General features: G+C 29.7%; 1 protein-coding gene across 3 annotated transcripts; it reads right to left on the bottom strand.

The window, feature by feature from the left end:
- Positions 1-30,942: 30,942 nt before the first annotated feature.
- LOC142321814 (uncharacterized) lies at positions 30,943-70,589 on the bottom strand. 3 transcript variants are annotated; one of them, XM_075360224.1, is made up of 4 exons: positions 46,564-46,709; positions 37,790-37,924; positions 36,328-36,385; positions 30,943-31,729 (listed from the first exon to the last, which is right to left on the bottom strand). In XM_075360224.1, the coding sequence occupies exons 2-4, from the start codon at positions 37,901-37,903 to the stop codon at positions 31,593-31,595; spliced, it is 309 nt and encodes a 102-aa protein (XP_075216339.1). In that variant the 5' UTR covers positions 37,904-37,924; positions 46,564-46,709; the 3' UTR covers positions 30,943-31,592. The 3 variants fall into 3 exon arrangements, with proteins under 3 accessions (XP_075216339.1, XP_075216338.1, XP_075216337.1); XM_075360223.1 differs by lacking the exon at positions 46,564-46,709 and adding an exon at positions 58,886-59,033 and having other exon boundaries at positions 30,946-31,729; XM_075360222.1 differs by lacking the exon at positions 46,564-46,709 and adding an exon at positions 70,434-70,589 and having other exon boundaries at positions 30,948-31,729.
- Positions 70,590-72,089: the final 1,500 nt, after the last annotated feature.

The following is a 72,089-nucleotide window of genomic DNA, read 5'->3' as shown; positions in this document are numbered from 1 at the left end:
AAATACCTCGACGACCGGCCTCTTCGCAATCTCCACATGGCTGTCCGAACTTCCACCACTAAATCGATTAGGAGAGCCTTTCCCAATACGGTGGTAGCCTCGTAAGAGGTTGTTTTAAAAACATCAGTTCATACAATTAAGCCTTTGCGCTGGGCACTCCTTAAATGTTGAACAAGTGCTCTATTCATATCCAACCTATGCAAACGGGCGCCGCGTAAGGGAAGGGATCATGCTTTCGGAGACACCTCGGTACACCATGTAGATTTGACGGTCAGACAACCCATAGTCCTTCCGAGCAATCCTCCTAAGTTTGTACATCACTGAGACGGCGTCCGCTGCTACTTGCCTAATGTGATTGCTAAACAGCAACTTCTCATCAAACAAAACACTTAAGTACTTATCAACACTCACTCGGCTTTATAATTAAGGGCGTAACACACGCCCTTTATAATTAATGTGAGGGTTTCGACTTACGATAATTTGTCTGCATCCTTGAGAAGCATAAACTTTGTCTTGGGCACAGAAATCTTTAAATTTTTAATGTCCATCCAGCCCTCTGCGGTCGACAAGGCCGCTTGCGCTCGATCTTCCAGCTGCGGTCGTGAATTACCACGAACTAAAAGGCGAAAGCCTGGACTGTGACCCCTTATGGGAATGTCAATCCCAGATGACAGCAATGTCATGCTTCCTTTATGACATGAACATACTCATTATGGGCGCGCCGGTAGGTCCGTAGACGCTCAGCGCACACGTCATCAACGATAATCCCCGTTAGGAGGCGACGCTGGTATTTTTTCCTAGCGTACCTAACTCTTGCGCCCAGCACGCTAAGGTCAGAGGATCACCACTTTTTCCCGGGTTTCCGCTTGCGTTTAACAGATGGCTCCCCGGAATCAGCGGTCATGACGGCTCCAGGCACTTCCCAATCAGCGGACGCCACTACCTAAGGGTCCGTCCATTGGCCGAGGCGCTGTAGGACTCTATCGCAGCCAGTCTTGATGGCCCAGCCGAATTCTTCAGCCATTAATTTCACTTCCTCTCTGTACTCCATGCGCCATTCCAACCCCTGCAAGGCAGATGCACAATCGCCCCGCAGCCTGCGCTGATCCAGTGATAAACATTCAGGATTCGCATCTGGATCGCCGTCTGAGCTGGAGGATTCATGTCAGGGAAGAAGGAAGCAGCTTAACATTATGTTTAGGAAGATGCACTGAACTGGTTGTTAGGCAGGGGATCGCAACTATCATTACCTAACGAGCTATTTCTGTATTGCTCAACGGCCCTAAAACCGATTTGGAACTACAGAATCCAACTATGGGGCACGACAAGTGAGAGTAACTTCAAAGTCGTATAGCGATTCTAGAAAAACGTTTGGTAAATATAACAGAAATGTTGTGGTTTGTGAAAAACACTGAAATACATGATTATCTGGAATTTCCAACCTTTCGAGGAGCTGCGGTGATTCAGTACAAGATACAAAGTGAGACTGAACAAACAAATGAGCTGGATCGTGTTTAACTTTCAGGATAACAGCGAGGTTGTTAGACGCCTAAAGCGGCTTCATATATTAAATTTGTAAGTTCTCCGAGATTTGAGGTGAATCGGCTAATCTAGGATGTTGTGCATCGTCAAATTTTTCATTTCGTTTCGCCACTTACTTTTGTTGGTTCTTTGAGCAGACTCAATCTTAGAATAAAGACTCCATCTTTATTTGATTAGCGATTCTTTGTGTAATAAGACTATTCTTTGTTGTTTTCTTGATTTTTTTGTTCTGAACTTTATCAGTGTTCTTTGGATTCATCTTTATATGTAGATATTTATGTTTATTATATATTTATGTATACTGTATAAGATATTTATACATATGCAAACATATGTATACAGGTATAGTTCTTTGAGGAATTTCAATAGAAACCCCTCTCTGAATGTTCTTTTTTGTATTCAAATTTACCTATAGTTTCGATAAATTGGAAAAGATTGTAAATTAAACACTGAGCAAAACAAATGTTGTTCCCTGAAAAAGATTCTTATAAGGTAATAAACAGATCTCTACTAGTGAACTTACATAAAAATATTTTGCTGCCCCCTTATGTAAAATGAAGTAAAATCTCAACATTTTCCCCTTTATACTGTATGAACGTACGGTCCCATAGGATTTTTTTTTTTAAAGTAATAAACCAGTTCTTAATTAAGATTATATAGAATTACTCCTACGCTGTTCAAAATAGGAGGTAGCAAATGTGAATAAGGGCGTTGATTTGTTGTGACAATATCTACCCTAGGTGGTGGTATTGTTAAAATTGGGAGGGGGTGATAAAGATGAGCGATATTAAACATTTAAAAGGTGACGAGACGTGAGATGACAATAGGGATACAGGTTATTAGCTTTTACTCCCTTTCAAAATGGATAAATTTAATTAGAAAGAGCTTACGACCCTTCTATAACCAATCTTATTGGTGACCTTAATTGAAAGAGCTGTATAATATTTACAACTTGGTAGGTATTTGAAGCCTTAATATAACTTTATTATATATTGTACAAGTTAATATTATAGTATAATATATTTTTTAGCAACGTAACGAACAGGTCTTTTGAATTTACTTGAGAATTTATAATCATACTGAATGCGAACAAATTACTATTGAATAAATCGTTTTTTGAATAACATATAAGGTGCTATTTATGCTTTTTTTATGAGATCTTTAACTTAAAAGTAGTCTTATTTTGTACTAACATTTAATTTAAACATATTCAGAGTATAATTAAAAACGCTTTTCAAAACTACTATCATCATCAGTTAAAATTGAAAAAAAAAAATTTTTTGAAGTTATTTATCCTATTCATAAATAAAATAATTTAAAATCATTCAGTATTTGAAAACTACTTTATACAAGACAATCGGATTGATATATTTATTATAACAGAAAGGTGTTAAACTATTTTTACTGCTACTTAAATATGTAGTTTAATAAACTTAATTTTTAATTTTTTAAGAATTAAAATGAAATTTTAATTAAAAAATTAAGAACAGTTAAAAATTAACTGTGTGTCCCTAGTCACACAGTTCGTGACCAGGGACGGCTGTTTCAAGTCATATCTTTATGGCAGAAGGAGAGCGGACGATGCTGAGTGTCCTTACTGTGGCAAACACGATGCGCCTGAACACGTGGTCTTCAACTGTCGAAGGTGGACTCAGGAAAGACTTAGCTGAGAGAGTAACCGAATATCACCAAAAATTTTATTCAGAAGATGCTCTCGGGAGAACGAGAATTCAATATAGTATCAACATACATATCAAAGATATTACAGCGAAAGGAGTGGGGAGGCGAGAAGGTGAAAGACAGCCTCGCGTGGAGCTGTCGTTCGTCTGTGGTTGTGATGGGGGTAGTGAGGAAGCGTGAACATTCTGGATCCCCTAAGCCAGTATTTCGTTCAACGTCACATTACAGTCCGGGGGCACTGTATGTCTCAAGACAGGCCCGGCTGTCGGATAGCTATGCGCAGTTTTTGGTTTAGTGGGTTCGACTCTTACACACCCGGGGGCGACAACAACATAACAACATCTGTTGTCCCGAAGCGATAACAGTCGTCGCTCTACCACTTCGAGATGGGCGGTCGGCATGTCATAGTGGTGGTGGTTTCGTCTGCGCACGTTAAAAAAAAAAAAAATTTGTCTCATGTATATGTAGAAGCAAATGTTAGATGTTACTTAATTATTATATGTTTTATATCCATTCAGAGCGAATTTTCTTCATTATTTGTAGTAATAACGCCTGTAAATAAAAAAAGAGGGAATAAATTTTAAGAAAACTTTTTTTTTAATATTCATATACAGATTAAGCTTAAAAAGTTTTTTAAGTAAAGTTTTCTGCAAACTTAACATCTCTCTTCAATAAAGGCTAAATTAAGAAAAAGAAAATTTTCTGAACAACTTTTCTGCATTTTAGGACCAGAGTCTATAATTTAAAGAATTTTAAACATTTCTTAATAATTCTATATATGAATTATAAATTTTTGGAAAGTATTTAAACCGAAGGGAGATAAAATAAAACAACAAAAAACATATTTTTAATTTTAAGAGCTAGGGGTTGATTTTTTGAAAAAATGGATTATTTATATCCACATTGTAGTTAATAAAATTATCTTTAATAAGATTTTCTTTAAAATGCCTCTGAAGAAAATCAAAATTGTTTTTTTCCGCGATATTCCCATTTCAGCGAATTTCGAAAAAAAATTAATATGATTAATGCACTAAATATACAAAAATTTGAGCAAAATAAAAAGAAAATTGGTTTGGTCTATCCTGAGATATAACTCCAAAAGCTCTGTGACACAATCATACATTACGTACATAATGTATGTAAGCACATACATACATACATACATACATACATAAATTTTTTTTTGGTGAAGATGAACTAGTTGGACCCTAAAACGTAAACATTTTCAAAACCAATACGATATTCCATATTTTATATGATCACCATACTTTTCCCATTAATATATAGCTATTCTAGTTACATTCGCTGAGTACGTGAAAATTACTCTGAAAAGAAAAAATACATATATATATATATATATATATATATATATATATATATATATATAATCTGATATTTTAGTAGTATTTTTTTTTTTTTTTAATTAAATTGACATACAAAACAGGTTTACTTTGTTTTTCTGTATCTTTTAAATTTATAAGTTTAATTTATTATTAAAAGTTTCATTTTTTGTACAGTTATTTCATTTGGGTACATGAGTTTCAGTAGTTGATTATTTAAAGGTATATTATATGCATAATTAATTTATTTGTAAATTTGTTCAAGGTTTAAGCAGTTTTTAATCTCTTAAGCATGAATCTAATAGTTGAATATTTGTTTAGTCTAAATTTCAGTAATTTGATTAGAATTTTTTATTGATTATCGTAAAACTTTTAAAAAATTATTTTTATAAATATTAAATTATATTTTTTTAATTTCTCTTTAGTCTACATTATTAATCAAATTTATCATTTCAATAATCGTAAAACGCTCTGCTTAAATTATTTTTCATATGAAGTATTAATTTTAATCTATTTAATACGTACACTACTAACAAGATAGATTAAGTTGCATACCCTACCGAGTTGGTCTAACGGTGAACTCGTCATTGCAAAATTATGTTCTTTGGTGATTGGGTTTTCAATTAACCACAGATCTAAGGAATGGTCGATCTGAGACTATACAAGACTACATGTACTTCATTTAAAATCATACTGTCATCCTCTAAAGTAATAACTTACGGCAATTCCGGAGGCTAAACTGAAAAAGAGAGATTAATTTGGATAACATTCTAATTGTTTTGTTAAAAAAATTTTCAACCTGAATTTATAGCATCTATAATAATTTACTTTTTGGTAAACTGTTTTATTTACAGTCACTTTCCCAAATAACGAAACTACAAATAAATCGTATAAAGCAACAATGACGTGAAGAGAGGTATCCATCTCTGAAGACAATACAATAAAAGTCTGAATAAAAGTCGAAACATAATATAATTAAAAGTACAACGAATAAAATATTACTATTATACTCACAAACTTCGTAATAGAGTACACATAAATCAACAAATAATGGAACAGACCAAAAAGGTTAAATGTTTAACACAATAGTTAAATTGTTAATAAAACAGAGTACAATATTCGCCACACAGCAGTCTCAAAATCTAGGACATGGAACCTTTTCAATCTGACATCCTCATTGTCATCCAGTATGTTAACAATCAGATGGTTTTCATGGACGTTAAGCTTAAATATTTAATACTTTGAGCTTAACCCGTGAATTTCTTCACGAATAGATGACGTCCCTAGGTAATCGTGAGTCTGCTTGTGCTTATTATTATAATAATAATTTAATTAAACTTTTAATAAAAATATAAAAAATGTATTTTGTATCGTTTTAATATAAAATGGTTTGATGTCTTTGGCTGAGATATGCTCATGAAGTAAATATGGATAATGAGTAGATCCATAAGTCGAATTTCGTTTTGCTTTTTCCAAATTATCGACAGCTGTAGATATTCTAATTAGTATAATTTTTTGAAATAAAAACTTTTCCATTTTATTCGTAATTTTCAGTTAAGTAATTTTCAGTTAATATTTTTAAGAACTGATATTCCAGTCTTCAAGTCAATTTGAAAAGATTAATTGATCATAATTCTTTCAGTTAAACTTTTTTTTCTGTTAGCTTATTTAAGAATAATAAAATAATTTTAATTTTTCTTAAGAAAAAAAATATTTAGGGCTCTTAATATTTAAAATTAAATGTTAATTTCATACATATTCAAAAATAATACGTATTGTTATTGTGATAACCATTTAACATTTAAGAAATTTCCTTTTTATAATTCTTTTCAATGAAATAAATCTGTATTTGTATTACATTATCGTGTAACCCAATTTAATAATAACAAAGTAATGTTAAAATAAAATTAAAATAACTATTAAATTAAACTTAAGCTGATTAAATTCTGCCTGTGGTCTTGTACTTCAAATACCAACAATTCTTAAATTTTAAGTTGTGACAGAATTTTTTTATAATTTTAATTTCTAATTTAAAAATAAATTAAACACACACGCGCGTATACATATATTTTCTTCTTTGTTTTAAGAATATTTCAACTTGTAGAAGGTAAAAAAAACATTGGCTTATAACTATTCGATTTTGTAAAACAAAATAAATAAATAAAATCTGATTATAAAGATAGCCTAACGTAAGTTTATACAAACTGTAATCCCTCATCATAGTAACATTCAATTGGGCGATTTAAATGAGTTAGAGCAATTAGAAAAACTAAGATAGATTCTACAGAATTATGATGAATAGAAATAAAAATTAATGTACACCTCTTTTATGTAAAACAATTTTATGAAAAAACTTTAGAATACCCTTAGCGAAACATTAAATCTACGTTAATCATTTAAAAAAATTTTGTATATATTTTTCTTTTGTAATTAAATAATTAAACCATAAAGGTGATTCATTAATAATTTTTCGTATCGTAGTTTAAGGATTAGATTTAAAATCCTATAATTCTATTAGGCTGAGAAAGTTCAGCAATATTATTAACAGCATTTTTAATTGTATATTACAGCCTTAAATTATCTAAATAAATTGGTTTTATTCAATACGTAGTTGATCTTAAGTACATTTATGTATATATATATTTATGCGTACAATATGTATAATGATTTTAAACATATACATATATTTTATTTATACACTATTTCAGTTTTAATTCGTAATATAACAGAATTAATTAAAACCATACAGTTTAAGTAAACTTCAACAGTCATTGTAATTACAAAAGAAAAATGAATCAGCTAAATAAAAAATAAAAGGAAATCAATCCAGTTAAATTCAACCCGGTATTAAAATGAGAAATAAACCTTTTGTTTAGCTAATCAAAGATTGACATACTAACGAACAAATCATTTAAACAAAAAACTAAACATTCTACAAAAAAATGTTCTATAAATGTATTGATAACATGAAAAACTAAGATATATTTAATTAACTCAATAATTTTCAAAAAAAAAAAAGAAAAAAAAGAGTTTTGCGTAAGTTACTTTAGCTACGTATGTAAAAACTAAAGCTTGAAGTACCTTCATTTTATAAAGCTAACAACGTTATAAGAATGAATAGAATTGTAGTATTTTAACATTAAATGAACGCAGCTACCAATTAAACGCATTTAACTTTCATTACATACACGCTTATTTATATGTATTGTATGTTTTTTGAACTCGCGTATATAAGGACTTGTGTGTGTGTGTGTGTGTGTGTGTGTGTGTGTGTGTGTGTGTGTGTGTGTGTGTGTGTGTGTGTGTGTGTGTGTGTGTGTGTGTGTGTGTGTGTGTGTGTGTGTGTGTGTGTGTGTGTGTGTGTGTGTGTGTGTGTGTGTGTGTGTGTGTGTGTGTGTGTGTGTGTGTGTGCGTGTGTGTGCGTGTGCGTGTGTGTGTGTGTGTGTGTCGTCAGTATTGTGCTTGACAAAAATAATACAACAGTTTAGTATATGAGTGTTTCTAGATGGTAAGTGTTCATGAGAAGGCTCCAAACAGGGAGTACAGTATTTCAAGAATGTTTCATCATTAAAGTGAGGGATGAAGTACGGATCGTTTTATACGATAATACTGATATTTCAACGGGACTTTATTTATCGTTATCGTTTATGATTTCGATATTTTAACCTCAATCGCTAAATGATTATCGGTGAAAAGTGTTTCCTATTCATACAAATCTGTAGAATTAAACTCCGTATAATACTTGAAATAAATGAACCCTCACACGCGTTCATCTGGAAACTTCATCTCTGACAGAGGGCGTTCATTAAAACACATTTCAATGAATACAACGAAGGTCGTTTTATACTATAACAGGCATACAACAGTGATTGTGGGTGTATATCAAGAAAATAATATTTATAAAAATAATAAATTTAAGAAATGAGAAAAAACAGCGTTTATAAACGATATACAACTTTTAATTAAAATTTTAAATTCACGATATTTTAAGGATAATATAAAGTAAGGAAAATACTTTCTTTTACGTCTTTTTTAAAAAAAAGTTATGTGAATTGTCTTATGTAAATGAAATTTTAAAAATATTAACCCTGTCATCTAAATATTAATATCTTTACAAAAATCAATAAAACAACACTTAAAAACGCTGGCAACGACGTTGTTAAACATCAATTTATTTAAGAAATATAAATAACTTACTAATTGTTTTATTTAAAATATTTTCAACTCGTTATTTTAAATAATAGTAATAGCTATTAAACAAAAAGACATTCCGAAAAGTCTTAAACAGAATGTATTAAACGGTAAAAAATTATAAAAATTGTAACGAATTAACTTAAAGGCTCAGTTACTTTATCCTACACTATCATAAATCAAGGTCGTATCTCAAAGACAATAATTTTACACTACTTAATAAATTTGAATTTTAAAACCATTAATATATTTTATAAATTACGAATCTTTTTTAATATTACCTCTAGTGAAAAATCCGATGATTAAATGGTATTTTTTGATTACATTCGTAACCTTCAAATTTTACAATTTATAAACTGGCCGACCTCCGTGGCGTTAGTGGTAGCGTCTCGGCCTTTCATCTGGAGGTCCCGGGTTCGAATACCGGTCTGGCATGGCATGTTCAAATGCTATTTGTCGTTTATTTCATCCTCTCTGAAGCAATATATAACGGTGGTCCCGGATATTAATTTTTTTTTTTTTAAATGTGTATACTGAACAGTTCCTGAAATATTTAAAATGACAAATAGAGGCCTACAGACATATTTTTTGTACGTATGTAAAAAAATTTTTTTATCCAAGATTTTAAAATTTTAATCTAAAAATTATTTTGTTTTTAAAAATATGAATTAATTACCTTTTAATTTTCTTTCGTTGTCTCCATTAATGATATTTTTAGTCGTTATCTTTGCTTAATATTTTTCTGTTTTAGAAAAGCGATGAATAGTTTGATGTTATTCTAATATATCAAATATTTTTGAACGAAAATTAATTAAAAAATTAGTTGAAAACCTAGGCTAAAATAACAAATATTTCCGCATTCCAAAAAACATAACTCCACTTAGTCAATTTCGTCACTCTCTAGAATGTTTTGTTAATTTTTACCAAGCTTCTTACCTTTGATTTTCTTATAAAATCCTTTTTTCAAGCAGGCAGCCTTTTTGTGGACCTGTTCATACTTTATATAAAAATAAAACAACATAGATAATAATAAAATTGTCTTCAAGACAAATTATACTATTTTTAGCGAAGGTTTCATGAACTTAAATACAAATATTTAAAATATTGTTTATTTTATATTATATTATAACGTTCCATATAAAACACAAAAATTTAACTACTTTTTGATAAGAAAAAAAAAATAAAAACCTTTATTTTATTTTCCTTGTAATTATAATACAGAAAATATTATTTATATTGATAAAAAATGCAATCTCTTCCATAAAATTACTAGCGGCTACTCACAGCTTCGCAAGCGTACTGGTAACAATGTATTCTATAAATAAAAATAAAGAAAGTAAAAAAGAAGATTCATCAAAATTACTCGCTTTTAATTTAATTATAGATTTAATTATTACTAGCTGAGTGAAAAATTTACGCATTTCAAAAACTGATAAATTTTTTTTTTAATTGCGTAATTTCTTCATTTTTCGAAAAATTATTCGTAATTTACAAGACTAGGTTTTTTGATGGGTATGTTTCTTTAAAAAAATTTAAAAAAGATTCATCGGAATCGGTGTAGTTTTTGTGTAATTCAGTGACAAACAAATTTCAGATTTATATGTTAGTATGATTGGTATCAATGAAATAATTTTTTTCTTTCTAAATGTTACAAGATTCTTCAATCCAAAACTATTATAATTTTGCCTATCAAATCTTCTACTGTCTATCGATAGGCATAAGTAAATGTGTTTGTGGTCTATTTAACTTTATCATGAAATTTTTTAAAAAAACTTCAACAACATATTGAGAAATTGAGAGATTCTATGTGACGAAAGAGTCTGAACTTTATCCAAATTTAATTTTGGGATGTTTTTAATTTATAAAAAAAAATAATCGTGTGAAATATGAATAATAAAATAGCTGAAAAAGACGTTTTGTGTTAAATACACGAAACTTTGCCTATTACGTTTTAACTATTTACATTTTCAACACATCGATCAACACATTTATATTTTCCTAAATTAGTCATTACCGCATCAGGAAATGCAACTTCTATAAGAGGATTTGTAAGTTACACAATTTTTTTTGTTTTATTCAACTGACTTGAAGTTTTTCACTGTTTTTACTGAATAAGGTTTTTATTTATTTGCACATTGTGGGAATAAATTTCAAGATTTTTTATAAAGGTAGGGTATAAATTTAAATTAACTTAAAAATTTTAATTTTCTGTTTCAATAAACCAAAATTATGTAGTATTTTAGTAATGTTTTACTGTGCTGCAGGAGACTTATAGTCGTAGAATTAATGATCATTTTTTTAGCTTAACGGTAACTTTAAAAAAATTCTAACATTTAAAACTAAAGTTCTTTTTTTAACATATGTATCAGTATAAGAAATTATAATAAATAAGGAAACAAGTTAAGGCCGTAGGTAAGTAGAAAAAAGTAAACATTAGATTGAGCTTTTGAAAACTAAAATTGAAAGTCTACAGAAAAAAAATAACTTTTTTGAGTGAAAGATTATCTTTTAAGTAAACGAGTTACTAATACAATGGCCGTATTCTTTATAATTATAATATAGCTTATATAAAATAATACATGAATGTTTAAAAATGAAAACTGAGCTTTTTATGTAAAAAGTAAATCTACAAAAATTATTATTTATAAATCAGAATTAAAATCGTCGAGAAAAATCAAATTTTTATCTTCAATAATTACGTTTATAGCTTAGTGTGACTTGCCTAGCTAACAAAAAATAGTCAAGTAGTATTTCTTGTTAGAAATAACAACATATATTAACATTAATAAGAGGATAATTCTAGTAAAAATATAAAACGATTTATGTAACGATCTCAAAATTTTTTCAAACATTTTTTACAGTAAGCGATCGAAAACTGGTATTAAAACAGTAAAATTAATCGTACAATCTAAGTAATTAGTTTTTGCCGTTACATAATTTTATATCTGCCGTTACGCAATACTTAAAACGCTCTATAAATATCCATAACTTGCATATGGTGTACAATAAATGGTTTACGCTATTATATTACAATTTAGGGGCGTTAAGGCTTGTTGCATTTCGAAGAAATCGAAATAACTGAAATTATCAAACTTGAAGAAATTCAGTTGGTTTTCGGGTATGTTACTGATAAGGGAATATTCCCTCCCATCGTAATATTATAATATTATAAGTAAAACCTTTTTCAAAAGGTGATGCATTTTTGGTTTGCTTTAATGTTTACAATTATTTATTTTTTCCAGTAAATTGGGTAACAATTGTAGTATTCGAACAAATGATATAGGCAAGTTTATGTCCACTATAATTATGCTACGATATGAACCGATTAATATGCCGTTAGTAATTATAGTTGATTTTATAGTACAAGAACCAGGTGTGGTGGATATGAGCTCGATGTAATGTAGTCCATTAAAAACTAATTCTCAGCAAATAGTAATTGGATTCCAGGACTGTGCGATAGGCAGACAAGTTAGTGAATTCCAGGAGGCTAGGGTTGGCTTGTACATTATTTAGGTGTTGGATATTAGACAAAATACCCTACCATTGTCGTCTCTTTAATTTCCCCTTGTCTTACTCGGATCTTGAGATCTTGTAAAAAGCGAGCATCTATCTGATGGCAAGGAATGGCACGACTGGAATGTCTTATTCCGTATCTCGCGGCGACAAGTAAGACTTCCTATATCACCATTCGTCTTCCCACCTACCTACCCGTCACCGACTGTACTCCATTCCCCCCCAAAAGCCTCCTTTAAATCTCCTCTCCTCCTATCTATCAACCCACTCCCTCTTATATCGACTATTCCTTATCCTTTATCTATCATTTTCTGTTTCCTACCATTCCGATCTGTACCCATTCTGAAACACCCATTCCTTTTCAAAACCCAGTTTCAGCCTATTACAAACCCTCTCTTACTTCTCTGCGATACATCGACGTGAAGCCATTACTAACTGTACATTTATTATATTGATCTCTAAAAGACAATTATAATAAACAAGTACTGTAAGTAGGAATTATATATAAATAAAGCTTATAAATTATGAGTTCAAATACTATAACAAAACTGTTTCATTGCATTTAATAAACAAAGAAATAATTTCAGAACATAGGTAAATATTTAGGCTATTGAGACTTTCAAGTTTTTCATGACGACATAACCAACGAATTTCGCTGTATATTTTAATGTTTACTTTTATACGCCAATACTTATTTCATATAATAGAATATTAAAAATAATTTAGATTGTAATAGCTTAAAAAAATATCCAGTTTATAAGATAGATTACTAAATATAATTAAAATAATCTTAAGAATAAAATTAGAAAATAATATATTGTGTTTAAAATCTTAGTGTCAAAAATGGGAACCGATAATAAGGCTTTGGTTACACTGTATAGATTTGAGAAGGCGAGTAACTTGAGTTCTTGATTCAACAGTTTGGGAACCTGCTGGGTCTGCTGACAAAGGTGATTTCTAAACTTTGTCGATGAGGAATTACCTGAAACTGGCTGTATGGAACATCGATGGTGTAATGAACTGCAGGGAGGAACTGGAGACGCTGATCTTCAGCGAGTTCCTAGATGTCGTTCTTATTGCGAAAACTCATTTTACTGGTAGGAACTATTTGAGAATTACGAGCTGATCAGTATACACAACCAATCACCCTGATGGAAGGGGAAATGGGGGTACTGCGATTGCGGTAAGAGATGGTCTACGGCACAATCAGCTACCTCCGTTCAGCACCGCCCACATTCAGGCGACCTCGATTGAGATCTTGGACTGGTTAGGATCTCTGAAACTATCAGCAATCTACTGTCTTTCTCGTCACCCCATAACCAGCGACATGTTTTGTGAGTATTTTGGCACGCTTGGGTGCCGGTTAATTGAGAGGTGACTGGAACGCGAAGAACGTATTCTGGGGATCTCGGCTTTGGACTGCACGTGGAAGGAGTGTCACCTTTCTATACTGACGTGAAGAACTACGACTCCACGTCGAATCTCTCGCCTGTTCTTCTGACGGTTAGTAGGATGGTTGTGAGGAAGAAAGGATCACTGTTCCTTCACAACATTCGGACGTAACGGGAGTGTATAGTAGTTGGATTGAGGAGAAGCTACCTTTCGATGTGGCGCTGACGTGCACTGATGACGTGGATATAACTACCAGGTACTTTACCGCTGTCATGTAGGAGGCGGCGTGGCTCTCTACTCCGTTGGAGGTGGACGGAATACAACGAGATAGGATTATCTCAGGGAGGTTATGGACTTCGTTAAAACAAAGAAAAGGTTTAGAAGGAGATGGCAGTGGTACAGAACGCCTGAGGACAGGACGGCCCGTAGATTACTAGTCCCGTAGATTACCGTTGAAAGTACTAGTGCGTGTGTACAAGAATGAGTCGTTCAAGCAGTATGTTCAGACTATATTCCTCTAAGGATGACGATTATTCTTTGTGGAGAATGACGAGGAGATTCAAGCGGTCGCCAATCTTTTTCCCACCGTTGAGGAAGGCTGATGGATGGGCCTGTGGTAACAGCCAAAAGGCCGAATCGGTGCACATAGGGTGCATGTGTTTCGGCCGCATGAGATGCACGGTGGTATCAAGGAGGAAGTTAGTGATTTCTTACTAACCTGATTCCTTTCTGTCTTCCTTTGAAGCCCTTCTCGAAGGTTGAAATAGCACAAGAGGCGAAGAGGATGGGGTGAGTATGGAAGGCTGCAGAGTTTGACTGCATTACGCATAAGATGATATCTTCATTACCATCTCGGGCTGTTTCGTCTCCGGCTAGATGACACGGCGGTCGTAGTGGTTGACTATAGCCCATCTACTGCCTCGGAAAAATTGCAATCTGCAATGGATGTCATCAACGTTTGGTTGTGTACACGGAGGATAAAGTTTAATCTGGCAAAGTCCAGCCACGTGACGATCACGATGAAAAGGGAAGATTGCCCTGCGGTTCGGTTAAACGGTGTCAGAATACTTCAAGTCAGTACGGTACGGTATCTGGACTTTAAACTTGATCGCCGTTTGACGTAGAGGGATCATGTTAGGGAGAAGAGGAATTTGCTTGAATTTAAGTTTAAAAAGATGTACTGGGTGTTGGGTAAGAGATCACAACTTTCTTTGTCCAACAAGTTTCTTCTCTACAAGGCTTTCTTGAAACCGATATGGACGTACGAGATTGAACTCTGAGGAACGGCTAGTAACAGCAATGTGGAGGTCATTCAACGATTTCGGAGCATGTCGGGTTATGTTCCATGGAACATAACCCACGCACCGTGGTTTGCGAGGAATGCGGAGATTCTACGATTACGTAGGCATTCCATAGGTTTGAGAGGAAGGTCTAGTTTCAAGGTATGTGTCCAGGTTGAATAAGCATATTAATCATCTCACTTTGAATCTGCTAGACAACAGTCGTTAGGAAACTAAAAAGGCTCCATGTGCTTGATCTTGATGGCCCGTTATGATGATCCGGTTTAACGGCTTGGTGCTCACGTTTATTGTTTCTTGGCTGCTTCAAAGTTACTGTTTCGTTTACTGTTCTATTTAAAGTTATTTATTTTGTTGTTATAATGTTCATGTTAACTGGACATTCGAATGGACATTCAAAGGCACTATCAAACGTTATTTATGTTATACTACTGTTTTTGTATTACTTAAGGATTATCATTGGGTGGTCTTCTTTAAAGTAATTGTCAGTCATATGAATTACTTATAGCTTCATTGTAGAAGCTGATTGTATGTAAGAAATTCAGAAAAAAATTGTTTTTGAAAAAAACATTTTACACTTTTATACTTAATTTTTAGTTATAAAATGTTCATACACGCACAGAACATGTAGAAAGTGAAAATCCCTTTTTTATAAAAGTTAGATTGTAATTTAATTCAAAGGTTAAAAAAGAGACCCATAATTTGAAACAAACTGTACAATCTATTTGACAATTTTTAGTTGGATCTATAAATCTTCTCTTCTTTTTTAATTATCCAACAACAAATTAGACGATTATATCCCAAATATTAAAAACAAACCAAATTTAAACACACACGTTTACGTAAATTTTTGGGCGTGTAAAAAAAATTATTTTTTACCTGCAAAACTTCAAAATAAAATAAGGTGTAAAAGATTAAATAAAATATTTTTATCAATAATATTAGAGATTTCTAAACGAAAAAGACATTGAAAAGGAAATTTATATTAAAAAAAAAAGATTACAAAAGTCCGCTGATATTTACCGGAATTCTTTTTATCTTCTTTATTTTCCCCGCTCCACGTATCCGGATCCGCAACTAAGCACAAACTTAGATCCGAGGGGTGCCAGCGCCTCAAACTGCCTTAGAAACAACCTTTTCTTGCTTGCCATGCCTCTAATTTTCTTGCTTGCCTCCCTTTTGGAAGCCTCTAGTGGCTCCCAAAAGGGAACCACCGGGATTCCGGTTTTGATGCCTCGCCTCTAGTGGGGAACTTTCAAGGGAATCCCCTACCGAGACTACGGTCTTACATTTCTCCCAATGGCATCTCAAAGGAGTTCCCACCCGATCTTTGAAGGTGGAAGGCCGAAGCCTCCCACCCCATCTGAGGAACAGCCAACATCCCGGATGGGGTTGCCTCTCAAAGACACCATGACGTTACTCTGAAGACACAACACCTGACGCAGATAGAACCGTCTTGCATCCCCGACCTCCAGGCGCATGACCGTGCAGCTTGCAGGATGTACATCGAGGCTCCTGTTTACAGTCTTTACGTATTTGGCCGGCCTTACCACAAGTGAAACAATGGCCAATCCTATCTGTGCCATTACAGAACTTGGCCCTACGGCCAAGGTATTGAAATCATAAAAAGTAACTGTTACTATTATAAATAGTAAACACAAAAACGAAATAAATAAAATTCGCTAGACAAAATAAATATTCACTTTTCTAGAGATAACTGGCTTATACATAGATAAAATCGCTTTATTTATCAATATATTTTTCATTGATGGATAGTAAAAATATTGAAGCTTGTAAAAGATACCTAGCGTGATTGTAATTCAAACCAGAACTCATATACGCGAATTTATTAAACAGAAAAAATATATAAAAAATATTTAAATAATTAATAATAGATAGAATCCATACTTTTTATACATACTTGAATATGTATATATAATACATAAATATGAAAATGATCCAAAGTGTGAACGTAACCTCAAAACGATCTTCCATGTGAGTAAAGAATTAACTTTTGAAAAAAAAATTACGCAGACGTAGGTTTAATTTAAAAAATTTAAATAATTAATTCTTTTGTCAGCCATACAGTAAATTCTTATAATTCTACGAGCCAAAATTTGTTTCAAAACACCACCGTACAACACACAACAAGGATGAGGTACTGATACAAGCTAGCTATAAACAGTCTGATAAAGATGGTACTTTACCACTTAACGTGAGAAACAGAAGCATCAGTATAGTGTGCAAAAAATGTAAACATCAAACTATTTTATCGATAATTTCCATAAAAACCCTGTCATTAATACGCAAAAATGTTACATACGTGATCACGAAGGATCAACTCATTCGCAAAATTGGTATAACTGTTATTAAGAGTAAAAAGCATCCCAAGCCAACTTTAATATATGAAAATGAAAAGCATGGTTGTTTCTCATTGCCTTTTTTACTGAGGTGAATGTATTATTGCACAGAGGCATGTCAAGTTTCCAAAATGCGTTTGATATTAGCCTTAAAAGCGGTATTTTATTCCGTTCACCACAGGAGTTGGTTGTATAACAATGATTATTACTCTCAGAGAAAGAAACTTTAACTAATATATAATTTTAATGCGTCAGGTTAAAGAAAGGATGGAACACAAAGGGTAAACAATAATTATGAAATAACAATAAAGACCAGAACTGTCTTATTTTTTCTATTATTAACCAGAGGAAATTTATTTTTTTTTAATTTTAACTAATTTCTTGATATATTACCACTCAGCCTGAACGCTTAAATATATAGCGATATGGAATTTAGTTTTAATTGTATTCAATATTTAAAGAAGGGAATTCTTTAAAAATTTAAATAATTTTAGCACTGATTAAGCAATCGAAAATTCTAAATTTTAATGTACATTTTCTCACATTAGGATTAATTAGGTTTATAACTAAACATTTTGCAGTTTTAAGTTAAATTTTCTAATAACAATTTAGGATCCGATTGAAATTAGCAGGATTAGCATTAGCATTTCCCCCCTCTTATTATTCAGGATTATTAATAGCTCACTGTAACTTTAAATTTTAGACTAAATTGTAATCAGATTAAATGGAAGAGTAAGTACACAATATGTTAGCGTTCGGCAGTGTAAAATACTACAAATGATGACATTGTGATATTGTTTAAATTTACAGGTTAAAATAAGGCGCTTTTAATATTTCAAGTTATCTGAATTTAAAAACTTATTTGCTACAAAAAATTTCATAATAATATGTGATACTGAACAATAAGATGTAAAACTGAAGCAACCTACCTTCTAGTAAAGCAATTTGTTTACAACTCGGTAGCTTACGTTAAACGAAGCTAAATTATTTTTTTTAACCGATGAATTAATTTACAAAGGCTTAAAAAGAAACTTGTAAGTGATAATATGAAAATAGAGATTTTTAGCGTATTAAAATTACCATGCCCGATCGGGATTCGAATCCGCGACCTCCGGATGATAGGCCGAGACGCTACCACGATATAAATATAATTAATTAATATTTCGTTAAATAGATATTCTATGAGGTACATTCTAAACATTACAGGCATATTCTTTTGATTAAAATGAAAATTAAGATGGAAAACGTCACAAAAACACGGTAAATGGTGTATTTCCGAATTTAAATTTATTATTTTAAATTTAATTTTATCGAGAATTCAAACAACTTTTTTTTGTGTCATACATTAAATACTTTTTAAATCCCTATAAAATATCATAAAGCATTTTTTTTTTCATTTTGTTGCATAAGAAAACTTTCAGAAAATAAATCAAGTTTTGCTACAAATCATGTAAAGTAATTAAATCTGAATAAAAACATCAACATAAACCGGCGTAGGAATAAATAAGTTGTATTTTTAATAAATACAATAAAACAGAAAATTACTCGTTAAGATCAGTTTATTTAAAACAAAGAAGTTTTACAACAACAAAAAACAGCAAATTACTGTTTCCCAAATTAATTAAATTAATTAATTACTTCCAAAAGTTTAATTTTTACTTCAGTTACGATAATAAACATATAGGTAAAATTTCATTTACATTCTCAACCTTCTGAGCATACACTAACAATTTACATGCCCTACAAAAAGAAATCGAGAAGATTTCACATCAGGTTATCCGGTTGATCGTACAAAGGGCACACATGTATGACCCCTCCACTGATCGTAAATTGTTGTCCGTATTCAGATAATAAATGATAGGGCGATAAAAATTAACTTGTATTCCATTAAATGAAAAAAGACATGCACGCACTGAGATCATTACTTTTTCTGAAATTCTGAATAACGTCAGTTTTTTTCTTCAGATTTTATTTTGGGTTAAAATTCGTTATTGGATTAAACAAAATTTTTTGTGATACTAGTGGACCTTATGAAGATGATAAGGGTAACAATTCATTTTATTTTTTTAATTCTGTGATATTCGTATATAACATGAAATTTAATCGATTAATGAAGCCGTTACTTGATGAAGATCCGCATTAAGGAAAGGAAATAAACTAACAAGTTTTGATTTTAAAAAACTATTTAAAAAGGTAGCTGTTTCAGTACGCAGAATCTTCCTTAGGTGTGACATACAGAATATCAAATATATTATTATTGTTATTATTATTATTACTACTAGTACTAGTACTAATACTACTACTACTACTACTACTACTACTACTACTACTACTACTACTACTACTACTACTACTACTACTACTGTTAATATTATGTTAATTTAGTATTATTTTGTTTGCAACACCTTAGGAAAGTACTGTGTACCGAAAATGTTAATGTGGTTTTTAAAAAAATAATTATTTTTGAAAATCACGTAACATATTCGTTTATTTTATTTTCTTAGTATAAATTTGTTATTTTTGAATAATATTAATCAATTTCTCAAACATGGTACCGTTGATATGTTAAATAAATAAACAATTAATATAATCCACCTTACCAGCACGTTGATATGTTCTCTACTACATCTTTCGACTACTTGGAAGCCGAAAAATCCTGATGATGGCTTCCAAGTAAGCCGAAAGATCTAGAGAACATATCAACGTGCTGGTAAAGTGGATTATATTAATTGTTAATTTATAATATTAATCAGTGATGAGCGTGATGATTCGAAGTAGTAGTCTCATATCAGGTAATTAGCTATAATTGAGGCTATTACAGTACCAGAATGAATATTTTTAATTCAACATGCAAATCTAAATTATATATTTAATTTTTTTGAGATCAAGTTAATACTGATAATTCGAATTTCCAAAAATTCCTTCGTTTGGATCTTTTTACGTCTCTTCTTTTCTCCCTATACGTAGATCTATTTGTTACAGTTTGTTCGTGTCCTTTAAGATATTTGCTCTTGAATCGTTGATAATAACAGTACCATTGTTGAGTACTTTATTTGACTAGCGGTTAGCTATTTTTAGAAAATAAAATAATATAATCATCTAGTTAAAGAGTGGACATCCTGTAGTTTTTGTTACAAAAAGGGTCAGCAGTTTTTTTATTTTAAATATAAGAGTTTAATTATGCTAAACAATCTTATAATACATTATTAAGTGATGCCGTGAAGCATAAGGGTGGGTGGCGTTTTTTTTTCGTTGGATGGAAGTGAAATGGTAGCTGTAGTGGTAAATACTTGTCGAACACCGCTAGGAATGACGCTAACCCTGATGTAAATGAGCTTCAGCTCTTTCACTATTTATCCCTCTTACCGTCTATCTTTATCACTCACTCTCTCTTTCTGTCATTCGTTCATTAGTCGTATCCTTGATTAATGTCGCCGGGTTCAAATGCCAACACATTTCACAATTCAAAATTGGACATCGTTTAGAAGAACAATCAACCAAGGATCAGTGGTAATTCTTGTTTTTTTTTTTTTTAACGTCTTTAAGATGACACCCAATAACATACCTCTTACAATCACATTTCGAATCGTAAAAAAAATAACTATTTTTTAAGTAGATCCATTTACGAGTTATAAAGAAGAAACTGTTTGATATCATTTTCTGTAGTACTATAATGGAGGCTTATATAAATAATTAAATCGGATAATTTACAAATAAATTCAAAATATTATTATTTATATCATATAATAATAAATATTATTATACGATATAATAATATTCCTATATTGCATGTACACCATTGAAAACTAAATGTTAAAATGGATTTCCTTATAACCCGATGATTATAAAATTCTTAATTAGTGTAGCAGTAGCATGCAGGTTGTGAAATAAGGATGTAATCATAAAATGTTTAATAAGTAAAGTATCTTTACAGCAAAATAAATTTTATGACAAAAATGACCAACGAAGAAACTTATTTCAAATTAAAATTCTGTATTATGGAGTAAAAATACTCATAAAAGAATCACAAATGTAATTTTTTGAAAAAGATAACTAAAGCGTTAAGATCTATGAAACAGAAGATTCCGTAATGAATAAAATGACTTAAAATAATAATATCAGTAGGCCTACATGCTTTAGAGATAGATTTTTGAAAGAGTTATGATATTTAAAAATTGGAAAAATCAAAACTGAAGTAAACACAGTTTAAAATGATTAATTATGAATACATACATAACTATTTTATCTTGGTCGGTATATAACTAAAAAAAAAAATGTTGAAGCTCATATTAATTATCAAAGACATAAAAATAAAATAAACATGTGAAAATACGAATTAAATAAAATCACTTAAAAAAATAATCTAAATTATTTGAGCCCGAACATTATTAAGAGGTACACACATTAAAAGGGAAGCAGAAAATTTATTTTTTATTTTTTTTCATATTTGTACTATTTAAAAACTCATTGATAGATTATTATTATTTGTTTAAAATTAAACATTTTAATTTTATTAAAAACAAACTAGCGGGAAGATTTTGTAAGGTCGGTAATTTATTATAAATGAACAAAAACACAATAGGTTTGTACAGTGGTAAACATTTTGGAGGTCATAAAGTTATAATTAAATTATCGTAACCATTAGTTCAGTTGTTTTCGGAGGTATCGGGAACAAACTAAAAAGCATCTCTTTATAGAGTAGTGAAATATTATTTATTTAGTAAATAATCTTTTAAAACGATCATCAAAAATCAGAAAGGAATGTAAAAATTCTTAGACAATTCTGCGCAAGATCGACTTTTCGTTGTTTTATTTTATAAATTTTTTTGCGAAAGAAATATAAAAAACATAAATTAAGTGAAAAAAACTAAAGATATAAGTTTTTTTTTTATTTAATATTAAAATATATTCTCTGTTTATAAGAAAATTAAACTGTTATAACCGTAATTTGATGAAATAATAAAATATCGAATAGACCCTAAACACAAGCACCAAGTTTTAACTCTCTCACCACTGACTCAAAGCATAAGTGGATATGAAAAATACACCATTACACAGACAACATAACCTCAAGTTGAGGTTATGTTTTCTTAAACTGAGCGTAACTAAAGAACGACACGAACAATCTTCCACATGCACAATTTCACATACATTAATTTAGTAGTTTTACATGTTTTCGAACCGCAAAATTTTATACATTAATATTATTTTTAATATTTTCGAGCAAAAAAATTGTATCCACGAATGCTATTTTCGTAAATCTCATACCTTAAAACGTAAAGAAAATTCAATTCCACCGTGTGACTAAAAGTAATACTGTATGTTTCTTCGAAAAGTCGGTAAAAATCCTACGATGTGTAGAAATAGATCCGCTTCTTCTTAAATATATGTTTACCGCGTGTAGAAAAATAGGTCTGGTCTAACACCTTATATATCATTTACTTATGATTCAAGGGACTGAAAAACAAATCATTACTACCTTAATTACAAGAAATTTTATGGGCAAGGCAAATGAATATTTTAAAAACGAAAGTTTTAAAAAGCAGTTCACTTAATGTCACTAATGACTTTCATTAACTAGGTAAGAGCTAGCTGAAGCATGGAATTAAACGCTGAACAAAACACAGGATCGAACTAATTTAGAATTTACACGTTAACAAAAATTACTTTATAATGAATAAAATTATTTATTTCTTATTATTATTTTTCAATCCACTAGAGTATATTATTAGGCAAGAATTAATATTCTTTTTAATATAATGATTAAAATATTTTATTACAGTATACAAATTTTAAATAATTTTCTGTTAAGAAAACAAAGATTTATTTACTTTATATTTATTTACTTTTTATCTGAAAGTCACAATTAATTTAACTTACGTGCATTTGCTCTCAGATTTCTGAACATATTATAAAATAACATATTTTTTAAGATGGCAGAAGTAGAAGGATTTAAAAACTTAAAAAAAAAACCCTTAAAAGCAAACTTAAAAACAAGAAGAGGAATTAGGAATAATTTTAATTGTCGATCAGTACGAGACGTCAGGACAATTTTTTTACAAAAAAATCTGTTAACATCAAGCACAGATTGAAGAAGTAAAACAAAAAAGGTTGTCACAAATTTTTATAAGGACGTGACACTTTACGGTAAGAAATATGAATAAAAAGGAAATCCTTAAAGATAAAGAATGTATATTTATAAATATCTGTTTACAAATGGGTGATAGAGCAGAAAATTAAGAGGATTTAAAAATTATATTAAAACCTCCAGGTTTTATAATTGTATTAAATTAAGAATGTTAATTTACTCCTTTTTTTATTTATGAATGTGCAAACTGTGGTAAAATAGTAATTTATTACAAATAAAAAAAATGTCCACCCCTACCAGACGAGAGAACCGAAATGTTTTCATGAAACACATTATATTTGAGCTTACGTGAAATGGGCTTATTTTTATAAACTACCTAACCATTTAAAAGATTTCCTTAATAATTTTAAATAAAATTAAAAGATATTCTTAACAGAATCAATATTACTACATTAACGAATTTTCAAATGATACTAATAAAAAAACTTTAAATAATAAGAATATTTTTGTATCCGCTTAATGTACATATCTGCTTAATTTTCGTTAACGCCTTCTAAATTATGGATTACTCTTTTAGTTATTTATTTTTTTATTTACTTTCTGTATTTACCTTATCATTATTTCGTATTTTTATATTTTAAATAACTAATATGGACTTTAATAACGCCTATTTTTTAACTTATAAAATTGTATATTATTTATACACAAAATTGTGTATTTTGTGATGCTCTCTTTTTTTCTGTTTAGCTTCCGTAACCACCGTAAGGTATTAGTTCAGAAGATGAATGAGGATAATATGAAGTGTAGTCTTGTACAGTCTCAGGTCGACCATTCCTGAGATGTGTGATTATTGAAACCCAACCACCAAAGAACACCGGTATCTACGATTTAGTATTCAAATCCGTATAAAAGTAACTGCCTTTACTAGGATTTTGTGATGGTGCTCTGATTAAGGTTTTATGATTTTCATAGATTCATTCTGACTTTACAATACATTTTTTATCTGTAGAGTAACATTCCCAACGATATATATATATATATATATATATATATATATATATATATATATAATATTATTATGTATCAATCAGAATAAAAAAAATACTTATAATTTCCTAATTTTTCAGAAAAAGTTGTTTAATATCTTAACAAAACATCGATTTCCATGATGAAAACTCAAGATGTATTACGCATGTAAAGTGAATAAACACGAGCGTTTAATAATCTTACACTGCTATAGTATCCTTAAATTATCCTTAAATAAGTTTATATTAGGCCATCCAGCTCTAAAAAAAAACTCCTCATAAAACTCACAAAAAGTTGGGCTTAGAAAATTAACAAACTCAAATAAGTTATTACTGTTACAACAGTTTCACAAAAATTACCATTAACGGGTAATTAGAAGTAAAATTAATGAAACGTAAATTATAATTTCCTGTGTTAGCTTTTGTAACATTTTTCAAATGACGGACTGAATCAATATTTCAAAAGTTATGATAAAAATAATAGATTATTTCGTTAAAAAAAAGAAAGAAATATTTAAACTTTGATTATAAAGTAGTGTAACTTAATACAAATCAATAAGTGTATTCTCTTTATAAGTTAATTATTGTATAACCTCACTGAGGATGGGTTCTTTAATACAACAGCGCATGAGTGTCCTCGTAAAAGACTGTACCCTCACCCAGCAGGAGACATCACATTTACCCCACATCGATACAGTCGCAAACGCCTTACAACCAATCAGAAATCAGAGTGAGAATCCCTTCTACCAGATTGGTTAAATCGTATATTTATTCATTCATTTTTCATGCTCTGCAACAGTTTCATTTTATCAATAAAACAGTCTGCGACGTCGCAACTCTTAAAACCGAACTGTGGATAAACGCCGTCGTATAAAAGCCTCTTAAATTCAGACTGGATGGAATGAATGAAAAACTAATCAACCCCTATCATCCGTTCTCAAAATTTATTTTACCCCTATTTATTTTCTCTCATTTTATTTCAGTGATATAATTCCGTTTTATTGATATTATTTAATGTTGATATTATTTAATTTTTATTCATAAAACTACTTACAGTGATTAAATATTTGAAATAATTCCATTACAAAATAAAATTTAATAAATTTATTTATTTCATTATATTCTTTCTTAACACATTTGTAATTATGAATGACTTGATTTTATTGGAGAGATGTAGTATAAAACTCCGTAATGTAGTAGAACTACATAAGGCTAATATTTATGAGTAATGTTTAAAATATTAGCCTTATAAATAGTAATTATTTTTAAGGCTAATATTTATGAGTAAAATTATTGAATTTCGTTTGAATATTTCGTGTCACATCATATTTTTTATATGTCTTGCGTAAGTGAAATTTACAACGGTAGCGTGGCCTGGCGTACTCATTGATACCAAAGGTTTACTTTACAAGTTGGTAGCATTTGAGGTAGTAGACTACAGAACTCCAAACGTGTTCTTAATTATTCGATCTAGTTTTAATTGTGCGGTCGGATTCACTACTGATAAGATCGTTAATTAGCAAAATAGTAAAGTAAAAACTACAGATTTCTCTATTTTTAGGTAGATTTCATAAGAAAGGTACCTATTGCAATGATTCCATGATTCAACTTCCGGAAAATTTCGTCATTTCGCGTTTCAAATCCCCTGACCCCAAAACCACCGTCAGTTCAAAAGTTTATATATATATATATTTTTTTTACTTTCTTGTGAAAACGATTACTGCCGTAATTATGCGCCTAAGGCAATTGATACATCATATATAACGACCCAAAATCTCGGTCGAGTTCGTTAAAGGGAAAAATCGGACCATGGGGGTGGAAATGGGGAGTTTTTTCGAAAAAAAATATCGCTATAAATTTCTTATTAAGTAAAGTATCGAATTCGTTTAAAGTTCTTACTATTCTTTGCGTAACGGCCTAAACTTATGTAAGTAAAATTTTTGATGTCACCAACCATTGGCTCACGGGGTGAAAAAATTGGGTTTGAAGAAAAAAAAATCATACCTCCCTGAATAGGTACAATATCGAATCGGTTTAAAGTGTCCTCTAAGCATTACCTAAAACTTTTGTCTGAAACATATTTGATATGATGAACCCTTACGACTACGGATGACCAAACTATTGCTGGAATTGTAAGAAGATGGGTCGTATACTGAACATGTGAAACTTTTTTCACATGCAACTATTGTCGTATTGAGTAAATGTTAAGTTTTTCTTAACTTTAAGGTGGAAATCTTTTTATTCCCTACTTAGCAACACTGAAATCTACTTCCGCTTTCCGGCGTGCCAAAGGTATTTTTTTCTTTCTCGAGTGAAATCAAAGTGGAACTCTGTAGTGAGTTTTTACATAATATCGTCATTATAACAATGACAACAGCAACAACAACAACAGCAATAGTAATAATAATCTACTATCAATTCATTAACTGTTAAAATAGAGGCTTATTCTCGTTGAGTATTTGTCTTTTTTATGAAAAATACGAGTATTATCTATCACGTTAGTTTTTTAGAAAAAATTAAGTAAATTATGCTACCATCTAAGGTCATATAATAAATATAAAGGGATATGAATGAAAAAAATCGAATTTATATGGACATTTCCATTATTAAACAATCATAATCAGTAGATATAAAACACTAAATAAAAATAAATATAGATTCAATAACATATTTTCCCGCATTTATGAAATTAAAAAAAAATATATAAATATTTATAAAACTGAAAACCAATATAATGCAAATATCGCTATAAATAAATGAAGTTGAAAAAAAGAGGTTAAATCATAATATATTCTGAATTCCACAAATTTTGAGTTAAAAAAAGTTGTTTGAATTATACTGTTTGCTAATTGGGGACTATTAACACCAAAATTACTTAAATTTTAGTTTTCAGTAAAACCAAATATATATAGACAACAAACTCATTATCATCATCAGGGAAAACATTTTTTTCTTATGTTTCATAACAATAATCATTAATAAAAATTATACTATTCATAACAACTAATAACTTTTGAGGATCATTCACATTAATTAAAGAGATAAATGGCAAAAATAAAAAACTGTTTAACAGAATGAAGTGAAACTGTCTGATGTTGCTGTCTGGTGCTGTCTGAAGTCAGCACCCTGGCATAGATATCTGAAAAGAATCTTTACTATTACAAACTCTTTTGTTTATTTAAAAATGTCGGATCCTCTTAAAACGTGGACTATGAAACAGCGACCTATGATAAAATTTTTAATTTATGAACGCGCAAAACCGACCGATAATCACTAAGAATGTTAAAGCAGTATGGTAAACAGCGCATTAACCGTGCATATTTTTATAGGAAGATCAAACATTTTAAATTGGGCAGAATAAATATCTCAGACTGGTAGAACTTCTGATTGACGCTTTGCAAAAACTCATTACCGATCTTAATCGAAAGGAAAATTTGATAAATTACTGAAATTTGTAGTCTGAGTATCAACACTGTCCATTTCATTATTCATGATAAGCTGAATTACCGCTAAACGTGTTCAAAGTGGCTTCCGAGACTGTCGACTCAAAATTGCTGATATCAGAATTCACATTTATACGGAACTTAAATGATTTTATTGAATGATAGTGTTTTTTCTTCCTTGTACGAACTAAAGAAAGTATTGTGATAATCGCGAAGAATTTCGGTTGTCAGATTCCAACGGAAATATCCATTTTGACCATCCCTGAATCCATTTTGATTAGTTTCGGCGTGACGTCTGTACGTATCTCGCATAACTCAAAAACGATTAGCCGTAGGATGTTGAAATTTGGATTTAGGACTGTTGTAACATATATTTGTGCACCTTCCCTTTGGATTGCAATCGACTAGACCAAAAGTGTCCAAAAAAACTCAAAATCCAAAAATTTGAATTGTGAACTTCTTTAACTGCAGTAATAAGCTCTCATTGAGAACTTTTCAAAGATATATCATAAGTGGTACTTATTTTCATTGCTTCCAGAGTTATAGCCAAATAAAATTTTAATTAATTAAATATATGGATCTTACAAGGGGAAGGCACATCGGTTCGAATGCGACTTCATTTCCGTTTTTTAACTTTTTTTTTTTAATTTAAATATATTGATTTATCAACCTGTTACTGTTAAAACACTTTTGCAATAAATAATGATTCAATAATAAAAATTAAATAAAATTTAAAAAAATCATAAGTTATTAGTTAAATAAAATTTTATGTATATTTAAAAATGTGTACATGTAATTTAACAGCGTACAAGGAAGTCATGCATTGTTCACATCAGATTTGGTGAAAAATCTGATTATTTAATATTAACATAATTGAAAATTATAATTTAGAATCGTATTATTTTTATTTATGCATTTGTTTCAGTTTACTCGGTAATAAATATCGCTATAAAATTTAGTAACCTTCTGTTTCGTTTTTGTTTTCATTTTGTTGATGGTAACATCATAAATTAAAAAACATAGTATTAGATAGATATAAGACTTAAGTTTATTTAAAGATAATAAAGGGACTTTTACTCTAACCTAATATTTCAGGTAAGATTGTTGAATGAATAATTATATAAATATTTGATGCTAATAAAAATGTATATTTTAGCAATTGTGTAACTGTCCACTTTATTAAAGAATTGGAGGATCGTATCTCACTTTCAGATGAGATAAGTTTAAATGAAGTGCAGTAAAAAATGTTTATATGTAATTTAAATTTGGTGGCAGCATTTGGTATCTACATCAGATTTTTTTAGATCGTATAATAACTTATGATGAAACTTGAATTCATCATTTTGAGCCAGAATCCAAAAGTCAGTGTTTGGAATGGAAATATCCAAATTCACTTGCAAGGTAAAAATTTTAAAACTTACATACACTGCCATAAAAGAAATCATAACTATGCTTTCGGATTATAAAGGCCCAATTTATTGAAATTATTTAGAAGAACAAGGTATAATTATCAGTGAAAGCTATTGTTCATATGCAAGAAAATAAATGAAACACGCAGTAGGGAGGAAACACACCGGCGTAACGTTTGTACATAATAAGCCCGCCCCCTCGTAATAGTTAATAATAATAATAACAGGATTTCAATACAATCCTGTTTTTCAATGCTATAGAAAGATTAAAAAATCTTTATGTCTACCATTTTGAAATAACATATTGAATCCAATGTTAATTTTTAAATAGAGTAAATCTTAATTAAATATTTTTAAATAATTCTTAATTAGATAAACAAATTACAACAGCAAAACACTATTTAACGAGGTGAAGTGAAGATGGAGTGACTGACGTTCAAGTCAACATCCCTGGCTAAAACACATCCTCTATCCAAAAAGAATCTTTAGTACTAGAATAACCTCTTTTGTTTATTTTAAAATGTCAGCCTCTTCAAACGAGCACCATGAACAACGGCTGAGACAAAAGTTTTAATTTCTAAACGTGTAAAATCGGCCGAAATTCACTAGAGATGTTAAAACAGTATGTCGGAAAGTGTTATTTATAAGTAGGCCGAACATTTAAAATCGCCAAGAACAAACATGATACGTGATTATCAAGTAAAATCTGAGGAAGAAAAAACAATGGTGAGAGCCATTTTTGATAATTACTTCAAGTTTTCAGATATAAGTAACAAAATTCAAAAATCCAACAAGAAATAAAATTAAAAAAAAAAAAACGTGGGGCAGGAATTTGTTTATTACGTTTAAAATTTAAATTGCGTTTAATGCTTCGTTTGTAACAGATTTATAACAACCAAAACGTTAATAAAACTCATTTAACATTTTATTTAATAACCAGTAACAATGTATACAGATACTCTGGTAATATTTATAGGATCTAAATTATCCCCTACATGTTTAGAGGTGAAGGGATTATCCCTTTTTTTACCAGAAGTTTTATTTTAAGTAAGATATTGAAATTGCCAGCAACAAAATAATCTTACTTCAAGGAAATCTTCAAATTGTAGTTGATATTAACACTACGTTCAAGTCAACACACCTTTATTAAGAAAGAAGGAAAATTGTGATAGAAAATTGTCCATAACATAAATAATTAAAGGAATTAATAACAGATAATATTTTTTAAAACCTATGATTATTCTAAATGCATTCTATTTTTAATAAAAGATTCTATATTAACGAATATGTAATGAAATTCTACTTTTAAATTATTATGTTTGTTATCTTCCTCAAAATCTTTTAACTAATATGATTATTAGATTTATTTAAAACGGCTTCCACGATTTTTTTCTGTTGCTCTACTTTTTTCTATTTCATGCACCCGATACCAATTTCAGGATTAAGACAAAGTTTTTAATATTTTAATGGAAAAAATTGATGGGATACAACAGTTATAAAATTAGATAACCTTTCAGCAGTCGCACAAATATAAAGATTGTCGAATATATTGCTATTCCTTCATATATTAGTTAAAAATATTTATAACTGAAAGAAAAAGTAAATAATCATTAATGTACAAAAATTATTGCTTGATTATTGGCGATAAATTTATAAAAAACATATATTTAAAAAAGTTCAATAACATACATAAAAATTTATAAAATTTAACAAAAAAAAACAAAAATAAAATAACAACGTAATAATAATTATAATCAAGTATTTAGAATAAAATCTTTAATTCTTAGGCTAAATTAATTTCAATTATAACAAGTAATATATTAGTAATAGGCAATAATAATAATTTTATTAGGTGATGTAAAACATTTCTACAATATAAAAAAAAATATCTTAAATCACAAAAAAATAAGCTTTAAAATTGTTGATAATATTATAACGAAGGATGCAGGTAATTTAAATATTCCGTTTCATGGAATAAAAGGTAAAAAAAAAGAAAAGAAATTTAATAATTCCATAATGTATAGATTAGATTGTTTTTTTAATCATTGCTTACCTTATTTCGTATTTACATTCTGACAGACAACATCTTTAAGAGTTGTAAAGTTGTAGCTTTGCTATAGCCGAAATCGAATGAAACGACCTCTATTTCTTTTGTTAAACAAAAAGAATCTAGATTCCGTTGATGATAAAGTTATACTTATTTTAAATTAATTATAAGATTAATAATTTTATGAAATTTATTTATTATAATTTAGTAGTTCATCCAGATATAACCCTTCGTTTTATATTTATTTAAATAAACTTTATTCTTCTATTCTGTATCATAATCAGAATCAATCGGTCTACAGGCAGGTATCGGATTGCAAGGAGCTGCTACACAAGTCACTTTATGTAAATAACACTCTTTTCCGTGTGGACAGTGATGAAATGAGCAAGGTGAATGGTTACCTTAAACAAATATAAAAATTAAATGAAATAAAACTTTTATATATATATATATATATATATATATATATATATATATATACACGAGGTCTGTAAATAAAGTAATGAGACTAGTTCCTTTTTGGCAGCCAAAGTGGCAACATCGTAAAGTTACTAGCAAACGTATAATTATATGAACAGCTGATTTATATTAGGTATTAATATATTTAATCTATTGTTGCCACGTGAGACGTAAAAAAACTTTTTGTGAAACAAGTTCTGTTGCGCGTTACAAAAATGAGCAATACTAATTATGAACAACGTTGTGCAACCAAGTTTTGTGTTAAACTCGGTAAGAATGCTACTTAAACCCTTTCAAAATTGAAAAGAGCGTATGAAGATGACGCTCTATCACGAGCCCAAGTTTTTAGGTGGTTTAAAGCATTTTCAGTTGGCCGTGAATCAGTTGCGGACGATCCATGCTATAGAAGACCGTTAACGTCAAAAAGTGGCGACAACAATATTGAGCGAATCAGAGACTTGATACGGTACAATCGGAGATTGAAGTCTCAGAATGATTGCAGAAAAATTGAATTTGAACCGTATCACAGTCCATAAATTTTGACAAATGAATTGGACATGCAAAACGTTTGTGTAAAATTGATCCCAAAAAACCTCACTGTTGAACAGAAAAAACAACAGGGTGGAAGTGTGCCGCGATCTTCTATGGCAAATTTAAACTGATCCTGATTTTCTAAAAAATGTTATTACTGGTTATGAATTTTGAATATTTGAATAAGAGTACGACCCAGAAACAAAACGCCAGAGCAAGAAGTGGCACACTTCAAACTCACCACGTCCCAAAAAAGCAAAAATGAGCAAATCAAAATCATGGTAATTTGTTTCTTCGATAGTAATGGCATTGTCCATAAAGAGTTTTTACCTATAGGAGAGACAGTAAATCAATATGTCTACAGAGAAATTTTTGAAAGATTGCGGAAAAGTGTTGTCCGCGTGAGACTAGCATCAAAGTCAACTGGATGCTGTGTCATGACAATGCACTTTGTCATACTGCACTCTCAATTAATGAGTATTTGACAAAGAAAAACATTCCTGCAGTTCCTCAACCACCTTATTCACCTTTATTGAGTCCCTGCGACTTTTTCCTGTTACGGATTTTAAAAAAACACCTCAAAGGACACCATTTTGGAAGAGTAGAAAACATAAAAATTGTAACCGAACATCTGAAGAAAATTCCGGTTTCTGAGTTCCAATACTGCTACAAAGAGTGGGAAGACTGTTTGAAGCGTTGCATGGCTTCCCAAGGAAACTATTTCAAAGGTGGTAGAGTCCATGTATAATTGGATTGTAAATAAAAGGTTTCTCTGAACCAGTCTCATTACTTTATTTACAGACCTCATATATATATATATATATATATATATATATATTTAAAACATGAAATATATCTATTTACTTTTAATAGAATAATTTTTCTTCTTCTTACCTTTTACTATCAAACATAGTGAAATAGAGTTAATCTAGTACGGTATTAATCCTAGGTATTGCATTTGACAATAGAAAAAACATTAAAAAATATATGGTCAGTACTATTATATAGAAGAACATTAATTTGGTCTAACTGAACAAATAAAAAAGTTTTATTTTTCTTAAATACAAAAAAAAAATGTAGAAGTTTAATAATTTTTAAACTACTTGTACAAGAAATTATATACGAGTAGCGTTTTAGTCTATTATACAGTAATACCAAACTATTTAAAAATATATTATCTAACAGTGGTGTCTTCAGAGAAGTCCATGCAAAGTCAAGAGATGGCACTTGTAATACATTTCAGATGTCTTCCTTATTTTCCTGCATCTCTGCTAGGAGGTCAAATTAAAGTATGAAGCATTCATAATTCTGTTCCTGGCAGTCATTTGTCTCAATCAAATAATATGATTTATTAAAAATGGATGAAAGAAAATTTTTGGTGTTGATCAAACATTGTTTTTTAAAAGGCAAAACTGTATAGTAAACAAAAATCAAGCTGGATAAATATTATGATGAGTCAGCTTCATCGATTAAAGCAGCGTACAACTACAGTGTTGTTTTACAGCTGTAAGTGTTTTGGTTATTTCTGAAGTGGTCGTATTAGCACAAATGACATTGAATGTTTTGGATGGCCTGTCGAGGTACACAACTCTAGAGATTAATGAAAAAATCCATGATATGGGGATGGAAGATAGACAAGACTGAAAGTGAATGAGAATGCTAAATCAACAGGCATTTCAATGCCAGTTGTTGTTCCATATTTTATACAAATAATTACAAATACTAAAACTGCTCGCAAGATGGGTGCCACATTTGTCCTCAAATGTTCAAAAATGTGAACAAGTAAACATGATTTAGTAATATTCAATGTAATCGAGTGGAGTTTTGGGCACTATTTCATAATCGTTGATGAAACAGACACATCACTATCCAATGAATTGAAACCAAGGGGTAGTCAAAACTTTGGGTTGCAGTCAAGAAATTTGCTCCTAAGAAAGTGAAAACTACTCCATCAGCAGGCTATTTTCTTTTGAGATGCTCGTGGTATAATTTTCACTGAGATTCTAATGAGGGGTAAAAAGATAACTGGGCAATATTATGCATCTCTGCTGATCAACTAAATGAGAAGCTAAAGAAACAAAACTGTATTAGACAAAAAATAAGGTTTTTATCACAAAGTCAATATAAAATTTGAATTATCCTCAAAATTCTTCCACGACCTACCTACTCGGCAGAATTAACACCTTCGGAGTAATATTTGTTTCCAAATATGAAGAAGTGGTTTGCTGAAAAGATCTTTACACGAAGAGAAGAAGTTATTATAAAAACAAATCTTTGAAGACTTTCAAAGTGTAATAAATCACACTACAAGGATGCGATCAGAAGACTTGACATTGTTGGATTAAGTCTATAGATTTGAAAGAAGATTATGTTGATAATTAAAAAACTCTTTCCTGAAAAAATGTCTCTTCTTTATATTTAGAAAAATTTATTGAATACTTATTATTTTAAGTACCATAATTGTAATAGTTGTAGTAATTGTAACTGAGTGGATATGAACCAGATTCTTGGGTTTCTTAAAATCATGTTTTCAAAAATAACAAACATCTCATGATAGACCTACAAATGGAACATAGTTAAGTGGATTCCCATTGCTCCTTCACAGAGTCGAATATATAGCTAAATATTATCAGATCAAGCCCACCACACATGAGGTCCAGCCCTATAAGTCATTTCACTTTATTCATGACAATAACTGCCTTTCTTTATTTCTGTTTAGCCTGTGGAACTACCATAAGGTATTACTTCAGAGGATGAATGAGGATGATATGTACAATGACTTCCTGAAAGGTAAACATTATTACACTAAGAGAAAGCAATTTGACTGGTGGCTGTTGTAGACTGCCTTGAAGTAAAATTTTGCATAGTATACAATGTTTCAACTCAGCAAAGGAAATTATGTATGTACCTATAAAGTGATTAAAGAAAAAATAAAAAAATTCACAGAACAACTTTTGCAGCTACACTTATGGAAAAATTGTGACCAGAATCGATCGATCATTTCATCTTTGTTAACAAGTTGATGACTGCATTTGATTCAGATCATTAACTAGAGACGACAGCTCTCACTTAGATCAACAGGTGGTTCCAAAGTAATATTTTGGTTTACATCATACCATTCTTTGATTTATTATGTTGATGAACATACAGTAGGGTGAATTTGATTCATTTTCAGGATCAATGAGGGCCCATCACATCATTCATACTTAGCTCAGTTTGGTAATGTTTCCTATATAATAGTGTCTATAAAATGAATAATGAAACACAAAAAAAATCTATATTCCACTTTGGAATAAAAATATAAAGTGATGATGATGATGAAGATGCCTAAAAAAAATTACTGAGCTTATTATTACATAATGTAGTGTTCAATACATTTCATTAATTATAATTAATGCAATTACTATAAATAATTGAAGCACGAAAACGAAATTTCGGATAATACTCAGAAAATGATTAAATTAAAGAATTTAACAAAAATATTTTTATGTTATTAATTAACGTAAACAAATAACATGATTAATAATATAATTATTTGTAAGTTTACGAATAAGAAATATATTTATTCGAATACATAAATATGAATATGAATTTGTTAAATTTATTTCTTTGTACTCTGTTTAGAGTTATTCAACGTAGTGCATCATTTTGCCAACAGAATGCAGTTGATATCCTAACCAGAACTGGTTCGTGAGATAAAAATACTTTCTTGTCTTTGCGCGATACGTTTATATGAATATTTTTTTAATGAACATATTTATTTTATTCAAAATAAGAATTTTTCTTATTTTCTTTTTCTGCTTATGACCTTCATTAATATTATCTTCTATGATTATAATTTTTTTAAATGCACGGGTTATGATTTAAATTGTTCAGTTTAAAGTCAAAGTCACAACATTAATTATTTGGACAATGTATACAGGAAGCCGATAAGTAATTTTTGTGTGCTTGTTTCATTGGGAAATAAAGTTTCAAATTTTCTGTTATTTGCGTATTTTTTAACACTCACAATTTGAACATTTATTGTTTTGGCAACAACCACTGCAACATTCTTCCGGTTTAGAACACTGAAACAAAAACCAAATTAAATTGAAAACCTAATAACACGCCATCAAAATGTATCTCAAAACAAAAGCAGAAAACTGTCTACTACAAATAAAATCTAAAATACCTTCTGCAGATAGCAGATACTATCTCAATCAATCAATTTTTAACGAAATAATTTTTTTAAACAGCACCGGTATATTAATTTAAAAAATTAATTTTTATAGCTCTTAAATTTAATTAAAGTATACGTAAACGAAATATATTTTACTTTCATTTAAGTTGTATTATTTTATTCTAAAACATTACAGAAAAACTTTAAGATTTAAACGTAGTATATTTTTAACAATAAGAAAAGTTAGCAAGACTAACTTTTCAGCATTTTGGTGTTTCGATTAAAAACCGGTATAATTGTAAATAAACCCTTTTTTTCATAAGTTTCGACCGATTTTGATAAATATTAATATGTTTAGGTCATACGAGACACTGAAATTACTCGTATGAGTAATTTTCACAAAAATTATTTCACAAAAATCAGTTATTTTAAAGTTCATAATATTAATTTTTGCTACTTTAAAATTATTAGCTGAAAAGTCTTAATACTATGACATTTTCAAATTTCTACTTCACAATAAACTAAAAAAAGATTAAAAATAAAAATTTTCTCGCGAGATTTTTTTAAACAAAGAATATGTTTTTGTGAAATACCAAAAATTTAAACCACCTTTTATACATTTTCATGCAAATATTTGCTGTTATTCTAAAAATAAGTTGTACAATTAAATTATCCATTACCCTTCGAGCTTTACACAGGAGTATCAGTTTTTTTTTTGGGGGGGGGCTGGATAATAATCACAGTTAGAAACCAAAAACCACCCGTTCTTTTTTAGTAACTGAATTTTTACCGAAGATTACTCCTTATAAGACTATTTATTTGTGGAAATAGTTTTCTAAGAAGTACAAGATACGATTCCTGTGCGTATACGGATTATTGTAAATGCTTGTGCAGAGTAACTGAAAAGAACGTGTAAGACCATACACTGAACAGTAACTGGATATATATATATTGAATTTATTTTAATGAACGTTAATGTACAAAAAAATGAATGAGGTTTTAACATAATTAGTTTTATTCTTTCTATTTTTATTTTTTCTTCTTTCTACAAAAAAAAAATTGTACAAAACTCCTTAGAAAGTAGAATAAATAAATAAATAAATACAGGAAAATAATAAAAAATTAAACAAAAAATAAATTATTGTCATTCTCTTAGACCTCTAAATCTTGTGTAACTGTATATGCATACCTTCTACTACCAAAATTACTTGTTTATATATATATATTTATAAAAAACATTAGCGTTAACGTATGCGTGGTAAGAATTTTTAGCCTATCTACAATTACTATTAGTATCTTTTCTTTTACTTACAGATTTTTCAATTTGGCCACAGACAGCTGACGGTTTTGAATCTGAAATCGCAACTGCAGCAAATGTAACCGACATGGCGGCCACAAATACGAGTGTATGTAATGTTAAATGCATCACAGAAATAATTGTCGATACCTTGAAAGAAACATAAAAAAAATAATGACAATTTTTTTAAAAGTCAGATACAAAATATATAATTATCATCAACGTATCAGCAGTATGTCAAATTATTCTACTGTGTTCTTTCTTAACTTACTGGGTGCCATCTTCTAACTTGAGTCTAGAGTGATAAAGTTGTAAGTTGTATGAGATGTGGTAGAGGTGTAATTAAAAAGTAAAAATTTCATTTAAAAATTTATACGTAAATCTGCCAATATTAAGATATGAAACAACAGCGGCTGATAGATTATGATAAAACCTACCAATTGTTAGGGATGCAGGCTTATAGGTCAATTAATTGATCTTGACATCAATTTCTGACCTAAGTACGGTATCTTTTCATCTATCCCATCATCCTAATCAGTTGCCTTGTTAAAATAGCCCACATGTATAAATATTTCTTAGGTCATAATAATAGCCATTAGATTAAATAATATCATGATATCCAATAGTTGTGAGATCATAAAAATAAATTTTAAATGTTCGTTAATTATTTTATTGCGTATCTGGCTGTTATCTTCTCTCACGTGAAACTTTAATAAATATTATATTCATGAATACTTCCTTAAAATCGAACCTAACGTCCACATTTTCATCAGTGACCATATTTTTTTTATCGCAGAAATAAAAATTTAAAAAAAAAGGTACTTACGTATTAACGCCACCGCAGCTACAGCTTTATTTAAAAACAAAGTAGTCAATCGGATTTCGGTGGAAATTGAACAGTCTCTTTATTAATTTTAATAAATGGTTATTTATATTTATTTAATTTATAAATATAATTTAACCAAACTTAACCTACGCTCGCTTCGCTCGCTAACCTTGACTAATTAACACAGTAATTTTTTGAGTATTTATTTAATAAATTCAGTAATTATTGCAATTATTTATTATTTAAATAATCAAAACACTCCTGCTAATTAGTCGAGGTTAGCGAGCGAAGCGAGCGTAGGTTAAGTTTGGTTAAATTATATTTATAAAATAAACAAATATAAATAACCATTTATTAAAATTAATAAAGAGACTGTTCATTTTCCACAGAAATCCGATTGACTATTTTGTTTTAAATAAAGCTGTAGCTGCGGTGGCGTTAATACGTAAGTACAAAAAAAATAGAAATTTAAAAATTTGGCTGAATTATAATTAAACAGATATCCAGTTACATATAACTCTATTAATCACAAAACATTTATAATCAATTACTAATTCCAGTATTCATTTTTAAACTTTTACTAACTTCCATAAATCAATAATTAACTCATTTTATTTTTTATTATATTATAATGAAAAACGATAAAATTTTAACAATCAAATTCAGCTGATTAATAAATTGGCTGAAATTTTTAAACCCGTATAATTATAAAATATAATACAATTACCTTTAAAAATTCGGATTTTAGTAGTAGTAGTAGATCACATTTCATAAAAAATTTTTGTCAGAAATATCATTAAATAATAATGAAAATTTATCTATCTTCAATGCATTTTCATTCTTCTGAAATAAATTTCAGACTGTTCACCTTTAACTAAATTCAGACAACCTAACTTACTTAGTTTTATTATGAATGAAATGTTAATACTGTGTCACGAATGACAGGAGTTAATCTCTCACCATATTTGTTCAAATAATCCATTTTTATCTACACAACTACTCGTATAAGAACAAATTTAAAAGCTCCCTTCGCGTACCAAATTCATGCCTACTCTAATGTTTTACTGATGCCCACATCAAATCCATAGTTCTGTGTTTGTTTTTTTTTTTAGACTAAACGGACAGCAAAGACTTAGCTATTTTAATTTACAGGCTGAACTGTTTGAAAGAAACAAACGTTAATTCAAATAGTTGTCCGCACAAAATGATTTCTGGGTATAAAGTTTTAAGACGATCTACGTGAGAGAAGATTTATAATAATTTATTTTTACTTAAATCACAAAAGAAATACAACGTTATTATTGCATAAATGAGAAAATCCTGGGCATAACCCAATGTTATATGTATTTTACAAAGAAAAAAATACCAGTCTTTTAGCTAACTAACTATAAATTCTGGAAAAAAAATTCAGTACATCAACCAAACTCGGTCGGAATTCAGTACAAAAATATATGTATGTAAAATTTTATTTGTTGAATCAGCGACTTTCAGATATTATCTTGTTAATCGTTTTAACAGAAAGTCGAAAGAGCTAATTCTATTATTATTATTACCGCTTTTTAAATACAAAAAATTACTTGAATTATTAGCAAAAGAAGTAGTGTTATTTTTTCCTCTATCACATTAGACACCATATAAAAATAATTAAATCTGTTGTAATTAAAAGGAATAAATATAAAAAAGCAAGATTTTTTTTATAAAATTAAAGTGCGATACAAATTACTGAAATGTAACATGAAAGGGAACTTTAGAAATCAGACTTAATAATAATAATACATAAGAAAACTATGTACATAATATTGTTTTATTGCATTTCAAAGAATAGTGATGCGAATGCAAAACCTTAGGTGTAAAAGTTCGACTGGATAGAAAAATATCCAAAAAATGTACAACCTTCCACTGTAAAAAAAATTGCTAATATTTCTTTTAAAGCTTTTATAAGCCTGTTAATTTTTCTACGGCTGTCAATAGTTATTTATTGCATTAGATCCGGCTCTAACGTCTTTCATATTTATTTATTTATTAACTTCATTTACATATTTAATAAAAATAAAGTCGACAAAAAAATGGTAATGATATTTTACTGAATGAAAATGTTAATCAGAATTAAGGTTAAGTGGGTATAAATTCAGCTCTTCTAATATTGAAACGCATTTACCAAAAGGTAATGATGAGTTTATTAATTCTGTGCAATTTTTAATCGATATTAAAAATATTAATCCCGCTAGGAATAACAACTTCGATTACACAGGTGGTATTCAACTCGAAAATATAACAACTCACATTTTTTCACACTAAACTATTTCTGTCAAGAAGTTTCGAGTTCTACACCTCATAAGAGATACTTTATAATAATTTAAAAATACAATTTTATGTTAAATAAATGGAAAACCCAAACATCTGTTATATAGCTTTAAATGGAAAAAAAAACCACTAATTTTTTAACGATCTTAAAAGATGAATATTTTAATAAAACAATTGATTAATACATTTAAAAAAAAAAGTCTTTCGAAATATTTTTTAATATTAAAAAAAATTAATATTAAGCTTCTCACTTAAATGCGAAAGTTTGTTTGCCTGTTGTTTGTATCGTCACGTAAGAACCAACAGACCGATCCCCTTCAAATTTGCAGGACACATATGTGATACCCCAGGGAAGGTTTTAAGCCTTAGATCAAGGCCTTAGTTCTCTTGAAGGTGAAGTTGCGAATTAAAAATATTCATTAAAGAAAAAAAATCCGTTTAATTCATTATTATATTTCTGTCACCGTGGCAACTGAAATAGGTTGTGCAGTTTTCCTCGTCAAAGGTCTGTGTACTTCAGTTTCCATTGTTACTACTATTCTGTCTTTTGTAATCGAGTTTTTTTTCAGGTTTCTATAAAGCCAAAATGCCTTAACTGTTATTTATCATTATTATTCTTACAACCATGAGAGTAACGAACGACCATGAGGTCCAGAGAGCGAAGCCTTCTGGACAGACGAGAATGGCCAGCGAAGTGAGATTTGTGGTCCTGGGTTCGGTCCCGTGAGCCGAGGAGGGACTAGGAATCCCCTAGGTCGGTTCCGGGGATCTAGGGAGAGCTCCCTGGCTAGACCGACCGGCTAATAAAAATAAAATAAAAAATATAACAAAAAATAAATATATAATAGTTATACACTTCCATTTCAGAAATCTTTCTATACATATTTTTTAATTCAATGAAAGAATAAAATTTAATTAAGATCTTGTAAAAATATTTCAGATTCATACTTTTTTATTATACTATGAAGTGTGTACACTATAGTGGTACATAATCATCAATTTAACTGCGTTAAAAAATTAAATCTTCATACATCAGTATATTTTATAGAAATTTAGAGAAAATACAAATATTTTATTTGCTGAAATCGGCGGAGTGGTAGCGACTCGGCTCCCCCGCGCCGGGATCCGGTGATCCCGGGTTTGAATCCCCCGATAAGCCATGATAATTTTTCATATACTACAAAATTCCATTTTTACATCTCACGCACACGCTTTTAAGCTTATGTGGCAAAAAAAACTACAAATTCTGAAAAAATCGGTATCTATGCGATATATATTTATAAATAATGTTATTATGTTGTATGAGGGACTTATCCCCTAATAGAAGGTCGAGCTAGCAAATTATATAATTACTATCACTTTTTGATTACAAAAAAAATTACACTTAAATCTTTTATTACAATTTTTTTTAACTTTTACTACTTCCCACATCTCATAATTAATTACAAAAAATGTTTTTGATGAGATAAGTCACAGCCATGAATAACAGGAACTAGATTTAAAATTCAACGCAGAAATTATCTCACTGAAAAGTATCGATTAACAGTTTAACAATATCGATAAACCTCTAGAGTATATACTGTGCGAATATATGTTAAATTTATTAACATAAACTAATCATTAATTTATTTTAAAATAGAGAGTTCAGTTGGAAATATTGCGGGGAAAACATTTCCAATCTTTAATTACGGCTTATTTTTTAATTAGTATGTAAATAAGATAGATCGTTAAATATAAAAATATTAAAAATCGACTGCAATAAAAAATGTTGAGCCAATAATACTTTACATAAAAATGATTTCTCGGAACCAATACAATTGTATTCAAATCTTTTTTATTCAACGTTAATATAATTTACATTATAAAAAAGCATAAAATTTATTTAAGGCAATAAAATGTTATTAAGAGCTATTTCATGGCAATAGTACAAACATAACCAAAGTAATCTATAAATAACTACCTTTGTCAATAATCTAGGCTTATTTTACGACCTTGAATAGAATTTTTCATGAGGAATTAATACTACATGTTCTATACTAACACTTAAATAACAAACAAATATAAGTAACACGACATGAATCGCGTGAGATCTTTTCTTCTAACAATTCCCTGTTAAATGAGGATGTAAAACAATCACATTAATTAACCTATAAAAATGATGTCATTCAAGTCTTAATAATATATTTTGTTGCTAATTTTTACAAGCTACATAATAATTTCTTATCAAAATTAAATTAATAAATAAAAAACCTGTAATAAGATGTTAGCTTCTAGTTACTGGGGGAGAGGAACGAGACAAATAAATAGAATAAAGGATTATTCTAAATTTGTGTGTACTAAAGATCAGACTTTACCCGATAAGCGCCTAAGGCCTTAAGCTAGGCTTTTAGTACACCCACGGGAAATACCCTTGGATAGATCCATGTTTCATTTAACCCACTGAACACGATCTGGAAGTTATGGAAGGTGGGAATAGTTAAAAAAAAAGATCGATTTACTCATAAAGAGATCACAAATTGAGACGAACGAACACGACTTAAATTATGATTTAAGGTGTCTTAAATCTTCCACAATCGCTCATAATTCTTCCAGATACTGGATGTAGCCTTTCTTAAAGAGACCCTTCTCTTATCCTCAGAATGAATGACTTATATAATAATGTAACTGTATATAATAAACATTTTTAACCAGACCCCCCCCCCCCTTCACTGCAAAGTATGACAGATGATGCATAATATTTATAGCATAAGAAATATAAAACCTTGAATCTTATATATATTATACGATCACTACTTCTCCAGTATTTAAATTTAAACTTATTGAGACTGATACAAGAATATACAGGATTAACATGATACGTATTTATAAAATAAACAAATATATATATATATATATATATATATATATATATAATTTATAAATATAGTAGAAAATAATAAGAGAAACATAAATAGATGGGAATTATTAAGAAAATGGATAAAAAACGAATTTAATTTAGTATTTATAAAGATAATTTAATTGGAAATTATACCAATTACTCTGGTGGTTAAAAAATTGTAATATCTTGCACAATTTACAAACACAAATCTCGTCCCCTGTACTTCTGTCACCAAAATAATTCATAAGATTGAAACCTTACAACACACATAGATAGAACATATAATAGATGGATAAATATATTTTTTTATTTCTTAGAAAATCAAATTTAATTAAGAGTGTTATTAAAATTTAAATACTATAAAATAAGATGAATTCAATCGATCGAAAAGTGCGCGAGCTAGAAGTGATAGTCGCAAAACTAATAAGATCCAAAGGGATTTTTCCGATTAATTTTTTTTGTTTAAAAATGTGTGATTTTCTTAAAAGAGACTTTTCTAAACGGTTCGTACTTCTTTAAATTAAATATTAAAGCTAAATAAATGTAAAATAAAAATCTGTAATAAAAAAGAAAAAAACTTAAATACAAAATTAAAGTTACAAAACCATATATTTATTAAACTACATTTTACTTAAGATTAAACGGGAAATTAATATCTTGTAATTTGTAAAAAATAAATAAAATAATAATCCCATTTTAATTATATTATTATTAACATACGCAATAATTACATAAATGATAAAAAACAAAATAGTACACAAATAAAAAAAAATCCCTTTCGGCACGCTGAAAGGCAGAGGTAGATTTCACCGGTGCTAAGTAGGGAAAAAATAGACTTCCATCTTACAGTTAAGAAAAACTTTTAATTTACTCAATACGACAATGGCTGCATATGAAAAAAAGTTTCACATGTTTAGGATACGACAAGCCCCATCTTCTTACAATTCCAGCAAATTTTGGTCATCCCTAGCCGTTAGGGTTGGTCATATCAAGAACTGTTTCAGAAAAGTTTTAGGTAATGTTTAGAGAACTCTTTAATCTCTTAAAATGTAAATATCTTTAATCTCTTTAAATAGATTTGATACTGTGGATATTAAGGGAGGTATGATTTTTTTTTTTGTTTTCGAAACCCAATTTTTTCCTCTCCTTGTAACTTATGTAACTTTACTTACATAAGTTTTAGGCCCTTATCCAAAACATAGTAGAAATTTTAAACGAAATCGATAGTTACTTAATAAGAAAGTTATAGCGATATTTTTCGAAAAAAACTCCCCATTTCCATCCCCATGGTCCGATTTTTCCCATTAACAAACTCGAACGAGATTTTGGGACGAGTTATTTTTAAGGAACAATTTTAAAGTAATGGGCGCAAAATTACGGCAGTTATAGTTTCCACAAGAAAGTGAAATACATATATAAATGTATAGTTAAAGTTTGAGCTCACGGTGGTTTTGGGGTCTGGGGAATATGAAACGCGAAGATATGTCGAAATTTTCCGGAAGTCGAATCATGGTACCCATTAAAATAGGTAGCTTTCTTATGACCTCTACCAAAAACCTAGAGTTAAATATATAAATTAAATATGGATGATCGATCAGTTAATAAGCCTAATTTAATTTCATTTATTATTTCATAATTATTTATTTACAGTTTATATATACTAAACAACAAAAAATAATAACAGTCATTGTATTTTACAAAAAATAATAACTACAACAAATAAACGATATTAACGAAAAAGTATACAATAGGTATGCATTAAAAGTGTTACATTGTCATTTTAACGCTACGGAAATCAACCGAATATAAAATTACACTCGTATAAAAAGGATTCCTAATGCAGTACGATTAGTTTACATTTAAGCTGATGTTTATTTCGGAGTAGTAATAAAAATAATAATTCTGAAGAATATATTCTGCTAGACAAAACAATTAAAGGTTGACTGATACTGTTTTGTATTCTCATGTTGGATACCGCATGAAGTATTCGTTAAATATAATGAATTAGCTAACCTTCAACGCGAAGGAAGGATGCAACTTTACAAAGCTGAAACCGTATCTACTATGTGAACAACTGTAGCTTGTCAGCAGTTCCTTACAATAACATGTACAATATTAAATTAGTACAACACTTCAGCAAAAACAATAAATTTTAGAGTACGTGATGCCAATTCTGATAATGTTAGGCGAGTTACAATGTAGTATTAAATATTAATGATTTTTCTATAGATCAATTTTCCCTGTGAAACCTTATTATTAATTACGAATGATATTTGTTTTTCGGGAAATAAATTGTATATGAGAAAAAAATTAGCTGTGGATCCACACTCCTGTATAATAATTTCAAACTCTGATACATCAAAGAAAAAGCAGTTTAATGTCAGAAATTCCTCATGTAAGTTCCGCCTACAATCACTTAAATCATAATTTGCAAGATATATATAAAGTAACTACAAATAATAATTTTCATAATAAAACTTTCATCATTCGTTTCGTCCTTGTAACATTGTTGTAAATGAATTAACAGCAATTGCAGTACAGCAGAACGACATAAAATAAGGCATCTATGCCTTATACCATAGATGCTTAAAATTTACTTGATTCTTCAAACAGCATAATCTACATATTTAAGAATATAATCTAAAACTGCTGGCTGTTTTACTACATAAATAAAGGAAATTTCGTCGGTGTAAAAAAACGATAATAAAATTAAAACGATAATAAATTCTGATTACGCTATACTATATCTGTGCAAAAACAAAATGATTAATAACCTCTTACCTAGTTACCAAATATTTCAAGTTCATTTCATTCTTGGACAATGTACATTTAAATAAACGTATTATATTTAGTTACAAAAACTGTTTAAATCAATAGATCAATTAAAAACGTTAACCTTACTTCACGATAAACACTGTCACTCAATACGGTGTAGCAAATGATTGTTTCGTACCTGTTGCAACAGGTCTGTGAACGCACATAGTTATAGTCAGTGGGAGAAGAGCATGCGCATTATATACGCCAACAATTATTAAGGTAGTTCTGCGTCCATGTAATCTTTTAAACTAATAACTTCATAGTTATATTTCTATAAATGTATACACATTATTTCGCTTAACAAATAGAATAATGTTATTAGTTATTTTTAATCGCTGTTCATAATTGTTTATTTAATAAATAATAAAAAACCTATACCTGAAAATACAAACGTAACTTATATTTTAAAAACAATACTAATTATTTTATTATTGATTAAAAAATATAGATTTTTAAAATAATATCAAATTAGGCTGACAAAGAATTGTGTGCGCGCGCACGCGTGTAAGTATATATATATATATATATATATATATATATATATATATATATATATGTGTGTGTGTGTGTGTGTGTGTGTGTGTGTGTGTGTGTGTGTGTGTGTGTGTGTGTGTGTGTGTGTGTGTGTGTGTGTGTGTGTGTGTGTGTGTGTGTGTGTGTGTGCACACGCGCGCGCAAATACAGCATGCCTCATAAATCTTTACAGATTTCAAATAAAATCATATGCCCTCAGATTCTTTAAAATATCATAATAGCAGAATAATTATGATCCAGGATAACTATTTTTATTTACCCGGTTATAGTTATATTACTATTGCAGCAGCAAAACTATAAAGGAAAAATATCTATATAATGGCCACCTTTTTGGATACCGAAATTTTTATAAACATCGACTTTTAAGATCCCTTAGTCCAAAAAACAAAACAATTTATATAAATCTTCAGAAGATGTACGAATATGTACATGTGTTGGCCTGTTCCTTTTTTTTATTAATACCTACACAGATTTAGAATAAATTCTTTGAAAATGACTCAAAACGTTTCTATAAATGTAGCAATTGGTGGCATTAATTTTTTAACAAAATTATAAAGGGAAGGGGCAGTTTTAGTCATTTTACATTTTTGTATTTTGATAGTGGCGATAAAAAATTGAGGTTTACTAAAATACAAGAACTTATTAAGCTGTTTAAAAGTCAATCGGATTAAAAGTTTTAAAGTTGTAAGTCAATCGGATTTAGGAGGGGGAATATCATCATTTCTAAACAGTATTTTGAAAACTTTTCACCAAAAAAGGTGAAATTTGGCCCAAATATCTGGAAATTCCAGCTTTGGACTGATTTTCGATTCTATCAGACAAGGGGATATTATGGTACCCATATATTTTTTCCCGAAGGGGTATCCCGGGAGTCGTTGCCCAAACATAAGGAACTGATTCAGGACTTCAGGACATCAAAATAAACCACGGATTAAAATATTTTAATGAAATTTAGTGCCCGTGCACACTAAAAAAAATGTCTAAAGAAGTAAATAAATTTGAAAATTTTACCTTTAAAATTCCAAATTGACGGCCACTAAAATGTTTTACTCGTTAATAGCTTTGCGAATATTAGTTCCATCTATTTTTACTAAGATATTAAGACTTTTATTGAGAACAAAACGGCACATCCTTTGTTCAAATCTGTTAATAAACCGCTGAGATATCTGAAAGTATTAAGTAGATCGCAAAAATTGTGCGTGAAAACAGGTAAAAAATTTATTAGTTTTATTGTAACATCATTAAAGAGATTTTATATTAAAAGCGGGAATTTAACTAAAATGTTTTTTTAAAAGAGAATCATACAACTGGTTTATTTTTTTTGTCGGTAAATAATGGTTTCTACATTTTATACCTTCTACCACCTAGTGAAATACCGCCAGAATCTCAAAATAAAACTTTCTAGAAACCGATTCTAAAAGTTTACTAAATCTGTTATCTAAATTCCATTTCCAAAGTCGTTTACTATTTTTATTTCATAATTGAAAGAATCAATTTTAAATTATAATAATAAATTCATTACTATTTAAAAACCTTACGGTGTATTTGAAATAAAAATTTACCAAGGGTGAAGCCGAAAAAGTTATGCAAACCTTTACCGGCTTTTTTTATGGGAACAGTTATATATCATTTTAATTTTCTTGATTAAGCAAAAAAATCTATGTAGAAAATAATTTTAAAATGAAGAATTTAAATATTTGCATTTAAAAAATCTACATTCAGATTTTATAACATTGTAATAATATTAAAAAAGTTCTCTGAATTCATATTTACTTGTTTTTCGTTCTGAAATCATTAAGATAAAACAACCTATTGTTTTTATAAAATAATAAGTTCAAGGTAAGTTTATGAATACAAATCAGTCTAAAAGTTATCGTTACAAAGATTTGTGTACTTAAAAATATTTTCAGGCTGTAAACAAACAAGAAGTTCAAGAAGTTCTGGTTTTTTCTTCTTATGCCTATAATTCTGTAGAATCGTCCAGAGTTAAAAAATTCAAAACTCAAAAATTCAAAATTCAGAGAGAAAAACTTCAAAGCGCGTGGGTCATTCTGACAGCGCCTCGTAAACTCGTTGTAAGCGCGTGTTTTTTATTATCAGGATCACAAAACAGCAAAAATGAACTACGACGATCATTTAGAGTTCTTTGTTGTAAACTATTGGACTTCTTTTCATGAAATAGACTTTAAAACATGAAATTACTGCTACGATTAAAGCCATCCTATTTGATTTTCTTACTTCAGAAGTATGCCAGACAATTTATGCAGTGTAATATGAGTATATATATAAATATCAAATATCCTTTCTCACTTAAATGTTAGATCTCCTTGTTCAAGTTAATAAGGTCTTTTCGAATCTCTCAGATCCATCATCAGTTATTAATAAAACACTACAATTAACAAAACATTGAGGTACTTCGTCATCAAAGTTAAGACTGATTAAAAGTATTAGCCATATGTTAGCATGCAGATGTTAAAACAAACTTAAATAGATCATTCTGTTCAAAATTTAAGTTGGCTTTAAACATCTGGATATTAACATCTGGCTGATAATTTTTATCAGTATTAACTTTGAAGACGAAGTACCTAATGTTTTGTAATGTAAAAATGTTAATGTAAATGTAAATGTAATGTAAATGTTAATTGTAATGTTTTAATAACTGATAATGAATCTGAGAGATTCGAAAAGGCCTTATGAATTTGAAGAACAAGGGGAGATCCAACATTTAAGTGAGAAAGGATGAAAATGATGTTAACTTGAAGTTAAGATCAAAATTACTTTGTAGGTGTGTATCTGGTGTTTTATAAATTATGAATAATTATATATATATATATAAATTTAAATATTGTGTTTCTCTTAATATTTAATTATCGTTAAGTTATATTCATAAGTAAGGGAAATCCCAACAACGTTTAACCTTTTTCTAAAGGCTATTTAATTAAACATTTACTTTAATATATTTAAAAACTATATCCTTTTCGATATCCTCAATTTATATAAAAACTATGTTATAAACTATTCAATTAAAATTTTTTAGGCAACCAAAATTATTTTTTCGCATTCATTTAAGAGACATTTTAATTAGAAAATTAATCAATTACTTTACACCCAGTATTTCTTCTTATCTTAAACAAACTCAAACAGTTCAGTTTACAAAAAAATACATTTTAATCTTTTCACAAAAATTTTGATTTCTCTGACGAAGTGGTAGCATCTCAGTCTTTCATTCGGGTTTTGAAGCCCGAAAATGTGTTATTTCTTTTTCATCCTTTACAAAATTTCCATTCCATATTCCCCCGCACTAGTTTCAAGCTTATGTAGTTGATTAATCACAAAGAAGAATTAACCGAGTCATCCTATCCACTGACTAATAAAAATATGGTTATTTAAATAGAGAAACGAGTATATTATTAATTTTTAATCCCAAATTTTGGTTTCTAATTTTTTTCCCGATCATTCTTCTTTGCTATATTTTATTTTCGTAATGTATACCTTGAAATCTGATGAACTAGTGAACAATAATCAACCCCTCCCCCACAGCTGAGAGAGATGAGAATGATATGTATGACATGTAAATGAGGTGTAATCCTGTACAGATTCAGACCGTCCATTCCTGAGACGTATGGTTAATTGAATACCCTAACTACCAAAATACACCAACCAGTATTCACTGTCTAGTACTCAAATCCGTGAATAAAAGCGACTAGCTTTTACTAGGATTTGACTTCGATTTCAAAAATCAGCTGTTGAACAACTCATTTTCGACGACGAGTTAACCACTAGGACTAGGTGGGTTATATGTCTTTATTTTATTTTATTTAATTAGTAATTTTTTTCTTTTTTTTCATATAATTATAAATTTATAGTAGATTAGTAGGTAAACAGTCAATTTTCACAATTAATTATGTTGTTACAATTGATTATATTTTAGTTATTGTTTAGATAATCGGTATGTGTGAACAAAATTATGATTTACTGTGTGTTTTCTTAATATAAAATAATTTTTAGAAAATTTCTTTATGGAGGTTCTGAATATATTTGGGATACATTGTATGTAGTAGACAATGACTTGGGATCCATTATTTTGTAGACAACAGTTTATAATGACTTCCATAAAAGTTTACCGAAGGATAATACAATTTTAGATTTCGTTAATAACCAGGCTGATCAGATTGATTTTTTTTTTTTGTAAAGTGAAATTTACGTAACATCATTACTGAAACACTTTCATTTCTTCTAAAACCAACCTACAACAAATACAACCGTTATGATGAACTTTTACTGTGACAAACTCACTTCTTTTACACGTAGAACTATTACTACCTACCACTACTATTACCAGTATACTTTTTATTATTATTATAATACACTGAGGAGAGCATACTACAACGTAATTTAATCAACAGTATAATCATTTATTCTATTGTGGCCAAGAATAACTGGGTTTGGTTCCAGTAATAAAATATAAAGTAAAAGGCTAAAAATAGCTTTATCAAAATAAAATTAATTTGGAAAAAGCCGCCGCAGAGTATAAAAAACTCAATTCTATCTATGGATTAAGAGAAAACAGGCTCAATTAGAAATTATTCACAAATATTTTTAATAACATTATTCTTGAGATGAACTTATGAGAATATATTACAACAGATACGAGTATTATATATGTGCAGAATAGATGGGATTGAGAAATACATATATTTGAGAAACACTCAATAGCAAAGAAGTTTGAAACAAAATACAATAGACTAAAACAAAGCTGTATCAGGCAAAGGAAGCCAACAAGAAGAAAAAATTTACTTCGCAGCTCATTGAGCTGGATTTGAGAAAGAGTTAAAGAATACTTTTTAAATAAATTTTGGGTTATACGGGTATAAAACTGAATACTGGAGGTAAAATATGAACTGAGACCCGATTAAGATGTAATAATCTATCGTGAAGAAGGAAATTTGATTGAATATAGAGAAACGATAATAAGAGTAAGAGTGAATGAAGTAAACAGTAATATGGGGTTATGCTACTCAGCAGAACATTGAATACACCCCCTAAGAACTAGGAAGTTTTGATAAACGTATCTGATGGCAACATATCAATTTTAAAGAAATATCAAAAACGTTTCCATAGATAAAAACAATAACATTTTAAGATAAGTTGTAGAATTCCTACTTTTAGAGGCTGGTACTGAATCACTGCTGATACTAATCTATATAAATAAAATGTAAGTGTTCGTTTGTACAAAATCTTAAATCTCCCAAAGTTTTTCACCGATTGCTTTGAAGTTTTTACACAACGTTGAATTCAAATAAGCGCGTGTTTCCATATACCTAAGATGTCATACATGTGACAAGTAAACATGCATGTGACATGCGGTTTTTAAAAAGCAGCGCTGTCTGTTGAACGTAAAAGTACGCTATACTAGATATTTTACGATTCCATTTCAATGTTTACGCCGCTATAGATTAAAAAACTACTGGACCGATTTAAGCGCGGGGAAAAACGGAGAAAAGGAAAAGTCGGAAAAGTAAAATAGGGAAAAATCGAAAAAGGTAAAAAGGGGAAAATATAAAAAAGGGAAAACGGGGAAAAAGAAAAACGGAAAATCAAATGGAAAGGGGAAAGGAGAAAGAAAGAAAAAGTGAAAGGGGGAAGAGGAAGGGAAAGGGGGAAGAGGAAGGGAAATGGGAAAAGGAAAAGAGTAAACGTGGAAAAGGAAAGGTGAAACGGAGGAAATGGAATACGGCAAAAATGAAAAAGGGAAAGGAAAAAAGAAAAGGGGAAATGGAAGGAGGAAAAGGGGAAATGGAAGGGGGAAAAGGAAACGGTCAAAAACTAACATCTAAACTAACTGACATCAGCTGATTTTGCGATGATGAGTTTAACCACTAAACTAACCCGGCGGGTTAATGTAGTTTTTTAAATTGTTTAACAAAGAAATAACTTGACACAATCGGCAATACGGTTGCCTAATATCACCGAAGGTTCCGGATTCGACTTCCGGTTAAAGAACAGTAAATTTATAACGAATAAATTCCAATGTATATTCATTAATGGTCTCGGTTATATGAATGAATAAAATATTATTTATTACATAAAAAAACATAAATTTTGTATAGCAATATTTGCAACGTTAATTAAATTATTAATTTTACAATAATTTGCACTATAATTACATCTTTATTTTTTGTGCCTATCTTTACTTCGATAAAACCTATAAATTTAATGCAACAACTCGATTGTCTTTATCTCATAAAATCTATTTAGACTAATTAGAAATATTAATTAATAATTTTTATAGCATCCTGATGAAAATATTAAATCTTTTTAATACATCTTCTCAGGAAGATTTTTCGTGAGTAATATTCTCATAATTACTGGTTAGTATATTAAAATAGGTTAATATATATTATTATAGCCTGCGAATGAGAAAAAACATTTATTTGAAACGACAGGAAAATGTACACTAATAATTTAATATTATTTAAAAACATGACTAAGCCTTTTTTTTATTATTAAGGTTTTTGTTTTTTATACTATCTATAGAATTACATTAAACATCATAAAAGAAATGGGGAAAACGTGTTCGCTTTTTACGTAGCATTACGTAATATCAGTCGGCGGATAAAAGCTTTAACTACAATATCAATTATTTTAAAATTTTATTTCAGTTTTATTAGTTAAACTATTATCATCAATTAACTTGCATTAACCTAAAATTCTTTCGTAATTTGAACATTTATGATCACTTTTGCAATACAATATTAACAACCCATATTATTTAATAGTATAAAATACAAAATTTATCTCTGTAATTATAAAAAATTTGGATAAAATATCAGTTTTTTCTTAACAACTCTGCATTAAAAACAAACACATACTCATAAGAGGTGGATAGAATGGCAATACAAGAGTGGATAGATGTCCTCTCATGAATAAAACCAATAAATGGAAAAATATATTTTAGAATTTTCAAACAAAAAATAATGAAGGTAAACAAAAAGGTGTGTTCAGATTCAAAGGCAAAATAATAAAAAGGGCTGTATTTAAAGACCTATAAGTTGAGGAATGAAACTTTTAAGAAATTAACTGAAAGACAAACCCTTTTTATCACATAATAAAACAATAAGAAAAACATAATTAGATAGCCCTAAAGAAATAATAAAAAAAAAAACAATAGTTAAAAACGTGCTTAGTACATTTAAACATATCGATAATATTTTACTTATGGAAATACATAAATATGCATATGGTTTATTAAAATCCTTCACATATATCATTCTTGGCTATTCTTTTATTGGTGTTTGGAACGTTATAGAAATAGGTATAGTCAGACAAGTTTTACGATACACAAACATTATAAGTAGAAAAATATTTATGCTTGTAACTAAAGATAAATAACCAATTATTAAAGAAATACAAAATATATGACTTCCATCATCAATGATTAGCACTGTATCATCATGGACCAGATATAAACCACCAAACAAACAAGACCACAACTAAGTAAGCTTGTTAAATAAAATGTTTGAATTATCAAAGATCAGAATTTCGTATTTTTATGTGTTTTCTATTTTCTTTTACAGAGGTAGAAATTGGGCCATATGGTGCGATAACAAAAAAAAAATCACTCATTCGCAGAATTTTGAACGTTTCACTGTTAAACAATTACACAATTTATTGTATAAAGTACAAAGGAAAAATAGGTAAAAATGATTAATTCAATTAAAAGTAATAAGTTAAATTATTTAGGACGTATATGGGAAAAAGTGATATTTACTTACCTTTAGAGTGTATTCCGTTGAAAAAAAGCTGCCAACACAGTTGTTTCTGATGCACGGCTTATACAACTTAATTTAAAACATTTTATTTAAATTTTCGTTTATTTAATTGAATGATTAAAAAAAGCGCGTGTGTATACCGTATTTAATTCGCGCGGGTGTGGCGATGGTAGCGGCGATAGTCGGCACTAACTAAACTAATGTAATTTCGCTTTACGGTCGGAAGACTGGTGTAGCCGCGAGGCTTAACGCACCAAGTACCGAGTCAACCGGGCGATCGCAATCGAGTACAAGATCCAGCCAGACTAGTTACTTTTACACTTTAAATATTATTCATTTATTTAATTCTACTGCTCACCTGTGACGTCTCAACATAGCAGACGACTACAACAGAATTTTTTGGGGTGGAGGTGCGATTTTGGAAAGATTATTTTTTTGCAAATATTGTTATTTTTAATTGTTAACAAATGTGCAAAAGAAAAATATGACCTTATTTAGGCGAAATCTCGAGATACTGAGAGTGACCTTGCTCTACAGCCTTGACCTTTGAGTTGAAAATTTAATGGCATCAATGACCCTTATATAAAAGTAATCTGACCAGGTTTGGTCAAAATCAGTTCATTAGGTCTGGAGATATGATTTAGAAGCCAACACCGAACACACGTACATACGAATATTAACATCCGGAAAATTTCCAATTTTTAGTTTTTTGGGTTCCTTAGGTGTCAAAACGTCAAGATTCGGCCGGTGAAAACCGCATATGTCCAAATTGAACCGATTACAATATCTTCCCTTCTAGAGCTATAATTCTGCTATAACGCTTTCTTGACGGGAAAGTAAAATGGTTGATCGACAAAGAATTTACTGCTTAATAATAATAAGGCTTGGTTTCTCCTCACAAGTATATTATCTATTAGCAGTAGAAAAATTTTTAAAAATCAAAACGATCGCTAACATTCCAACTAAAATAACATAATGAAGAAAAATAATAATAAAAAGAAAGTGATTAAGAGTAAGAAACAGTAAATTTAAAATATATACACTATATAATATGATTATCGAACTAGTATCACTATATAATTTTTCAATGCGAAAAAGGTAATACTGACATTAAAATGCCATAAATTGATTAATATATATATATAATTAATCTTAAATGTATTTAATTTTTCAAATTAAAATATTTTTCCCTAAGGACTTTTAAAATAAACGTAATTTCAGTACATTCGTAACGGGAATGAAATGATTAATTTTTATTTATTAAATTAAGAATAAATAATTTAAAATATATTTCTCTTAAAAAGCAATTGGTTACGAAACACATTTGTATATATATATAACAGAAATATATGAGTTAACATAAGATTAATTTGTTAAAGCAAAGAAAATAAGTATTACAAAAAATTAATTTTCTTTTATTCTTAAAGTATAGTGACAGGTTTAATCTAGTAATAAACGAATAAATCCATTGAAAACACTAATTAGCCAAAGAAAGTAGGTTAATTTCAATGTGTTGTAAGACTAGTAAAATCTGATCCTTCTGTCAAAAGGAATACGTTTGAGTGGTAGAATCAATTGTACATTTCTTGTATCATATATTATTTTTACCTTGAATTTCTTTGAGTTAAGAATTACAATTCTAATGAATGCGTTTACTATGTCAGTGTTAATTCTTGTTAGAATGAACAGAGTTCGACTCAGAAACATGCGGACGCATCACGAGCTCTTTATTTCATAAACGACTGAGTTTATATTAAAATTTGATGCACTGACATCAAGAGGCGTAGATCGTACGGACCATATCGAATGACCATCACAATCGTTATTTTTTGAATTTGTTACCTCATGGTTATAATGTTCCCCTCACTCTCTCCTTTACTGTTTAGCCTCCGGAACCACCGTAAGGTATTACTTCAGAGGATGAATGAAGATGATGTGAATGAAGTGTAGTCTTGTACAGTCCCAGGTCGACCAGTCCTGAAAAGTGTGGTTAATTGAAACCGAACCACCAAAGAACACCGGAATCCACGATCTAGTTCAAATCCGTATAAAAGTAACTTACCTTTACAATGTTTACAACGACGTACGTGTACAAATGTTTAATAAAATTTCCAGTTATTTTTTTTCCCCGGGGAATTATGGAATGGTGTGGTGGGGTAGGATGAGGGAGTTTTCATCGTCAAGTCAACAACACGTAGTTTTCCTTCCACTATCTGTCGTCAAACACAATCTCTAACTTGACTTTCAGCAACTAAGCGTTACGTCTTTTATTCTACAGTACTACTCCATTTTTAAGTTTGTTTGAGACCGTTCTAGTAATTATGTAGATTTTTCACATTAGTTTTGATAAAGGTACTTTGTATTGTTTTCTCCCTTGTAACATAGCACCTTATAAACAACAAAATTTGAAAAATGCGAACAAAAAAAAACATGGGAATATAGTGAAAGATGCTCTTCGTCAATCATCAGTTTTGTCTGGTATCCCTATCGAATGGCGTTTGTAATATTTCTAATACGAATATTTATGACCCTAAGTAAACCTTCCACGATTAACCATTGCGTTTTATGCTTAATTTTATTTAAAAATGTTTCTCATTCATTTTAATTGAAAATCTTATTTTGTTAAATCCAGTACAAAAATAGTGAAGTCTATTGTTCACAGTTGTACTAATTACGAAAAATGTAACTTTTAATGCTGAAAAAACTTTTGATTATTTTATATCTGTTAAACATACACTTTACTGAATAGAGAATAATTCGTAACTATTTTTATGTATACTCGTCGAAGCATAAATAAAAAAACCGGTACAGAATCACGTTCTGTCATGCGCCGTATCACAACACTTTCTAACACAAACTTGCCTTTACGGCAAGAAAGATTAAAAATCCCATGCATGATTGTATTAAGATATTTTTAGTTTTAACATTTTTTTTATTTATTTATGAACTATGCAAATAAAAAAAAAACTAATATGAATTAAACGGTAATTTTTTAGCGTTATAAAGAATGACATTTGATCAATTATTTTTTTAACCCAATTTTATTTTACATAAAATCTTGAATTAAATTACAAAAAAACTTCAATATATATGTGCAAACTGTAATTTTTTAAGAGAGAATAAAAATTTAGTCCAGTAAGTCTAGCTTGCTCGTAATTATAAAGTGTAATTTACGCAAAAAAAAGAGTATACTTCTTAAAAGTAACATTCATTATATTACTTTATTTTGAGCTCTACGTCATTAATGATCAATAAAATATCTACCTTTCTTTTCTAATGAATATAAACATTTCATGGATAAAAATATACATACATGCCCGTATATTAGTCGATCAATTGATGTAGCGAAAAAAAATTTATTTTAAATCAAGTCTGGAGTTGTTGACCGGCAAACTTCAACGTTTTCCCCCTATAATTTCTTCTCTCGACTTGTAAGAGCATGTCCGGAATTCTTAATAATAAAATAAATAAACAAAAATAAAGATAAATCTATATATCATTTATAAAACTTTATTATATTAATAATTAAGTCGATAATTCATGTTAGTTTTTTTGTTTTTTTTACTGGTATAAAAAGAGTAATGGTTTTACTTGACTGACCAATCCTACTTTAAATTTTTACTTTAAACTGGCACAAAAGATTTGTCATATTGTAAGCTAAATATGAATTGGATGGCAGCATAATAAGAATAAATAAATAAAACTTTATCCGACGTAGTAGTTTACACGTATTTTTCTAGATAAAAAAATAAAAATAAAAAAAACACGTACATTTTCTTATAACCCCATTAACCGGTCGTCGGTTCTTCATAAAAATTTAAATCTACTTTTCTTCTTATTTCAATACTTATAATAATAGTCATTAAACTTTTATTTAAAGTCTTATAATATGCTAAATAATTTTTTTTTTATTTTAAAAATTATGACGAATAAAACTGAAATTTATTTATTATATATATGATTAATTAGTTAAAACTCACCAAAAAATAACAAAAAAACAGTATTTCATTCAACAAACGCAGCGTGCGCTGTAAAGTACAGGTGATGCCAAAGCAGTTTAGTTAACAGTTAATAAAAGAATGACCCTGGACTAGTGGACTAGCATGTATTATAACTCAGTACACGAGAATATGACTACAGAGAATAAGTGAAAGGTGGGAGGGAGGTTTTAGTTAGGCTCTCGATGAGAGAATATGTGTTTCAGATTACATACATAAACATAAAGCGTAGGTTAACACAAGTATACTCGGTCACTGCTCCATAAAATTAAAATACTGTACTTTTAAATGTTGGCCCTGTTTAGAAAAGCTACATACACGAAACAATAAAACTAGTTGTTTTTTTCTACTTCCGTTAATTAGTCTATTGTGTTAACAAATAGAATTTTTGCAATACGTTTCCGTTATACGAGTAAAACGAAAAAACGTTATCGGGCAGTAAATTAATTCTTTGAAAAGATTGTTAATTTATTTTATTCGTTAATCAGTATGTAGTTAAAAAATTTTAAAAACCAACAATTTTAAAATACATTTAAATGTGTTATCAAAAGAAGCATAGTGCGTTGAATTTTTTCTTATACGATCAATTCACCACATAAACTCAAAGGTTTTGTGTAATAATAGAGAATTAACAATTCATAACGTATGAAAAATACCACGTCTAAACGTGATTCAAACCTATGGAACATTTATATAAAATATTTCCTTCATAAAATATTTCAATTTTAAAGTTTATTTAAAATTAAAAATCTGATGTAGACACCACACGACTTCCTTGTACGCCTGTTAAATTACATACACACATTTTTTTTAAATGAAAGTACATAAAATTTTATTTCATTAATAACTTCTTTTATTTTTTCATATTTTTTTTTATTGTTATTATTTAATTATTATTTATTGTAAAATTTGTTTTACAATCTGAGGTTAATAATTTATTAATAAATGAATATATTTAAATTAAAAAAAAGTTAAAAAAAAAGGAGATGAAGTCGGATTTGAACCGATGTGCCTTCCCCTTGTAAGAACAAAATATTTCGTTAATTAAAATGTTGTTTGGCTGTAACTCTGGAACCGAAAAAAATAAGTACTACTTATGATATATCGTTGAAAATCTCTCAATGAGGGCTTATTACTGCAATTAAAAAAAGTCCAAAATACAATTTTTTGAATTTTGGGCTTTTTTGGACACTTTTGGTCCATTCGATTGCAATCAAAGGGGAAGGGAAGGTACACAACTAGATGGTACAATAGTCCTAAATCCAAATTTCAATATTCTACGGCTAATCGTTTTGGAGTATGCGAGGTACATAGACACGTACATACAGACATCACGCCGAAACTAGTCAAAATGAATTCAGGAAAGGATATTTCCGTTGAAATCTGAAAACTGAAACTTTTTGCGATCACAATACTTACAAGGAATTAAAAGAGTTTTGTAATCTAAAAATTAATGTTTAATAAATCAGTGAGGAAAAAATTCTTAGGTGTACGAAAACAAATTCCTACGTAGTTTCACTGTTAAAAGTTAAATTCAATCCCACTATTTTTTATTGTTCAAATTCATTTTAAATGAATCCTTTATAAATTTTACTGTACAATGAAACAATTTTTTTTTCAAATCGATTACGGTCGCTATACACAACGCCTTGCTATAGATCCCATTAACATGTTTATTGCTATAAAAATACTGCCCAGTCAAATTTTTTTCCTGAAATAATTAAACTTAAAATGTTAAAAGTTACAAAAAAAAAGAAAAATGACTTAGGAAAAAACTCACGATACAGGAGATCTTTATTTTTTTATCGAAAGTTTGTAAAAGAGATTAATTGTTTCCGATAGAGCGTATTCTCTAGCCCGAGAAAAATGTATTTTTTTTAAAATATATATATATTTAAAAATATATATATATTTAAAAATATATATATGTATATTTTGAATCGATTTGTTTCCCAATGTCAAGGAATTCTTTTCAAAATCGCATTCTTTGATCATAAAAAGCAGTAATCTAGCTTCTCGCCAGACAACTAGGGGTCTCTTATTTTATAATTTTTGATTTAAAAAAAAAAATTAATTATTTTTATGTTCGGGAATAAAAAGTACGGTTAAAAATAATTAAAAACTTAATTTTTTATTTATTTTTTCAAAATGATTAATGTTTTAAATTCTGCTAAATAAATGCTGTATTTAAGAAGAGGTCCAAAGAGTGTTAAAGGAAATACAAGAAAATTGCAGTGATTCTATAGATTTTGATTTTATATACATCATTATGATGAACGTTATGGGTAGGCCATGCAGCCTGTTGCATTTCCATAGATTCAACCCCTCAGTCTCACAACAGCTCTCTCCATCTCTTCCTCGGCCGTCCTCTTTTTTTCATATCAACCACTCTATAATCCCAGATAATCCTTGGAATCCTATTTCCATCCATCCTGTCTACATGACTCATTCACTGCTGCCTAACTTTTGCAATCATCCTTCCAATAATGTCGACTCCTCATTGCTGACTTACCGCACCGCTCTGATATGATCCTTCAATGAAACACCCAACACTCTACGCTAAAATTTAATTTCCGTAGATTCAATTCTTCGACTTTGATGTGTAGTAAGAGTCCAAGTCTCAGAATCATACAGAAATGCCGGTACTGCTGTAGTTTTCTAAAATTTAATAACCGATTCCTTCCTTACTTTGCCTGCAAGAGTCCTTTGCACGGAAACTAGCAGCTTCTGAAGTAGTAGCTTATTATCAACATATTCCAATTTAAAAAAAAAATCTGGCAATACAGTTGTTTTTTATGTACGGCTTACACACACAATTTAATTTAAAATAATTTCATTTTGTTTAAATATAATATTTTTTCATTTATTTAGTCGATTCTAACTAACGCGCATACCATATTTAATCCGCGTGCGTGTGGCGGTACTAGCGGTGACGGTCGGCACTAACTAAACCAATGTAATTTCACAACTTCCGTAGAACAAATTTCGCTTGTACAAATGTCAGAGCTGGTGTAGCCGCGAGGCTTAACGCACCAGCCGAGTCAACCTGCCGATCGAGTTTGAGACCCAGCTACACCGAGTTACTTTTTTACACTTTAAATATTATTCATTTATTTAACTCTACCGCTGTCACCAATGATGTCACAACATAGCAGACAACTACTATAGCAATTTTTTGGGTTGGGGGTGCGACTCTACAAATTTTATTTTTTTGCAAATATTGTTATATTTTACTTGTTAACTAATGTACCTAAGAAAAATATGACCTTAATTAGGAGAAATCTCGAGATACTGAGGGTGACCTTTCTCTACAGCCTCATCCCCTTGACCTTTTAAGTTGAAAATTTAATTGGATCAATGTCCCATATATAGAAGTAATCTGACCAATTTGGTCAAAATCGGTCCAGTAGTTCTAGAGATATAAGTTATTTAGAAGCCAACACCGAACACAAGTACATACGAACATTAAAATCCGGAAAATTTCCATCCGTTTTTTTTTTTTTTTGTTTTTGGTTCCTTAGGAGTCAAAACGTCAATATCCAGTGAAAACCGCATATGACCAAATTGGACTGATTACAATACCTTCCCTTCTAGAGCTCTGCTATAACGCTAAATAGACGGAAAAGTAATACTGTAACGAGACCGGTAAAGCGAACCTGAGTAACGGATTTCCACAAATTATTATGACAGTAAAAATTTAATAATTGGAGGAATCCAGAAATGGACTAAAAGGAACCCTTTTAGTAAAGGTCCACTTAACAATGGTCTTTTGTAACACTGCCTTCTGACTCACAATGAACAAATGTTTGTACCGTGCAAAGAGTTACCGGACCAGGTTAAGGAATGCATGAGAACGAAAGGGCTCGGTCGATAGTTCTCCACGCTTCGAGTCGGGTCCGACCCGGCAGGTAACAAAGATAAGAATATAAATCCCCGGGAAGACCAGTTAAAGAAGAGTTCTGCGAACCAGGCCAGCAAGGAGAAGTGCGAGTCTGCGAGACGTCAGTCAGTCAGAATATTCTGCGAGGTGGACAGTGGAAGAGCGAATTTCCAGTGTGATTTCAGTTCGACACGATTAATGTATCGCCACGAATAATTCCAGTAGACAAGAAATGTTAACGGTGAGTTACTGTAAGACTATAGTGAAAGAAATAATGTACACTAAATTTCATTCATAAACTGTTAGGGTAGTTTTATTTGTGAACAGCAACGGTATTCACAATGAAAGAACTTTGTTCTTGTCTATCTATTGTATTATTGTTATTATTATTACTACAAGACTAGTGGTTAAAAGTGTTAAGACTAGCGGTCATGCTATGGAATTCTGCTTTTCCATTCTATTTATCTACCTGTAAATAAATCCTGACGATTATTTTAAATTTTGTTTATATGATTATTTATTTGTTATTAACATGTAATATTATTATCGTTTACTATTATTATTATTATTATTATTGTCTATTATTCTGATTATTATTGTGATTGTGATTACTATGATTAATATTTGTTTATTTACTATTTTCCATTAATTGTTTTACTGTTGTCGCTTATTACTATCATCATTATTTTATCAATAAATTCCAATTATATAAATATTGCCAATCTGTCAATATCCTGATCGAGCCGCAAGGCGAATACAGATGACAACCCAGATAATAAAATGTAGTTTTGTTCTAATATATTCACTATCTTTGTACGCACAAATTCCTTACCTACGAAGCCCGACATCCTCGTCTTCTTAGTTGATATCTCTAAATTGTATCGGCTTACTATGAAATGTAACCTAAATAAACACTGCCAATTGCAAATCTGTCTCCAAATTGTCCAAAACCACCCGGTCATCGGAGTGTACATGTATTTTGTGTACTATATATTCATAACTTTTCTATAAAAATTTTTATTATTAATTTTTTTAATTTATATTATTCCTGTGTGTATATAGTTTACAATATCAGAAGTCAGTAGGAAACCACTTCACACCTCACCTCCCCTAATAAGTCTCGCGGAGGATACTTGTTATTCTTAAGAATGATTATATAATTTCTGGGAGTAACGTGACACACGTTAGTTGATACCATAACCTTTAAAATAGTTAACACCTTCAAGGTACAACACCCTTATAACCTTCTACACACATAAAATTAGATAACACTTATTTTAAGATTATAACGTGCATTATTTTTTCGCTTTTCTTACAACCAAATCTGAATTCGTTCATAAAACAATTTCAAACAATCCTGTATTTTTTTTTTTAAATTACCTATCTCCGTGGCGGAGTGGTAGCGTTTCGGCCTTTCATCCAGAGTACCCAGATTCGAATCCCAGTCAAGTATGGCATTTTTCATAAGTTACAAAATTTCCATTTTCACATTTCCACGTACAATTCATCAGTCAATTTATCTATCCTAATTACTTTTTATTTTTTAACAGACGCTTTTAAAATTTACATGAATTTGTTTTCGGGTTTTGTATTTGTTTTGTTTTTGTTTCGGAGCTTTTTGTGGTTATTGCTGTTGTAATAACCCCATAATAACTTTACATATATTTTTGAAATCCTTTTCAGAAGAACTTTTTTTCTGATCTTTCACTACCGACATTTCATGAGTTTATAAAGTACTTCGGCTTATTAACTAGTAAACCAGTATTCACGATCCAATTACTGCTACTTTAACAAATTCTCTATTTCTGCTGCAGAAGCACACTTATAAAGGGAAAGTATAGGATCAGTTAAAATTTTAGGTTTTGAGGATTTTACAAATAAAACTTTAGTCCAGAATAACATTAAAAAAAAGTTATAGATATTTCTGAAAGATGTATTGGTGTGAATGTGGGTTAATACCCCGTAGTAGCTTAATATAAATTCTACGAAAATAGCTCAAAATATAAACGGGGTATTGGTAGTATTAAATTTTGAACAGAATTAAAAAAAAGGGTCAGGTAGTTTTTAACTTTTCATTCAGTGATCGTATAAAATTAAACCTTCGTACGATAAATTACTTTTAAAGTTTTTTTAAAATTCCAACGTTTTAACTCAGTTGTAATGGGAGGGGAGATATTCAAAATTATCTCTGAACAGTTTTTTTTATGTCGTGAAAACCCGTTGATCAAAAAGTTGAATTTGACTAAAATATTTGGCTATATAAATATTCCAGCATTGAACTGATTTTTTACTACACCGCGGACAAGGGGATATCACTTAAAGCCAGTATTTTTTTTCTTTAAACCATAAACTTTTAACTTTGATGAATAACGTTGCATCAATTTACCACAACTAATTTTAGCAAATATTTACTCCAGTAAATAAACTTTCAGGCTCCAAAAAACAAGGGAGCTGAATGGGGCCTGAACGTAAAGTAATTTTTTAAACTTTAACTTTCAGTACAGAAAATCCAATTACATCAAGTATGAATTTAGAGACATGAAAAATTAAAAAAAAGAGGATCCCATGAGGTAGCTGGACCCAAAATCTTTTAATAAGAATTTTGATTCTTTTCTAATTATACTTTAAATACTACATCATTTTTAAGGTAAAAGCATCATTTGATCAAGGGATCAAAATCGATCAGTAGTGTAGTTATGCCACTTGACGGACAAGTTCAAGATCATCCAACACCGCTCGGTGAGGTGCGGCATGTGTAAACTCCCCGTGCGAGGCTAGATCATGAACAATTTTTACATGATACAAACATTGTTGCAGTTTCGGTTTATGTACGTTTATGTTTGTATCATGTGAAAATTGTAATGGTCTAGCCTCGCACAGGGGAATTTACAAATGCCGCACCTCACCAAGCGGCGTCGGACGACCTTGAACTTTTCCGTCAATTGGCATAACTACACTACTGACCGATTTGATCCCTTGATCAAATGACGTTTTTACCTTAAAAAGTATGTAATATTTAAAGTATAATTAGAAAAAGAATCAAAATTCTTATTAAAAGATTTTGGGTCCAAACTGTAACAAACATGATACAAATATAAATGTACGTGATATAAACATAAACGATCATGAAACAGCATAAAACAAATAAACATACATAGAAACATGAATATAAATGATCATGATACAAACATAAATGTACTTAATAAAACAAAAACGATCATGATAAAGATTGGTCTAGCCTCGCACAGGGGGGTTCACACATGCCGCACTTCACCCAGCGGCGTCGGATGACCATGAAATTGTCCGTTAATTGGTATAACTACACTATTTCAGACCCAATTTTTTTACTCAACGTTTCGATCTTTTTCACAATTGTGAGTGAAATACGCTTCCGATACCTGGTTAGTCAAACCAATAAAAATATTATTTTCTCTATTAATATTTTATAATGGTCACTTATTTTATTAAACAAAATTATTACCTTCATAGCACTAAAAAGTGTTTGAATTTTTTATACGTAAAAGCGAATAATAATGTTAACAATTTTTATTTAAAAATTTACTAAAAAACCTAATTTTATTACATTATTTTCATTTTTAATTTTTGTTGAAAATAAGGAACAGCTGCCGGGAAAGTTTTGTAATACTAGTTTTATTTTAATGGTTTTGTACCAGACGCTTGCGCAATTGAAAAGAGTTGTTTGATATTTCTTTCATTTAAATTAGTAAAGACGTTCCCTGGAATTACAGATAAACAAAAAATAAATATATCATCCAAACACAATAAAGTTTCTGAAATAAACAGGTAGTAAGAATTGGAATATTTACAGATAATTTTTTTTTTCAGACTTCACCATATTGCTTATAGCCACCCTGAATCGGCAAGTTTTTCTTTCATCTTCAGATAGATAATAGATATTTATTCTTATGATCAGCAATATAAAAATATAAAGATTATTTTTTTTTGTAATTTTGTAATTAACTAGTAAAAATCGACGTATTATTATCCAGGAAAAAAATGGGAAAAATATCGTATAATAGAAAATTATTATATGAGTTTCACGAATTTACTCGTAATTATGTGAACAACTTCGAAGAAAAGTAAATTGTTATATTTATGCAACAAAACTTTCTCCTGTAACAAATAATATGCAGGCAGCAAATAATATAAGGTATACAGTATTATTAAAGCAATTTATTATTCAACACGCGGGCTGCTGATTGATTATTTGTCCATGTTTAAAATTCCTGAATATAAGTCTGATATTAATAATTTTTTATCAAAATAAAAATTATCAACTTTCCCATTAATTCTATGGAAAACGTTTTACACCAGTTTCCTCAATTTTTATTTTTTCGTAATGTATTTAATGAGTTTTATTCTCTTGTTGATACAAGCGTGTTAGGAGGATACCAACGTTAGGTAAAAGGAATAGTTACATCCACTTACCATTAACTTCCATTATTACCTAACTTCTTTGATCATAAAAATAAGAAGTGGTGTACTGACACAGCTAAGGCCATTAATTTTATCAGGATATTATAAAAGATGCAAAATATAACAAATAAAAAAAATAAAATTACGCTCGAGATGTAATTTAAGAGTTTGAGAATAGTATAAATAATCAATATCTTATTGGTATAAAGTATTCAGCAGACTTCATTAAGACCAACATATCAGGCTATTCTGCAATCAAATGAAAATTAAAAATAAAATTCTAACACATTATACTACGTATCAAATAAATGCAAAGTTGATATAGAAAACAAATTATCAGAGTGAGTTTACACGATAAAAGATTCTATTTACGTTAAAACCATTAATAGGTTCTTCATGAATGTATATTTTATGAGCAAATGCAAAACGTCCAATCGTCAAATAGTCAAAATAATTACCATCAAACACATTTGGGACGGCATAAGCCCGGTTTAGAATGCGAGGAATGAAAAGCACTACACGTCAGGAATTACGAGTGCTTATGCTCGTAAGCATTGTTTCAAAAGGGTAGTAGTTTATAAAGGTGATGAAGAGTTTCACTGCACAAAAGTAATACGTTTAAACAGCTTTATTCAATGTTCTAATTAGTACAGAAAGCGAATATACATACCCCGTTTAGTCATAAATAACAAACTGAGAGGTTGATGGTTATGAAGATTCGGGAAGATATCGAATTTAAAAAATATTTATATATATATGTATTTATTTATTTAATTTCATTAAAATCATTAAGATTATTAAAAATTAAACCAAATAACCCTACATGGGAATTACCGAAAGAAAGAAAAAGAAGTAGGATATAAGAAAATATATAAAAATAAATATCAATAATGTAAGTCTTCTAGTAATTAATCCTGTTATTTTTTATTTTCAGAGAATGTATTTATAAAACACTTTTTCTTTTCTTTTTTGAAATGTGTGTATGTTAGGTAATGTAACTAAAATAATCCATTTCGGCACGCCGGAAGGCGGAGGTAGATTTCATCGGCGCTAAGTAGGTGATAAAAAAGATTTCCACCTTAAAGTTAAGAAAAACTTAAAATTTACTCATTACGACAATGGTTGCATGTGAAGTAAGTTCACATGTTTAGCAAACGACAAGCCCCATCTTCTTACAGTTCCAGCAACATTTTGGTCATCCTTTGCCGTAAGGGTTGGTCACATCAAAAATTGTTTCAGACAAAAGGTTTAGGTATGTTTAAAGGACTAACGACCACTTTAAACCGATTCGATACTGTGCCTATTAAGAGAGGTATTTTTGTCTTCAAAACCCCATTTTTTCCACCCCCTGGGCCAATGGTTGGTGATCAAAAAAATTTACTTAGATAGGTTTTAGGCCCTTATCCAAAATATAGTCGAAACTTTTAACGAATAATATATTTTACTTAATTAGAAAGTTATAGCGATATATTTTTTCCGAAAAAGCCCCCTTATTTCCACCCCTATGGTCCGATTTTGGCCGTTAACGATCTCGACCGAGATTTTGGAAGGAGTTATTTTTAAGGAACGATTTGAAAGTGATAGGCGCAAAATTACGCAAGTTATCGTGTCCACAAGAAAGTGAAATTATATATATATATATGTGTGTATGTAAATATCTCTCTCTCCCTCTCTCTCTCTCTCTCTCTCTCTCTCTCTCTCTCTCTCTCTCTCTCTCACTATATCTCTATATATATATATATATATATATATATATATATATATAGAGAGAGAGAGAGAGAGAGAGAGAGAGAAATCTATATATAAACCTTCGTGCTAACGGTGGTTTCGGGGTCTGGGGGATGTGAAACGCGAAGATATGTCGAAATTTTCCGGAAGTCGAATCATGGTACCCATTACAATAGGTAGTTTTCTTATGAAATCTACCTAAATAGGGCTGTAACCGACCTGGCTGAAATATAAGTTGCATTCGAAGTTGGCAACCATAACCATTCTCAAAATAACGGCATACGATAACACATTCCAAGCCTATTAAGGAAACTGATGGAGTGAGGTGGATATCCGTTACCTTCTTTATCATGCCAATCATACAGTCACATATCGATGTACCGAGCCATCGATATGCACAAGATCTTTTGTCCTATAAATGACAACTTTATTCTTTTCATTACAGGTACTGATTGTACATTGAACATTATCACGTTCAGAGAAATTAACTATCCCACTTATACTTTAAAAGATTTGTATTCGAAAACTGGGAAACATAAGCATAAACCACCGATCTCCGTGACGAAGTGATAGCGTTTCGGCCTTTCATCCGGAGGTCTCGGGTTCGAATCCCAACCAGACATGACATTTTTTCATACGCTACATGATTTTATTTTTATATTCCATGTATAAGTTTCAAAACTTCTGTGTAATTTCATCAACCAAAAAATAAAAATAAAATAAATTAATAGAATAAACCCCAACCTCTAGTGAAAGGAGTGCATTATTTACAACAGCGGAATTTACAAAAATACGCTTAAAATATTTTATAATTTGACATTTTTATATTATACAGTTGAAACCGGAGGGTTTATGAATTTCCAAGACAAAAAAAATTAAAACATATTTAATTTGGAAACGACTGAAGGCACAGCAAAACGTAGTATAAAACCTTAGAAATTTAATTTGAAAATTGTATAATATAATAAACATCTTTGAAAAAAATGATTAAAAATAATATTTTTTTTTTAAATGCAATCTATTAATTAGGATAGGAAGAAAACACCACCTAAAACAATAAATAGCCATCAGTTCTTTAGTTTAAATGTCCAACAGAAACACAATGAAAGAATACTATTTTATAATGTTTATTTCGACTCTAAAAATTTAATCTCTATTCTTTTGACATTTATTCAACTAAAATAAATGTAATAGATTTGGAATTCATTAACATAAAATAAAAACTTATTGTATAGATGTAATAATTTAAATACTTATGAATTTAAAATTAAATTCATTAAAAAAACCATCATTGTATATATAATTAATAAAAGTAACCACAAAGTCACTTATAATAGAAATCCGAATATATAACTGAATGACCGGTAAAGAAAACGATTTAAAGAATGCGAGGAAGTAATGATTTTTAAACTGAAAAAGTTTTAATCATGGAACATATACAACTTAAAAGTATAGATTTTAAACAATATTAAATAACTTATTTACCTGATATATGTAACAGAAGTCGTCCTTTTACAATATTCAAACAATACTGATTGTTTATTTACTCTATAATATAAAAACAAGTAAGACCTTGGAGTATCAGTAACAGCGAATGAGCAAACTGTACGTCTCGAACTAGCTAAAAGCGTTAACAGTCGAGGTCACGTCTCGTAGTTTGCTCATCGTAGTCGGTCAGCTGTTGTGTGTATACCTGATGCGTAGGTTACTGGAAATCACAGAAACAAGCGAAGCTAATGAAAAAACTGGTCACATAAAAAAAACTAAAGAATATTTATACTAAATTATTCTATATTTATTATACGATCATGTACGATTTTTAAATCGTTATTTAACTGGAAAAAATATTTTTTTTTTTTTAATATTCTTTCATGAGTTTATTCATGAGTTAATGTGAGTTTGATTCCCGCTAAGAAACTGTTACACGTCATGTCATTCCTTTTATCTTCCTGGTTGAAATACCTGAAAAAGCATTTTGGAAATCATAATAATAAAATAAAAAATCACTACTGGAGTGGCCTTATTTTTTAAAAACTTACATGATCATTCAAAACACGAATGGTTCCATTCATGCATAAAATTTGTTATCTGTAATTAAAAAAATAATTTCTACATATATTATTTCTACATAACATTATTAAAATCATACACTTAACTATGGTGTAAGTGCAACAATTTTTCATAAAATTTTCAACCAGGTAGGTCTAGTGGTGAACGCAACTTCCCAAATTAGCTGATTTGGAAGTCTAGAGTTCCAGTGTTTAAGTTCCAGTAAAGGACTTTGATACGGATTTGAATACTAGATCATGGATACCGGTGTTTCTTGCTGGTTGGGTTTCAATTAACCACACATCTCAGGAATGGTCGAACTGAGATGTACAAGACAAAACTTCATTTACACTCATACATATCATTCTCATTCATCCTCTGAAATAATACCTAAATGGTAATTCCCTGAGGCTAAACAGGAAAAAGAAAGAAATTAAGTTCAAAATGGAAGCCAGTTAATTTGTAGACCTTAGAATTTTGAAGATGGTAACTTGTAAAATTTTGAAACCCACCTTCAGTCTACAGAGTAAATTTTCTTCTTCTTTTTTTCCTGTTTAGCCTCCGGTAACTACCGTTTAGATAATTCTTCAGAGGATGAATGAGGATGATATGTATGAGTGTAAATGAAGTGTTAGTCTTGTACATTCTCAGTTCGACCATTCCTGAGATGTGTGGTTAATTGAAACCCAACCACCAAAGAACACCGGTATCCACGATCTAGTATTCAAATCCATGTATAAATATCTGGCTTTACTAGGACTTGAACGCTGTAACTTTCGACTTCCAAATCAGCTGATTTGGGAAGACGCGTTAAGAGTAAATTTTCTATAAAACTAGTTTCCTACTACTAAATTAATGCAAAGCATTAATTATTTCATTAAAAAAATAAAATACTAATAAGGTTAATATTATGCTTTAAAATTTATTTCTTATAACTGTGACATACATAAAGCATCTGAGGTACACGGCACCCACCAGTGTTGCTTCTTTGAATTTAGTGATGTTCTCTGTAACGCTACACCCTATAGTGAGCTGTTGTCTCTAATGCAAGTAAATATCATATCAATTTCAGCAAGTTTGGTTTGCATTACA

This window comes from Lycorma delicatula, chromosome 3 (genome assembly GCF_047948215.1).
Source record: "Lycorma delicatula isolate Av1 chromosome 3, ASM4794821v1, whole genome shotgun sequence".
NCBI classification, from domain to species: Eukaryota; Metazoa; Arthropoda; class Insecta; order Hemiptera; family Fulgoridae; genus Lycorma; species Lycorma delicatula.
The sequence above is the reverse complement of the archived record's forward strand: the minus strand, read 5'-3'. Positions and strand labels throughout refer to the sequence as shown.

What these genes read in the sequence shown, in the direction of transcription:
- LOC142321814 (XM_075360222.1), bottom strand. Translation starts at nt 37,903, where the DNA reads ATGCATTTAACATTACATACACTCGTATTTGTGGCCGCCATGTCGGTT. An exon ending in GTGGCCAAATTGAAAAATCT is followed by an intron (nt 36,386 to 37,789) that starts GTAAGTAAAAGA and finishes TTTTTGTTTCAG; the next exon opens with TGTTCTAAACCGGAAGAATG. An exon ending in AAACAATAAATGTTCAAATT is followed by an intron (nt 31,730 to 36,327) that starts GTGAGTGTTAAA and finishes TATTTGTTTAAG; the next exon opens with GTAACCATTCACCTTGCTCA.